General features: G+C 56.3%; 3 protein-coding genes and 1 long non-coding RNA gene across 4 annotated transcripts; 2 read left to right on the plus strand and 2 right to left on the minus strand.

Annotated features, from left to right (window-relative positions):
- Positions 1 to 6656: 6656 nt before the first annotated feature.
- LOC130611438 (uncharacterized) lies at positions 6657 to 7640 on the minus strand. The gene is made up of 3 exons (XR_008975237.1): positions 7530 to 7640; positions 6890 to 6934; positions 6657 to 6766 (listed from the first exon to the last, which is right to left on the minus strand). It is a non-coding gene; the product is annotated as an uncharacterized LOC130611438 (long non-coding RNA).
- Positions 7641 to 14121: 6481 nt separating this feature from the next.
- On the minus strand, positions 14122 to 16902 carry LOC130611439 (uncharacterized). Its single transcript, XM_057432178.1, has 4 exons — positions 16835 to 16902; positions 16343 to 16556; positions 14950 to 15425; positions 14122 to 14450 (listed from the first exon to the last, which is right to left on the minus strand). Exons 1-4 carry the CDS (start codon positions 16900 to 16902, stop codon positions 14306 to 14308), a joined length of 903 nt encoding a protein of 300 aa, XP_057288161.1. The 3' UTR covers positions 14122 to 14305.
- Positions 16903 to 17921: 1019 nt separating this feature from the next.
- On the plus strand, positions 17922 to 27117 carry EPHX2 (epoxide hydrolase 2). The gene is made up of 19 exons (XM_057432183.1): positions 17922 to 18078; positions 19319 to 19403; positions 19539 to 19698; positions 20448 to 20638; positions 20748 to 20870; positions 21221 to 21295; positions 21615 to 21710; positions 21861 to 21939; positions 22138 to 22172; positions 22256 to 22282; positions 24201 to 24286; positions 24466 to 24577; positions 24909 to 24983; positions 25855 to 25900; positions 25972 to 26074; positions 26302 to 26371; positions 26449 to 26529; positions 26812 to 26870; positions 26971 to 27117. The coding sequence occupies exons 1-19, from the start codon at positions 17978 to 17980 to the stop codon at positions 27053 to 27055; spliced, it is 1689 nt and encodes a 562-aa protein (XP_057288166.1). The 5' UTR covers positions 17922 to 17977; the 3' UTR covers positions 27056 to 27117.
- A 6450-nt stretch (positions 27118 to 33567) lies between these two features.
- Positions 33568 to 48971, plus strand: LOC130611444 (L-gulonolactone oxidase-like). The gene is made up of 12 exons (XM_057432186.1): positions 33568 to 33672; positions 34909 to 35010; positions 35619 to 35744; positions 37110 to 37204; positions 38504 to 38594; positions 39203 to 39388; positions 46044 to 46151; positions 46534 to 46610; positions 47205 to 47354; positions 47794 to 47958; positions 48410 to 48500; positions 48813 to 48971. The coding sequence occupies exons 1-12, from the start codon at positions 33670 to 33672 to the stop codon at positions 48939 to 48941; spliced, it is 1323 nt and encodes a 440-aa protein (XP_057288169.1). The 5' UTR covers positions 33568 to 33669; the 3' UTR covers positions 48942 to 48971.
- Positions 48972 to 50793: the final 1822 nt, after the last annotated feature.

Genomic DNA, 50793 nt, shown 5'->3' on the forward strand with positions numbered 1-50793 from the left:
GGGCTCCCAAATCCCGGGTGCTGCGGTCCCGGGGGGGATGTGTGTGATGTAAAACCTCGCCGGTTGTTGCGCACCCAACACCCCTCCCCAGGGGCTCTTTATTCCTTTATTTCCCCCCCCCTCCCCCCTTTGCTTCCACTTTCTACTCGCGGCCTCGCACCCAGCGGGGGCTGAGTGGGGACCCCCCCTCCCATCCCCTCCTCTCCCCCACCCCGAGCTGCAACATCCCCCATTGCTGCGGGGGTCACCGAGGCCCCGGAACCGCGGTTGGCGCCCAGCAAAGGGGCGGGACGGGGCGGGCCCCCCCGAATCCCACCCTTGTGAGAGGGGGGGGCAGCCCCGGGGCAGCGGGACCAGAGCGGGGCACGGCCTGGAGACGGGAGCGGGTGCGTGCGGGTGCGGGTGCGAGGCTGTGGAGGGGAGCTGTGGGTGCGGGTGCTCCCAGGGACGAGAGGGGCCCGTGTGTGTGCGCGGGGGTGCAAGCTCTGGAGCTGTGTACGGGACGTGTGTGCATGGGGGTGCTGTGGAGGGGACATGTCGGGACATGCTCACCAGGGCAGAGTGTGGGACACGCATGGGTGTGCAAGCTCTCTCGGGACCGAGGGTGAGACACACGTGTGCGGGGGTGCAAACTGTCCTGGTACCGTGTATGAGATGTGTGTGCAGGGGTGCAAACTGTCCTGGTACCGTCTATGAGATGTGTGTGCGGGGGTGCAAACTGTCCTGGTACCGTGTATGAGATGTGTGTGAGTGGGGTGCAAACTGTCCTGGTACCGTGTATGAGATGTGTGTGAGTGGGGTGCAAACTGTCCTGGTACCGTGTATGAGATGTGTGTGCAGGGGTGCAAACTGTCCTGGTACCGTGTATGAGATGTGTGTGCGGGGGTGCAAACTGTCCTGGTACCGTGTATGAGATGTGTGTGCGGGGGTGCAAACTGTCCTGGTACCGTGTATGAGATGTGTGTGTGTGGTGCAAACTGTCCTGGTACCGTGTATGAGATGTGTGTGCAGGGGTGCAAACTGTCCTGGTACCGTGTATGAGATGTGTGTATGAGATGTGTGTGATGTGTGGGGGTGCAAACTGTCCTGTGTACCGTCCTGGTACCGTGTATGAGATGTGTGAGATGTGTGTGTGGGGTGCAAACTGTCCTGGTACCGTGTATGAGATGTGTGTGCGGGGTGCAAACTGTCCTGGTACCGTGTATGAGATGTGTGTGCGGGGGTGCAAACTGTCCTGGTACCGTGTATGAGATGTGTGTGCAGGGGTGCAAACTGTCCTGGTACCGTGTATGAGATGTGTGTGAGTGGGGTGCAAACTGTCCTGGTACCGTGTATGAGATGTGTGTGCGGGGTGCAAACTGTCCTGGTACCGTGTATGAGATGTGTGTGCGGGGGTGCAAACTGTCCTGGTACCGTGTATGAGATGTGTGTGCGGGGGTGCAAACTGTCCTGGTACCGTGTATGAGATGTGTGTGAGGGGGTGCAACGTGCCCAGTACCGTGTATGAGATGTGTGTGAGTGGGGTGCAAACTGTCCTGGTACCGTGTATGAGATGTGTGTGAGTGGGGTGCAAACTGTCCTGGTACCGTGTATGAGATGTGTGTGAGTGGGGTGCAAACTGTCCTGGTACCGTGTATGAGATGTGTGTGTGTGGTGCAAACTGTCCTGGTACCGTGTATGAGATGTGTGTGTGTGTCCTGGTACCGTGTATGAGATGTGTGTGAACTGTCCTGGTACCGTGTATGAGATGTGTGTGCAGTGGTGTGCAAACTGTCCTGGTACCGTGTATGAGATGTGCGTGAGTGGGGTGCAAACTGTCCTGGTACCGTGTATGAGATGTGTGTGAGTGGGGTGCAAGCTGTCCTGGTACCGTGTATGAGATGTGTGTGCAGGGGTGCAAACTGTCCTGGTACCGTGTATGAGATGTGTGTGCGGGGGGTGCAGGCTTCCCTGGGGTCATGTGTAGGACACGCGTGTGCATGGGGTGCAAGCTCACCCAGGGCTGCGGTGGGACACGCGGGTGAATGCTCTCCTGGCGGCACGGGGGTCACAGGGTGTCAGCTCCCCTCAGCCTGCCCGGGGTGCAGGGTCTCTCCCTCGGGACCCCCGGCTGGGTGGGGGCTGTGGGAAGGGGGGTGCAGGCTCCCCCCTTCCCCAATCCTCACGCCCCGCTCTGCTCCCCACAGCCCCACTGCACGCGGAAGAAGGGACGTCTCCGGAGGAGGGGCCATCTTGGTTGTTGTTTGCTGCCATCCTCCCCTGCGAGACGCCCGGCTGACTTCTGCCTTCCTCCTGCTGCCTCCTCCTCCTCCCCAGCCACAGACCGGCATCCCCCGGTGCTACCTCAACGCCCCGTGCCGCGGAAGCGAAGTGACCCCCAGTGTCCTGCCTGGGTTCTGGAGTGATGGCCTATTTCCGAAGCAGGAAGAGCAAGCGGAAGGGGGGTCTCCCCTCGCCGGCAGCCTCGCAAGCAGCAGATTTGGGGGTGCTCCTCCAGGAGAGCAGTCCCCAGCCCTACGTGGAAGATGCTGTCCCCCGGCAGCCAGCGGTGGGGGACCCGGAGGAGGACATTGCTGGGTTCTGCCTTCTCCCGCGCCCCCGTAAGGGCTGGCAGCTGAGCAAGGCCCTGCGGTTCCTGTGGAACGAGTCACGTTTGAAGGATGGGAGCAAGAAGCGAGGAGCCGAGGAGAGCCAAAGAACCTCCGGGGTGCAGGCACAGGCTGCCCAGAGGTGCACCAAGCTGGAGGGGAGAGCACCGGGGCTGCCGGAGGAGCTGGGGACCAGCCAGAAAGCCCCCCAGGGTGGGGAAGTTCACAGTGCAGTCCCGTTACTTGGGTATGGCAGTGAGGATGAGCCAGTTGGTGGATGGAAAGCAAGGGATGGGGATGTGCCAAGGGAAGGTGGTATCCATGGGGATGAGATGGGTCAGACTCAGCATCTGGTCCAGGCAGGCACCCGTGGGGATGTGGAAGGAAGGACCGCTGGCTCATCCCAGAGCCTGGGCTTCAAGGTGGAGGGCAAGGATGCTGCCACCATCCCTCAAGGGGTCGGGCAGGACTTTAACCCTCTGCCAGCAGAGGGAAGTTCTGGGGATGACCGGAGGGGGAAAGTCTGGGAGAAGCTGCATCACCACGGAGAAGACATGGCGAGGTGGGAAGGGAGGTCCACGAGAGACCTGGCAGTCAGGCTGATTGAGGTGATCCTGCAGACAGAAACCAAGAGGTACCCTGTGGAGATGGGGAGCAAGAGCAACGAGCAGGAGCAGGGAGCGGGATGGACGAGAGCCAGGGTGGGCAGCTCTGCAGAGGTGTGTGCTTTGGTGGGCACTAATGAGGACGTCTCCACAGCGCAGCAGCGCCCGCAGGACCTTGCCGTGTACCGCAATGTCCCTGTCTCTGTCGCTGGGACCATGGATGGAGATACCCAGCCGGAGCCGTTTGGGGACGAGCAGATCTGGGAGGACTCTGATGATGATCTCCTGGAGCAGGGAGGTCCACCAGCAATTCCTAGTCCTTCATTGCAGATCCACTGTCTCGTGCTGGCCGGGGCCAAGAGCGAAGAGCAGTGGAGGGAGGAATTCGCAGCCGTGTGGTCGCGGCACGAGATGGACTGTGGGCTGGTGTCTGGGGAGCTGGAGGTGAGCGGAGGACCGGCGCCCTTCCAAAAGCAACCCCGACTGCCTGCAGACGAGGAAGAGGCGGTGGCGAGCATCCTGCAGGAGCTGCTGGATGAGGGCGTGGTGGTGGAAGGCAGCTCTGCCTTCAACAGCCCTTTAACGCTCACCCCAAAAAACAACGGGAGGATGCGGCTGACGCTGAGCTGCAAAGCTGTCAACAAGGCCACCCCCAGAGTGGGGGCTCCGGTATCCCAGGACACGACCAAGCTCGTTTCGACCCTCAGCCCCAAGAGCAGGTATTTCTCCGTGGTGGATCTGTCGAACGCTTCCTTCGCCATCCCCTTATCCGAAGGTTCCAGAGCCAGGTTCGCCTTCACCTTCAGGGGCCAGCAGTACCTCTTCACGCGGCTGCCCCAGGGCTTCCACAGCACAACCACCATCGTGAACCAGCGGGTGACCCAGATGCTGTCCCAGCTTGGGCAAGGAGATCAGTCTTGGGTTATTTCCCACATCGATGACATCCTCATTGCTGGGAGAAGTTACGAGGAAACCAGAGACCGAACGAAGACTGTCCTGGAGCTGATCCGAAAAACTGGCTTTAAAGCCAAGTTTGAGAAGGCGCAGCTCGTCCGGCGCAAGGTGCTCTACTTTGGGATGACCATCGGGGACAAGGGGCGAGAGATCCATGCCAGCAAGCGGGAGGACATCATCAAAACGCCCTGCCCGCAGGATGCTGACAAACTCCGCTCGCTCCTTGGGCAGTTTGGCTTCTTGCGGGATCACATCCCTGGCTTCTGGGAGATGGCCTCGCCGCTGCACCGCCTCACCAAGAAGCAGGTCAGGTGGGAATGGGGACCGGAGCAGGAGGAGGCGCTGACCCGCCTGAAAAGTGCTGTCCAGGCTGCGCCCCCCCTGCGATTCCCTGATAAGTCCCAGCCCTTCCTTATCAGGTTAACGACTGGCAAGGAGGCGGTAGGAGCCACCCTGCTGCAGGAGGATGAACGCGGCCAGCTGGTCCCAGTGGGACACAGCTCCCGCGTCCTGAAGGACCACGAGGTCTCCTGCCTGCCGCAGGAAAAGGGGTGCCTGGCAGCGGTCTGGGCCGTGCAGGCCTTCGAGACCCTCACGGGGCCGGCCCCCATCCTTATCCAGATGCCCCATTCCCCATGGAAGTATCTGCTACGGGGAGAAGCGCTGCGGTCCTGCGGAACAAAGCCACGCCCAACGCAGTGGACTTTGCTGCTGGTGAGCAACGGAGCGATGGCAAAGGGCCACCCCACTGACGTCCTGGTCCCCATCGCTCCCTCCCTTCCGGAGCTGTCCCTTGACATCCCCAAGGCCAACGTGTGGTTCACAGCCAGCAAGAGGAACTGCTCCATCGGCTTTGCTGCAGTCAACCTAGAAGAGCGGTGGCTGCTCGGGGTGAGCAAGGGTGGCTCGGTGCCAGGCGCGGAGCTGGTGGCTCTCAAGCAGCTCCTGCAGCATCACGGGCACTCCTCACCCCTCTATGTGTACATGAGCTGCTGGTCCTTGGTGGAGAGGCTGGGAAACCAGACGGGTGAGCAGGAGTGGGGAAGGTCCGGCAAGGGTTTGTGGGCAAGCATCCTCCGGTGGGTCCACAGCAACCCAGGGATGCTGCACGTCAGTTGTGTGGGAGACGACCGGAGCGAGGAGCCGGAGGAGAAGGAGTGGAACCTGAAAGTGGTCAGGAGGGCTTGGGCGATGCCTGACAGGGCTGGGGGCTACTGGCAGGTCTGGGAGCCTTCAAAGCACGAGAAGCAAGAAATAATCGCACAGTGCCACAGCTGCCTGCACGATGGGGTGGAGGAGACGCTGGCACGGGTGCGGCGGGTTGCGTCCTGGGAAGAGGACCGCAAGCAGGTATCCCGTTGGGTGCGGAACTGCCTGCAGTGTGCGGATGGAGCAGGCAGGGTGCTGGCCCAGCGGACAGAAGGGCCGTGGTCGCAGCTCCTGCTGGGCTGCATCAGTGGCCTTACCAAGACCGAGGACGGGCACTGCTTCCTCTTGGTGGTGGAGGATGAGTTTTCAGGGTGGGTGGAAGCCTTCCCGATGCGGGAGAGGACAGTGGAGGAGGCCGCCGAGGTGCTCTGCAGGGAGGTGTTTGCCCGGTACGGGACGCCTCTCGTCATCCGTTTGCCGCACGCGCCGCGCTTCCTCTGGGATGCCGTGGTGGCGGCGACGCCACTGAATGTCCCGTGGGACACGCAGCAGGCCAGCCGGAAGGGACCGGCCATGGCAGCCCTGCAGCGGCTGGCCTGGGGGGCCGGCAAGGGGTGGGTGAAGATGCTCCCCCTGATCCTGGCGGGGTTCAGATCCGTACAGGCCCAGGAAGCGGTGCTAAGCCCGTACCAAATTGGCTTCCCGTTGGAGATGCGGAGGGAGCACGGGGGGAAAGCCAACCCCCAGGGCAATGACTTTGCCTGGCTCAGCCAGCTGCAGGAGGATGGGGCCCACTACAAGCACCAGACCAAAACCGTGCTGCTGAGGAACTGCCCAGGGGGAGATGATCCATTGCCATAGCCCCCATCCCCTCCATGGGATCGCTGTGTGTGGTGTGGCGTGGCGTGAGAAAAGGGGTGCAGTGGGCTTGCTGGGGGGGTTCTAGGCAGGACCTGGGGAGCTGTTAGGCAGGACTAAGCAACGCAACCTCTTCTTGCTGCAGTGTGCAAGCACAGGGAGGGAAGACTTGCTGGGTGCACTGGTTTTGACAGGGCTGGAGTTGGTTTCCTTCCTAGCACCCAGCACGATGCTGGGCTCTTTGGGTGGGATGGTGCTGCAGGGCTTGTGGGGGGGAGCTGGGAAAACTTTTGCTGGGCACTGTGGAAGATGGCGAGCAATGGCCTTGGCATCCCTTGCTCTTGTTTTTGTGTTTTCTTTCCATCCTTTTCTATTTACTCGTTTATTAATGAGGGAAGGGGAGAGAAGGGGGGGGGAAGGAAGGTGATAGGAGGGAAGGGAAGGGATAGGGTAATCTACAGGAAAGGGAAAGGAAGGGTGCTTGGGATGTGCCATCACTCACTTGTTGTAGAGCACGATGTCAGGGATCCAAATCATCTCAGAGGGCACTCGGATGGAGGTGACATTGTCAAATTCTGCCGGGTCCCAGCGCAGTTTGTAGTCACTCCACTCCTGCAGGGAAACACAGGGGATGGCATCAGGCTGCCCTGGGTCTGGTGGGACCAAGCGGACCCAAATTCTGTGCCCCCCTTGACATGCTCCTACCCTTGCCCCAGAGAGGGAACAGGCTCCTACCTGCTTCAGCCAGACATTTGTGGTCATCATTTGGTTCTTCTCATCCTGCAGTGGGAAAGAGGGATGAGAGGAGGCAGGCAGAGACAGACCAAGGGTTTGTCTTATCAGTGCTTCAGCCCCCAGATTACAGCCTTCACTCTGTGCCCCCTGCCTCTGGGGTTCAGCTCCTGGGAGCAGCTGGTACCAGCACAAACCCAAGGAGACGCCGTGCTTCACCGGGATATCTGCTCACTAGATGGCAGCAAGAAATTGCGTTTTGCATCGTACAGCTCTGAGCTGCTCTGATGGGGGAATGAATGTGCGTGGGGAGGTGGATAGACAGGTTTGTAGGTGGATAGATGGACGGGTTGATGGGTGACTAGATGGGCAGGTAGATAAGTGCATGGGTGCATAGATGAGTGTGCATTGGACGAATGAGGGAGGGAGGGAGGGATGGATGGGGGAACGGATGGATGGATGGGCAGATGGACAAACAAGGCCAGAGGTGCCCCACGACAGGTAGATGGTGGACAAGGATGTGGCAGGGATGGAGACCTGCAGTTTTCCTTGATGGCCTCCTGCCGGCAGGGGAGGGGTTTGGGATGGAGGGTGGGAAGTCAAACACCCCACGGGACTGGGATCCCACTGGTGGGCTACGCACCACGTCGATGAGCTGCGCGATGGAGAGCCCGAACTTGACAATGACCACATCAGAGGTGTTGGGCACCGGCCGCGACCAGCGGTTGTAGCCGGTGAAGAGGTGCTTGAAGAGACGCTCCTCGGCGTGGCTGCGGGGCTGCTCCTGCAGGCAGGCACCTGCGGGGAGACGGGATGGGGATGGAGGAGACCTCGCTGAGCCCCCCTTCCGCCCCCCTGCACCCCACTGACATGGGGTGCTCATTCTGCACAAGTCCCCTCTGCTGCACCATCAGGGATGCTAAACCTCACCCTGGGATGGGGAGAAGGGGATTAGCCCCCTTGAAGCTGCCCTGTGCTCCTGCTGGAGAATGGTAGGAGATGAGCCTTGCCACGCTGGACAAGGGATCCCGCTGGAGTGGCTGAGATCCCTCTCCCAGCCCCTTCCAGCTGCTCCTACTGGTGCTAAATGGTTCAGCTTTGCAAGGTGCAGGCTGAGCCAGCCCTTGGGACCGCTGCAGGCTGTGCAGAGACCATCCCTCAGGCTGGGCTGGAGGCAGGGCTGAGAAGGAACGCAACGCTCTGTGATTAGGAATCGTTGGCGTTGGTGTTGTGCTGTCAGCTCGCGCTGCATCACTCGGCTGTCCTTGCTCGCTGCAGAGCCCCATAAATTTCCACCACCAAGTGGAGGGAGGCCAAGGGAGGGAGGGGTAAAGGGAGGGAAGGCTCTGCACAGCGGAGTGCAACCAAAGAGACCTTGTATGGGTGGCTTTGCCCTGAAGAAGGATGGGTTTATGGCCCCATAGAATTCCTGTGCCCCATGCAAGTGCTTCCCACGGGGCATGCAAGCCCAGCAAGGACCCTGGTTGTACTCTGGCCAGGAATGGAGGGTCTTAGAGGTGTCGGAGAAGACTGTTCCCAAGTGAAGGGACAAGCAAGATGCCCACCTTACGGAAGGTCTTGCATTAATGGCAGCAGGAAGCAAAATCCATCTTTTTTCCATCCTGCCCACATTTGTAGCTTGCACAGGATGGATCTGGGCTCCCAGAGCAGACCACCCCCACCCAAGTGCCTGGTGATGTCAAGCTCCTCTGCAAAGACGCAAACCCTGTCCTAGACAGTGGTAGAGGACACCACACCAGTGTGGATACTGGGGATGATGAGACTGCATGGGGTAAACTGGGAAAGAACTGGTTTTCCATGCGCATGCACTACAGCCCACTCCCTCTCCCCAGATTTATCCCCCACAGCCCCCATAGGTGACACCCATAGGAAGTTGAGACTCAAGGAAGGCAATTCAGGTCCCCAGAGCAGCCCTTACCTGCCTGGAAGGTGAGGAAGCACCACACCATGAGGGGAGTGATGCGATGGGGCAGTCTCCCCACGCTCCCTCTGACGGTGTCCCTCATGGGCCCAGCAAATTCCCCAGGAGGGACCAGGGGAAGCAAAGAGCTGAGATGCTGGTGGGCGAGGAGACTCAGCAGAGAAAACCACCACAGGGGACCTCTAACAGGGTGCTCTGTGTGTTCCCACCATCAGCCAGTGCTGGAGGAGCCATGGACAGGGCTGGATGCAGACCAGGGTGGGTGCGCAGCTCGGGATGCTCTGCAGTCACCTGCCCCTCGTTTCATTCCTGGAGGGACAGCAGAGAGCAGCACTGTCACTGCGATGCCACTGTGGTGCAGGTCTGGGAGGTGACAGTCCTGTGGTCACCTCCAAGCCATTGCCAGCTGCCAGCAGGGCTTGGAGCTGATCCAAGCTGCGACCATGGCAGAGCCAAGGGAAAGTGTCCCCAGAGCATCTGCTCCCCACTTCACGAGGGCTCCTCATGCAGGCAGGGCATCAAGCTGGGCTGCGTTGTATACAGCCAGGCAGCTGGACCCCATGACTTAAAGCAATGGGGAGCCTAGGTGTGCCCCCAAATGGTTTAATAGCAAGGATGGAGCCCAGGACTTTGACTTTCACTGGGGTGACCAGAAAACACTGGTTTCAACCATCCTTCTGCCCTATCTGTCTCACGTCCTGGGAGCACGGGAGGGGGAAGCTGCTCCAAGAGGCTGTGCTGCCCCAGATGGGCTCCTGGGGCTGGTTTCTCCAGTAGCACTCCCCTCTGAGAAAGGGAATCATTCTCTCATCATCCATCCATCCATCCATCCATCCATCCATGCAACACCCATCCATCCATGCATCTGTTAATCCATTCAACTGTGCATGCATTCATCCATTCCTCCATCCATCCATCCATCCATCCATCCATCCATCCATCCATCCATCCATCCATCCACCCACCCACTGACCCACCCATGCATCCATCTACCTAAGTGTCCATCCATACACCCACCCACCCACCCACCCATCCATCCAACAACAATCCATCCATCCATCCATCCATCCATCCATCTATATCCATATCCACCCATTCACCCATGGATGTGCTTGGTTCCCCTCCCCAACACAGCAAATCTCTCAAGGGGAGGAATCACTTGCTCTGCAGTGGCTGTGAAATCTGCTCCATCTTACAAGGTGACTCCCCCAGGAGCAGCCTCCCCTATCCAGGAGGCAACTGCATCCATCCCTGAAGAGGAAGAGTTTCCCAGCCCAGCACTGACGTTGCTGGACAAGAAGCTCATTTGGCTTAAATTCCCTCTCTGGCCTGGTAAAACCATGAAGCTCTCCTGAACTCATCATCATCTTCTGCGCAGTTATCAACTGATTAATGCAAGGATGGTGGAGGGGCTGGGAAATGAGAGGATAAACACCAGCCACAGCACTGAACTGGAGGGAAAATTATGGATGCCCTCTTCAGGATAAGATATTTACTGTACTGGAGAGTACAGGGAGTGCTGGGGGAGATTTTTGTACTCAAGGCTTTGTTATAGGGTCACCCAACTGGGGATTTCATAGGCTCCCCAAAGCTCTGATAGATATTGGAGAGGGAAAGAAGGTGACTTGGGTGATACAAAGCTGCGCCTGAAACCTCTTGTATGTGGCAAATGGGGTTGTGGGGGATACGAGGGAAGAGAAGCCCATGCAGGCTGAGCACCCGTGGGTCACTGTGGGGATGGGGATGGGTAGGATGCCAAAGGCTGGACCAGAGGGTGACGGTGACCATGCGAAGCTCTGGGCATCCCAAAATGCAGCCAGGAGGCAGAGAGAATAAATAACTTATTTACTGGATTTTAAATACAGGCAGCGGGGGATTTGAGGTTTTTAGATGGGAACTTCACGCAGAGCTGGGAAACTTTCCCTGCTGCTGCCTCCCCATTGCTCCCTGACCGTCCTCAGCCCTTTGCAAACAGCTTTAATTAAGGATATTCACAGGAAGAAACCAGCTTCTCTCCTTCCCACCCAGCCTGGACCCAGTGAACCCCCTTACCTGCTGCAGGGAGGGCAAGGAGGGGTCCCCCATTCCCGCTGCTCTGCTGGAGTTGGGATGCTGTGCCGTGGAGCGCTCCGGTGAGGACTGGGCTCCAGCGAAGGATGTCTCAGCTCTTACTCGAAGCAGTGGCAGTGACGACAGGGGCTGGGGGAGGAGGGAGAGCCATGCCCAGGCAGGGAAGGAGGGGAAGCTGGGGGACCAGGGGGAGGAAGGCTGATGGGGCAGCAGCGTTGGCAAAGCTTCCCCGGGGTTGGGAAAAGCTGGATTTGCGGGGTTTTGTCAGCCTTTTCCAAGGCAGCTCTTGGCCAGGGGGAAAGGACTTTGTGTGTGAGGATGGGGAGGGAAAGAGAAGAAGAACAGGAGCAGAAGTGCTGTGGAGCAGCGGAGCTGGAGCGCAGAATGGGGTTTTGTAGGGCACATTGCACGGGTATTGCAAAGATACTGCATGAAGCATCACGCAGGGCATTGCATGGGGTATTGCAGAGAGCCTCGCTGCCTGAGTGAGGCATCGTAAGGGGCATCACAGGGCCATTGCAAAGGTCCAGGCTCTTGTATGGCTGGGGGGGAGAAGGGGCTGCTCCCCAGTCCCCACCAGACCAAGGTTTCCGCTCTTACTCCACAGCCGTGAGATGTGAGTTTGGTGCCAGCCAAACCTGCCCACAGTCAGGACAGCTGCAGGCAGCGGCAGTATCCCCTGCTCTGGTGAAAACAGGGTGCAAGGACCTGAGGCTGGGGTGCCCCCATGCAGTTCCTGTCTCAGCCTGTGCTTGGCCCCACATAACACTGCCAATAAAGCAGTTGCAAAACTGGGGTAGCAAAGGCAGGGCAATATCCAGGATCTGGGAATGGGGCAGGGATGGGGGTAGGGGTGCTTTGGGCAGGGGAACCGGTTCTCCCACTGCAAGAGGATTGGAAACCCAGAGCTCTCCACTGCTTCCTGACCTCTCAGGCGAAGACCCAGCCTTCTCCCCAGACCAGCCTCTCCTTCCTTCCTGCGAGGAAATTTAATGTGCAACCTTCCTGCAAATGAAGCCCAGGAATGTAATTTCCAGCCCTGGGGGACCTGCCAACAATTTCCTTCCTTTCCCCTGGGAGATAAATGGAGAGACAGACCTGGGCACGGAGGGCACCTGAATCTGCTGTTCCCCTGCTCTGCTGTAGGATCCCCATCCACAAGGCTGTCCTCACCATCCTTAGAGTGCTGGATACCAGAAATCCATGGGGAAGGGGACCACAGAGCTGGTACCCTGCCATCCCACCACCCCAGCAGCAGCCAATGCCAAAGCCAGGTGGATTTTGGGTTGTCCCCTCTCCAGATCTGAGGCCACAAACAGTGTGATGTGAAGCCCTGCCCCGTGCTGTGGTGCAGAGCCCTGAGCCCAGGCCCAAGACTGACTGTGAGCCTGGAGGGTGTTCAGTGTTGGATGGACCCCCAAAGCTGGGGTAATGGGGAACAGGGGAAGATGGAGAGATGGATGCCGGAGGGATGGGGAGCAGCTGGGAATTGCAAGGACTGCTCCAGGAGATCGATCCAGGCCCACCAAAGGAAGGGAATTAGGGAGAAGAATGAGTTGAGTACAACCATAGTAAATTAATCAGGAAAAAAAGACAATCCACATTGATTTTCCTGGGGAGGAAGAAACCAGAGCTGACTGTTGGGATGGTGGGCTGGAGGCTGGGGGGTGGGAAGCATCGTGGATGCTGCAGGACCCATCTCCTTCACTGGGCTCCTGACTGGGACTGTTTTGGAGACGGAGGAGCAGCTAACACCCCAGACAAACTCACCCATCCTCCTTTTCCCTTGGACGGCAGAGGATGGAAAGAAAACAGACGCAGAGATCATGCTGACGCCTGGCAGAGTGCAATGCATCTTTATTTTGCTGCCTGCAGCTCCTGCAGAAGTGCCACTACCCTGGGGGGGTCTGCTTCTTGCCCATCCTTAGGGTGCACCATGGGGACAGCGGGGTGGCCAGAGCCCAATGTACCAGGGTGGCCCTGGCCATTCCTGCTGGAGGAACCTCTGTGCTTACAAACACAGGATTCGGAGGAAGGATTTTCCGCCTCCAGCTGCTTTTCTGCTGCCCAAACCTCCGTGGGTTGGGAGCACTCGAGTTGCCAGCTTTGATTTATTGCCTGGCACTTCATCTCCAGCCACTCTCACACCCCGTCTGCAGCTCCACCGTTACCACCCCAGGGGCGAAAACACTCTTCCAAGGCTGGACAAGATGCTCCCAAGGGTGAAGGATTAACCAGGGCTCTGCCCACACCAGTGATGCTGCTGGACCATCAGTGAGATGCCACCAAGCCCCCAGAGAGCTGGGGTTAGTTTGTAAGACCCTCTGGGGAGCCCCATGAGGTTCAGGCAAGGATCCAGGCGTGACGATGTAGCTGTTGGTAGGTGTGGCTGCCTGGCTGTGACAAAAGGGAGCCTATGTGGGTAAAGCTTTTCCAGGGAGGGACAAAGGGGTCCAGAGGACTGCTGGGGATGGGAAGGAACCGCCACAGAGAGGATTTCCCCCAGGCACAGGGCTAAACATATGCTGTGGTACCAGGCTCTGCTGTGTGATGGCATGGTGGTACCAGGCACTGCTGCAGGATAGTGTATCCAACATGGTGGATGCACCACAGTCCTGCATCTAGCTCTTGGGACCAAACATAAGAAGGATGTGGAGCAGTTGGAGTGAGCCCAGAGAAGTGCAACAAAGATGCTCTGAGGGCTGGAGCACCTCTGCTATGGAGACAGGCTGAGAGAGCTGGGCTTGTTCAGCCTGGAGAAGAGAAGGCTCCGAAGAGACCTTAGAGCAACTTCCAGTGCCTAAAGGGGCCCACAAGAAAGCTGGAGAGGGGTTTTTGACAAGGGCCTGTAGGGACAGGACAAGGGGGAATGGCTTTAACCTGACAGAGGGGAGATTGAGATGAGATCTTAGGCAGAAGTTCTTGGCTGTGAGGGTGGTGAAGCCCTGGCACAGGTTGCCCAGAGAAGCTGTGGCTGCCCCGCCCCTGGCAGTGTTCAAGGCCAGGTTGGACAGGACTTGGAGCAACCTGGTCTAGTGGAAGGTGTCCCTGCCCGTGGCAGGGGTTGAAACTGGATGAACTTTGAAGTCCCTTCCAACCCAAACCATTGGTTCCATGATTCTATGAACACCCGGGCCTTGGGTTACAGGCATCATCGCGCATGCAGTGGCATTTTATGTGCGGGCAGCAGCCTCCCATCCCATCCCATCCCATCCCATCCCATCCCATCCCATCGCTGCTGGCTCCAGCACGCAGACCACTCTGCAAATATTCCGGGCAACGTCTCAGCCCCTGGTGCTGCGGAGAGGAGCCAGGACACCCCAGAAGCCATGGAGATGAGCCAGGTTGGGGTCCTACCAGCAAGCAAGGCCATACACAGGGTGACGGTGGAGCCCATCCCTGCTGCCCTAGGGCTCAGTGGCGGTGGCAGCCGAGCTCTGCAGGCGCTGGCTGAGCTCAGCATCGAGGCGCTGTGAGGCAGCATCGAGGGTCTGGGCCAGGCGCCCGGTGAGGCGCAGCATGTGTGACACCACATGGACAGCCTTCCGCAGCCTGGAGGGAGAAGAGTGTGCTCAGTGTCCCCCCCGGCCCCACCAGCCTCCCTGCAGCAGGGTGTGGAAGGGGATGCTGCAGCACTGGGGGTCCTGGAGGGGGTCCCCACCCTGGGAAAGGAGATTTCCCAACTCCTCCATCCTGGTCAATGCATTTCTCCATCATCACGCTGTGGCTCAGCTGTGCTGGGTCACTCATTTAGGGGTGACAACCCCCCCACTCCTGACATCCCACCCCTCACCCTGCCCTCAGGGGACCCCCTTGCCAGCCACACTGCGATGGGCTTAGGGCAGAGACACTCACATGGGTATTAACAGCAGTGGCCTGCCAAGCATCCAAACCCCACATGTAACGTAAAAGCCATCATGAAGTTTATGGGAGCCATGGGGACACCTAGACTCCCCCCCCCACGTGTCTGCAGCCTGGGGCTGGCTCCCACCCATGGAGTTTGGGGTATCAGCTCCATGGAGCATCCCCATTCCCTTCCCATGGCACTTACTTCTCCTTCTTCTCAGCTGTCCGTGGGTGATCAGCCTCGGACACGTGAGCCTCCAGCTCCCTGCGGACATTATCCAGACTCTCCTGAAATTCCAGGTTGGCCTCATGGATGGCGGGCAGCGCTTCGGTGATGATGTCCTGGTAGCGGGTCTGGTTCTCCTCCAGCGTGGCCGCCATCTCCACATCCTTCAGGCTGGCCTTGGTGTCCTGCAAGAGGCTCTTGAGGTGATCCAGCTCATTGCGGGAGGCGAAGGCTGTGGGCCCGAGGGAGCTGCAGGGACTGGGGGTGTGGAAGGTGATGCCACAGCGCTGGGGGTCCTGGAGGGGGTCCCCATCCTGGGAGATGTGGTACCCCAACTCCTCCAGCCCAAAACTGGGGGTCACATCCTCTTCTGGTCCTCGCTGTGTGGTGGCAGGGACAAGGGTGCAGAGCCCCACCAGTAGGCACCAGCCAGGGCTCCCCGAGACCATGGTGTCCTGCAGGAGCAAAGAGAAAGAGGGATCACGGCTACAGGTGGGACACCCTCTGAGGCCCTTTTAGGACCTTCTGGGAACCCCCCATTTTGCACCAACAAACCCCCAAGCACCCATATTTTTCCATGCATGTGCATCTCTGGTTTCTGGGAGTTGGGATCTGGGGTGCTGTGCCCCACTCTCACCACACCATAGGGGAAACCCCCCCCGGGGATGGGGAGGGGTAGGAATGACACAGACCCTTCCTGCACCCCTGTAGTACAGCACATGGATCATAAGAGTGGGGAAACTGAAGCACAGATGAGTTAAGGTGAGGGCTGGAAGGGTTGAGGGGAGGCTGATCCTGCTCATCCCCCCCTAAAACCCCCATCCAGAGCCATGGCAAAGCAGGAGACTGCGGGGGGGGTGGGGGGGGGGGGGGTGGGGGGGTGGTGTGCACAGACAATGCGGCTCTTTCAAACCCATCTTGGCACCAGGGCCAGGGGAGCGGGTGCCAGAGGCTGCAGGCGCGACGGGCGTGGAAGAGGGGGGTCCCCACCAGCACCCTTCATCCTCCCAGCCAGTCCTGAGCCTCTCTGCAGAGGGAAGAGGGCTCCCAGGGGCATCCCCAGCTCCCTGCCAGCATCCTGAGGTGCAATGAGCTCCTCAGGTCTCAGGCCAGCACCTGGCAGGGGTGGGTTGGTTTCGATTTGGAGCGAAAGACGCCCCCAGAAAGAGGGGAGCCCTCCGGCAGGACCACAGCAGCACGGCGGCCCAGCCCTGCCACGAGTTGGCCGGGTCTCAGAGGCGTCGCCGTGCTGGCATTTCGTTGGCACGAAGGCTGAGGTTGTTCCTCCCGGCTCTTCCCACCGTAATAGCGACAGACCAGCAAAATTCTTCCTTTATCCCCTCGTTTCCCACCGTCCGAAACACGCTCCCACCTTTATGCCAGGGAGAAGCCGGAGCTGGGGGGCTGCGGAGCTGCTGCCGTCCCCGGAGGGTTGTGCCGGAGGTGCCCCCGCCGTGGTGGGAGGAGGAAAACCCTTCGCCTGCCGCAGCTCTGAGCCATGCCAGAAACCAGGGAACGGGGCTTCATCCCCCCCCACCCGGCGCTGGACCACACTGCGAGGATGCTGGGGGGTCCCCTCGGGGGTACTGGGGACAGTGGGACTTGGGGGATGAGGGCTGGGGGACACTGGGCCCCAGCAGCGGGATGCTGGGGATAAACGTATGGCTTGTCTGGGCTTGACCCCCTAAAACATCCCTTCCCAGCACAGAACAGCCCCCCCCCCCCCAGCTCGGCTGCGCTCGCAGGGGTGCAGTTCTTCCCCCAACTCCCTCCGAGCCAGCATCCCATCGCATGCCTCGCAGTGGGGAAACTGAGGCAGGGACTGGGATTGCGGCTCCCCCCCCGGCCCCGCGGCCCCGCTCACCACCGCTCCTCGACGCGGCCGTCCCGCCACGGCACCGCCAACACCGCCCCGAGACGGGGCCGGGCCATGCACACGCACACGCGTGGCCACGGCGCGTCTGGCACTGAGCACGCCAGGGCTGGCTATCAGGATGCATGGGGGGGGTCGCATGCTTCCCCTTGGGCTGCCTTTACTGGGGTTCAGGGATGGTGGTCAGGTAACATTCATGTGTGTGCACGTATGTGCTTGGCACGCGCACATGCGCTGAGCGTGCACATTCGTGCTGGATGCCCACGCAGCTGCCCGGTGGTGCACACGCATGCTTAGCAGTGCATGCATGTGCTAGGAGCACACGCACATGCCTGGCAGTGCTTGCGCAGCCTCAGGGTGCACGCATGTGCTCAGGGACAGACACACAGGCTTAACAGTGCACACGCATTGTGCCTGGTGGTGTGCATGCATGCTCAGCATGCACATGTGTGTTTCACATAGGCACACGTGTAGGCATGCATGGGCAAGGGTGTGTATGCATGTCTGCATACATGACTGCATGTGTGTGTTTATGTTCATGCATTTTTTGGTTGTGCATGTGTACATACACGTGTGCATACATGTAGGTGTGCACACGTGCATGTGTGCATATATGCATTCCTGCATGTATTCAGGCATGTGTGTGTGCATGTGTGTGCGCATCTGTGTGCACCCCCGACCCTTCCCACTCTCAGCCCCATTAGGCAGCTCGGGATCTGGGTGCAGGCAGGTTGGGTCAGTGGGTGCTGGTGCACCCTGGGGTGCTGCGGGAGCTGAGGGGGACCCCGTTAAGCGGTTATGGGCAAAACCCGCCTGAGCAGCGACAGGGAGCAGATGGGGGTACCAACGGTAGCAAAGGGGTTTCCACCGCCAGGTCGGGGGTCCCACAGCCCCACGGGACTGGGAAGGTGGCAGTGGGACGGAGAGGGACACACCCCGTGCAGGAGTGTCCTGCGGCGGGTCCCGGGCGACCGGGAGGGTGCCCACAGTGGTGGAGGCGCTAGGACCCAGCGCGGCTCCGGGGCAGGGGGCGGGGCGAGGCCTCGGAGGCGGGGGCTGCAGGGAGGCCTTAGCGGTGGAGGCGGCGGCGTTTTCGCGGGTTCGAGTCTGGGTGCCGGCAGCAGGGAGGCGGCCATGGCGCGGCGGGCCGTGCTGTTCGACCTTGGCGGCGTGCTCTTCGGGCCCGGCCTGCAGCACTTCCTGGGCTCCTGCGAGCAGGACTGCGCCCTGCCCAGGTACGCCCTGGCCCGACCCGGCCTGACCCGGCCCGGCCCGGCCCGGCCCGCTGGCAATCGCCCGCCCGCGGTGCTGTGGGTCACCTCTCGTCCGGAGACACGTAAAGACGAGACAATACTGTGTGTGAGGCCGCCGCCCGCGCGGGGTCTGCACGACTGGGGCCCCCATAGAGGAGGACAGGGCTGGGTGTGGGGTGCAGGCTGGGGGGACCCCTGTCCTCGATATCAGATGCATGTTGGGGTTCCTGTGTATACATGGGGTGCAGGCTGAGGACCTCCTTTCTGGATCTGGGGTGCAGGCTGGGGTGAGGTCCTGTCCCGGATGTGGGGCACAGGTCAGCAGTTAAAACTAACTCCCAAAGAGGTGGAATCACCATAGGGGACGTTGGCAGAAACAATAAGATCGAGTAGTAATTAATTAAGCAGGATAGCCAATTAATCCCATCCTTCCCTTGGTGCCGAGACCTGACACAACTTGGTGCACGAGCTGGAGCAGACAAACCCCAGCACAACAGGTCCCAGACAGCCTCTCGAGTCCTAGTGAGCCCTTTGCTCCCATTAATATGGGCTGTTTGGGAGCTGGTAATCCCAAAAGCTCCCAATCAGTAGCTGAACAGGTTCTGTTGCATGCCCCAACTTGGCAGGGTTTCCTGGCAGCATGTGGGTGTTCAGACAGAAAAATACAGTATTAAGTAACTAAACGCTGGAGCTGATGGAACAATAAATTCCCGGATTATCGGCCATCAAACATCTTTTTGCTTCGCTTTATATAAAAAAATGAAAAAGAAAAGTGATAGCAATCCAGCTGGAACAGGTAAAGCTGCTTTGTTTTTAGCCGAGCTGCGTTGTTACCAACTCAGGGAGCTTGTCCTAAAGGCAGTCGCTGTAATCTTGTTTTATTGCTGCCTGAGAAGGCCTTTTGTCATCTTGTGATAGGGGCAAATTGTTTTCCTTGAGTTACGGCTTACAAAATACCTTGCTCTTTGCATTATTTGCTATATTTTGTCCCTGGCGAAGCTCCCTGCTCGTCTATCTGCAGGGCCAAGTAATTGAGCTGCCAGCAGAAATAAATGGGCGGTGATCTCCCGGTCCTGTAATGAAGTGATGCTCTGGTCCTGGGGGATAATGGAGGATGGAGCTCTGTATCCCCGGCACAGAGCATCCCCCTCCCCATAGCGCACCACAGCATCCCCACAGCATTGGGGTTTCTCCCACTGATTTCTTCTCCTTTGCCTGACAGGAATTTCTTGCGGAAGGTCATGTTTGCTGGTGGCTCCGACAGTCCTTATGCCAAAATGTTGAGAGGACAGATCACCCTGTCCCAGGTGAGCCCTCGGGTACCAGCTGTGCGATATCACCAATGGCTCCGATGGGGAAGGAACCGAGGGGAGCAAGCTTCGGGATGGGCTGTGCTTTATATATTGGGATCAGTTGAATGACACTGTGAGTGTTTTTTCCAGCTCTTTTCCGAGATGGAAGAGGGCTGCAGGCAGCATGCCACCACCTCGGGCATCACCTTGCCAGACACCTTCTCTGTTGCCCGAGCCTTCGAGGAGATGGCAGCCAAGGGGACGGTCAATGCCCCCCTCCTGCAGGCAGCGAGGGTGCTGCGGAGGAATGGTAGGCACTGGGGGGCTTTTGGACTGGATTAAGGGTGCTGCTTCCCTCCCAGGCAACTGCCTTGGGAATCCTGGTGGGTTCCACCACAGGATCCTGGTTGGTCCCACCTGCTTGGTCCTTAATCATCATCCTCACACTCTCCTGATGTCGCCTTTCAGCATCCCTTAATTAAATACTAGGAACCATGCTACTAAATCCATCAGACATGTTAGCACCTAGGCAGCAATTAGCAGGGTGCTGTAGCCCTTCATCACGCACTGTGGAGTCCATCAGGGAATCATAGAATCACAGGATGGTTTGGGTTGGAAGGGCCCTTAAAGCTCATCCAGCTCCAACCTCCCTGCCATGGGCAGGGACACCTTCCACTAGACCAGGTTGCTCCAAGCCCCATCCAACCTGGCCTTGAACACTGCCAGGGATGGGGCAGCCACAGCTTCTCTGGGCAACCTGTGCCAGGGCCTCAGCACCCTCACATCAGCTCTGTCCTCAGCATCTCAGTGTGCCCAAGCTCCAGCTCACGTCCCACTTGCATTGGGAGGGTTGAGAGCTTTGCTTTCCTGGAAGTACGAATTGGGCATAAGCTCCTGCTGAGCATCCTTTGATCTGCTGCTGGTGTGTTCTGACCTGGCCAGAGCCTTGCAGACTGGACGTCTGGGATGAGGAGGTGGCTGGAGAGGAGAGGTGAAATCAAATACTGTCTGGAGAGCCAGAGTGGGAAAACCAGCACTCCCCTCTGTGCACCTCCCTAGGGTTTAAGACCTGTGTCCTCACCAACAACTGGGTGGACGACAGCGCCGGGCGGCTCTTCACGGCCAGGCTGATGAACCTGCTGCACCGGCACTTTGATCTGGTGATCGAGTCCTGCCGGCTCGGGATGCAGAAGCCAGATCCTGAGATCTACACATACGCCCTGGATGCACTGCAGGCGAAGCCACAGGAGGTATGACCACCTTGAGAACAGGTCACAGAGGGTCCCTCCATGCACCTGCGGTCCTTGGCCAAGCCCTTCTGCAGGGTGCTGATCCCTACTCTTGGTGGTTTATCTCCAGGTCATCCTTCTGGATGACATTGGGGAGAACTTGAAGCCGGCCCAGGAGATGGGCATGGCCACGCTACTCGTCAGGGACACCGAGACCGTCCTGAAGGAGCTGGAGGAGCTCTCAGGTGTCCAGGCATGTAGGGGTGGTCTCTGTTCCCTGCTCTCCTGGGGATCCTCTGGGAGGCATGGGCTTGGGCTTCTTCCCTGTGAGGGTGGTGAGGCACTGGAATGGGGTCCCCAGAGAAGCTGTGACTACCCCATCCCTGGCAGTGTTCAAGGCCAGGTTGGATGGGCTTGGAGCAACCTGGTCTTGTGGAAGGTGTCCCTGCCTGTGGCAGGGGGTTGGAATTGGATGAGCTTTAAGGTTCCTTCCAACCCAAACTATTCTGTGTTTCTATGATGTCCCTGCATGCAGGTTGGTGGGGATGTCCCGTGGGGCTCCAGGCTTGCTCAGGAGCTCACCCTGTGCTCCTCACCCCACAGCTTCTCAACCAGCAAGAGCCATTACCAACAGCGTGTGATCCATCCAACGTGACCCACGGATATGTACCCATCCGGGTAATGTGGAGGGGACTGCTGTGGTGACAATGGCTTGGAGGTGCCAGGCTTCCTGGGAAGGGTGTTGAGCCCCGTGCAAGGATGTGCCAGCCAACAGGTGGCATACTGGATTGTCCCTCCTGTGTGGGTTGCTCTCGGCCAGGGATGCTGAGCTGCCCCATCGTTCAGGTCTTCTCTGTCCACCACAGAGGCTAAAGCATGGTTGTGTGGCTTTGGGAGGGGGTGATGGGCCCCCACACTTGGTGACCAGCACTGGGTGGAGCATTGTGGGGTGAAGCCATGCAGCCTGCAGCTGGTGAGGGCTCTCCATCCCTTCCAGCATGGTGTCCAGCTGCACTTCGTGGAAATGGGGCAGGGTCCTGTCATCTGCCTGTGCCATGGCTTCCCTGAGTGCTGGCTCTCATGGCGCTTCCAGGTGATGGAGAAGACGGGGAGGAGGGTGGACCAAAGGGGCTGCTGGTGGGATGGTGGTGGGGTGCGTGGTCACCGCTCCTAGGGTTCCTGGGTGGCAGGGTGTTGTCCAGGGGTTTCAGCATCCTTTGGAGGCTGCTGTTTTTCCTTCTAGATCCCAGCTTTGGTCGATGCTGGCTTCAGGGTGATTGCTCTGGAGATGAAGGGCTACGGGGAGTCCACAGCCCCACTGGGTGAGTTAGGAGTTGGGGTTATACAGGGCTGGAGCTGCTGACCCCAAGTCCAAGACCCAGGAGGAGATGGATGGAGGAGCCTTCTCATGGGGGGTGGAAGCTGGCTCCTCCTGCAGCCCCAGCAGCTCAGAGGGATGCCAAATACATCCCTAGAGATGTGTGGATGTTAAGATGATGGTGGTTATGTCTTTTGTGCAGATATAAAAGAGTATTCCCAGGAGCAGATATGCAAGGTGAGGATGTGGGCAGGAAGACCGTGGTGTGGAGGGTGGTGATCCCAGACAGGATCTGACTCTTTCTCTCCTCCCTTCCCCAGGACCTGGTGGTTTTCCTGGACAAACTGGTGAGGATCCCCCCATGATGGTCCCTCCTTCTTGGCAAGGTTTGGGTGTGTGTTTCCCCAGCTGCCCTTCACTTCTTCGTTCCCATGCAGGGACAGCTGAGCTACCCAGTGGCTTTGGTCCAGAGCTCTTGGAGTAGCACCAAGACCTGTCTTTTGTGTTCCCTGTGGGTGGGATTTTAGGGATGGGGATGTTCATACAACCCGTTGCCGGTGGAGAAGACCCATCCTTGGAAGGGTCTCTAGCTCTGTGTCACCTTTTCCTGGACCTTGTGTCCTTGCTGATGACAGGGAGATGGGCACCTGAGGCTTGGCAGGATGTTGGTTAGGCAGTGAGATACTCATGGAGAAGGATGCTGGGCTGCATCCCCTTCATCCATGACTATAGCAGCTTGCACATGGCTGGGGTGTCTGGGGAACCATCGCTGCCCCTTGGCATGGCTCAACTATGGTGTCATCTCACTTGGGTTTGGGAGCTCCAGGTTTAATTCCCATCCCAGCAAGGGGATGCAGTTGATTTCTGTGCCTTTTAAAAGAGGTGAAGTGTAGGGGTAAAGGTGTAGCCCACAGATGTCAACACCTCCAGGGCTTTTTCCTTGCAGAATGGCTTCCAAGGGAGTGAGTCCTCCAAAAACCACAGTGCTAAGAACAAGAAACAAGGAGGAAAAAAAGCCCCTTGAGGGCTTCTTGTTGGGGAAGTGGTGGTGGTTTTGTGCCAGAGCTGGGATGGGTTTTGGGAGGGAACCAGGCATCACAAGGACTGTAGCTGTGGTTTGGTGCTGAGCATGTGAGGATAAATCACATCCCTTTGCTGGAGTATTGCCCTCATGTTGGATTAGAAATAAGGAAAATGGATTGGAAGGTGCCCATTGATGTGCAGCCTGGCAAGGGGATGGGTGCCAGCTTTGCTTCAGGGTGAGCTTGGTAGATGGGAAGTGGTGGCATCATGTATGTATGCGACTTTGGTTTTCCCTGCTCCTCCACATCAGGGCCCATCCTGCTCCTCTCCCCTCTGGGGTGCTCCTTCTCCCTCCCCTGGTGCAACCTAGGGGATAAGTGACTTCATGAAGTTCCATGGTGATATCTGAACCCATATCTGGGACGCAGAAGGCGCAGAGTGGTCCAGGAGCCAGGACAGTGATGATGGGATGAAATCCATCAGCATGGATGGGACCCACTCATCCCCGTATCAGTGGTGGGAGATGCTGGGACCCCCCCAAACCCTCTGCCCCCCTTGCAGGGGGGGTTGCACACTATTTTGTGCTGTCAGATGGCAGTGAGCAGAGACGTGTCTGCTGGGAGGGAATTTTAATTACACATCTAAATATCAGCTAATTATGAACCGGCTGCTCCATTGTCGAGAGTGCAGGTTTAATTGGATTCATTTGTCAGTGCCCAGAGGGGTCAGGAAAATAGAATGACGGAGGGGGGACAGTCTGCTCCAGGCAGGATCCGCACGGGCATGGGGGATGCTGTGAGCTGCTTCCTGGAGGGGCAGGGATTTATTTGGCTGTGACTATAAAATGATGTTCCCCATGTGATGGCGGGGGGGGGGGGGGGAGGACACGACGATGACATGGGACGGACCTGTGTAGGTGATCCCAAGGGATGAACAGCCTCCATCGTAGATAATAATGAATCCCTTGCCTCCGGAGGGCACAGGTGCTTGAAATGTTTAATTAAGTCAGAGTAAATGGCTCCGGGGGAATCAGGTAATGCTTCTTCCTTGGGGAAAAGAAAAGGAAAATAAATGGGGAAAAAAGAGAAAATATTGCTGTTTTCTGCTGTGTTTGCTGCTCCAGAGGCAGGCAAAACCCCTCTCTCACCTGCTGATGTCCGTTGGGTGCTGCTTTTGGGGAGGATTTGGAGGTGCTCCCTGGGTGCTGCTCTGGGGGCACGCTCATGGACCCCCTCCCCACAGGGCATCCCGCAGACCGTGCTGGTTGGCCATGACTGGGGCGGTGCCGTGGTCTGGAACATGGCTCTGTTCTACCCTGAGAGGGTGAGGTAGGTCTGTGCCATGTGTGTGGCTCCTTGAGGACTGGTCCTACACCCCCTCCCCTGTCCCTAACAATGCCCTGGGTCCTGCCCTCTCTGTTCCATCCCTAGAGCAAAGCCCTGGCTCATGCTGGGCACCCTGAATCCGGGGGTGATCCTGACTCTATGTCCTCCCTGTGATGTTCCAGAGCTGTGGCCTCACTGAACACCCCATATCGACCCGCCAACCCCTTTGTGGACATCGTGGAGAAGATGAAAAGCATCCCCACCTTTGATTACCAGTTCTACTTCCAGGAGCCGGTGAGTCCAGGGCCACAGTTTTTATCCTCCACCCTTCTCCTGGGGCCTAACCTCACCCCAGGATGGAGTCATGCCCATGTTGGGGTCCCCAGCTCATGGATGGGCATCGCCTGCCCCACAGCCAGGGTGCCATGTGGGGCTCTCACTGTCACCCCAGCTGCAAGCGGCTTGTGGTCCCCGTGTCAGACCTTGTTCCCATGCTGGACCCTGCGTAGAAACCATCCCCAGCCTCCACCTGAGCCCACATGGCAGCAGGATCCAACTCTGGGGTGGTCTGGGTCCCTGGGAAGGGGTGGCATCACCCACTGTGCTGCTTCCACTCCATGTGCAGGGTGTTGCAGAAGCAGAGCTGGAGAGGGATATTGGCCGAACACTGAAGGTCCTGATCCGCTCCACACGCCGGGAGGTAGGGATGGGGCTGAGGTTGGACCTAGGTTGGGAGCAGAGGGCTTCACAGCCTGATGTCCTCTCCAAGCCCCGCCAGCCTTGTTTGGGCTCTGCCTGTGGCACCCTCTCCCCTTCCACCTCGCCCATGCCAGGAGTCAAAAAGCTTCAGGGATGGCTTTGCAGTGTTCTACAGTGGCCCTCAGGCATGCTCCACCCTGCGTCTGCCATCCTTTTGCTGTCTGTCTGCAGCAAAGTCTGCATTCAGGCAGCCATCAGTAGGGACCAGAGCGAACGCATCCTTGTAAGCAGCGATGCAGGACCCATACCTCTGTAGGCCTCACAGCTGACCCTCAGTAGGGTTTCAGAGGACCTGGGAGGGGACAGCGCAGCCTGGAGAACAGCAGATTTGTGGGTGACTGTCCTTGTGCAGCCTGGCAGGGGCTCCTGCTCTCCCTCGAAGCACCGCTCGCTTCCTTTACCACTGCAAATGTCAATGTCTTGCTTCAGGGTGACAACCTTTGTGGTTTAAAATAACAGTGCCCTGGGAGCCTTGCCAGCGGCCTCATTCTGCCATTGCTGCTGGCTGCTCCCAGCTCCATGGCCCAGGGCTGCGTGACTGTTTCCTGCATCCCTTAGGATGCAGGATGCAGACTAGGGCTGCACGGCTTATTCCTCCATCCCTTTGGATGCAGTGACACTTGGTGCTGGCTCCCAGCTCTGCACCCCAGGGCTGTGTGTCTGGTTCCTCTATCCCTCAGGATGCATTGATGCTCAGCACTGGTTCCCAGCAAGGAACCCCAAGTGTGACAGCCACAGAGAGCCCCCCAGGATGTTTTTTCCTCCCTGTGTGCAGTCTCTCTGTGCCTGCCCTCAGTCCCCTCTCTCCACAGGACCGCCTGCCCATCACATTTGACTTCCACCGGGTCCGGGAGCGAGGTAAGGGGTGGGATGCTGCAGCAGGGGGATGCTGTGGGCTGAAGGATGCAGTGCTGTGCTTCTTCTTGCAGGGGGGCTGCTGGTGGGCTTCCCAGAAAACCCCCCTGCCAGCCAGATCCTGCATGGCCCTGAGCTGCAGTACTACATCCAGTGCTTCCAGAAGTCCGGCTTCAGGTAGGGGCAGGAGCCTGCAGGGCTGGTGTGATGCCCCCTTTGCAGAAGGGGAACACCCAAACCCACCTTGGCCTTGCTTTATAACCCCAAGAAGGTGCAAGGCTGCTGGGGAAAGGCTGCTTTACCCTTGCAGGTGCTCCCTGTACCATGGGCGATGGGAAGTTCCCTGTGGTGGTGATAGCAGGAGCTGAGTCTCAGCATCTCCATCCCATTCTCCTCTCTTGCAGTGGCCCCTTGAACTGGTACCGCAACATAGGACCCAACTGGCGCTGGGCCCTCTCTGCCAAGGACAGGAAGGTGGGGACTGATCCTGCCCCACGGGGGCATTTGCAGACCCAGCACCTTCCCCACCTTGGCACCTATGTCCCCTATAGATCATGATGCCAGCGCTGATGGTCACAGCCGGGAAGGACGTGGTCCTACATCCCAGCATGAGCAAGGGCATGGAGGAGTGGGTAAGTCAGAATCGTCCCATCCCACCCCAGCCCTGCCTGTGCCTGTGATCAGCTTCCATAAGATCCCGCTGCAGCAGAGCCCTGGGGCAGGTCCATCAGCTGGGATGGGCTGGATTTGGTCCAGGGACATCACTTGATCAAGGCTGATACGGGAGGATTAGGGGGGAATTTGCTCTTGCCAAAATAAAGAGCTGGGGATACAGCAACAGCCTTTGGGGGGCTCCTGGTACCCCAATCCTGGCACAAACCAACCCCTCTCCACTCTCATCCATCCCTCCCAAGATCCCGCAGCTGCACCGGGAGCACATTGAGGAGTGTGGGCATTGGACGCAGATGGAGAGGTACCACAGCGGGCAAGCACAGCCCCACTCCGTTGGAGCTGGGCCCCACTGTGTCCCTGGGGATGCTGAATCCTACCCCATCTCTGTGCCATCCCCCCAGGCCGGCGGTGCTGAACAGGATCCTGGTGGAGTGGCTGGAGGGGCTCCCCCCGGCTCCCTCACTTCCCACTATCTCCAGGCTGTGAGCCCTGCCCTGTGCCTTCCCTCCTCCCCGGGCTGATTTTGCCTTTAGGGTTGGATTTTTGCCTTTAGGTATTACTGGGTGGAAGTGATGGGTGAGCCAGGGCTGGGAGGAGAGTGGCACAAAGCATGGCCCCTAGAAGAATCCCTGTGAGCTCTTATGGGGGTGTTGGGAGATGGTTTGGGGCTGGACCCAGACTTGTGCCGTGGTAGGGGCTGTGTTGGGGCTGCCCCGTCACCCCAGCCCTGGGGCTTCCCTTGCACAGGGGTTTGGATGGATCATCCCCTTTGTGGCTGGAGTTTTAATGTGGTGGGGAGGTTTTAATGCACTGATAATCATGAATTCTGCCTTAGAAATCACCTTCTGCCTTGTAACGTTGACAAATAAAGCACACAGTGACCAGAGCACCTCAGCTCTCCCCTGCGGTCCTTAGGTGCAGGTTTATGCAGCATCTCCCTGCCTCTTCCCCTCCACCCTGGGGCCCATCTCTGTGGTGTCAGGGACCAGCCCCTGCCTGCAGCCACCTTCCCCTGTGCTCCCAGCCCTTCTCCTGGCCTCAACAGCCGTTATAAGCACACATCCAGGACGGCATAAGGATTTGGGCAAACACGCTTGGTATTTCCCTCCCAAAATTCTCCCCAGCCCTCAGCTATTTTCAGCTGGGGCTTTGCGGTTTGCCTGTCTGCATCCCTCCTCCCAGGCCGTCCCTGCTCTGCCAGCAAGCCCACGGGAATGTTTTACATCTGGATCCATCCCTGAAAAAGGAGCTGTGTGAATTTTGGCGTGGGGGGAGAGGATAAAACCCAGTCCCTGGGTGGACAGCAAGAGGTTTAAACCCACTCCCTCCAGTCTGGAGTTACCCCAGACTCTGGCTGTTGTCCTCTCCGGTCTCCTGGCAGGGGAGGCAGTCTCAGAAGCTGGTTTTGGAGCTGCTTTGGACTCTGCTAATGGTATATAAGATCCAAGAGCATCATCCCTGGGCAGCTGGGAGCTGTGGCCAGGCACCACCCTGAGCCCTGCTGGAAAACCAGGCGGGAGCTGCGAGAGCTGCCTCTCCCATGGCACCAGCATCGGGGTTAGTGGCTTTAATAGGTCTCTGCAGCCTCCTGCCAGCCCCCTGTGCCCAGCCCCTGGCAGGGGCCTCACCTGCATGTTTCCACCTTGCTCCTGGGAATGATGTGGGGAGGAGGGCACCTGCAGGTTGCTCCCAAGCCCCTTTCCCTCCTTGCACACCACGTTATCTCCCTACACTGCCACAGCCAGGCATTGCTCCTGCTCCAGCAGCCCCCTCCCCGCATTCCCATGCCAGCTCCATGCCCCTCATCCTGCAGCCTAGACTGACTTTCCCAGCTCCCACCCTGATCCCGGCTGGTTGTGTCCTCAGCCCCACTGCTGCCTGCATCCCAGTACCCCATGCATGTGCAGAGGTTCTGTGCCCTCTGTCCCCATGGGTGCCTGTGGCCTCAGTCCACACCTTCCATCCTGGAATCTGCATGGCCTTGGGTGCACGCAGCCTCAGCACGTTCAGCAAACTCTGACTGATACCCATACAGGCTGGAGGGATGGAGATGGCCCAGGGTGGTGACTGGTTGGGCCGCAGATATCCCATCATGTGCAGAGCGGGGACCCAGGAATCACCTGAGCCAAAGCAGACGTGGGCTTTGATTCTGGGAGGCCAAGGCCAGAGCAACACGAACACCATCAGAAGAGATGCAAAATCCCTCCCCCGTTCCCGCTGGGGCCTCACTCTGTCTCCTGGAGGGTTTGTTCCCGGGAGAAATTCTCCAGCCATAAACAAGAGCAATGGCACGGCTGCTGCCGCCTCAGGGCACCCGCGGGGCCGGCGCTGGCACAATGGATGGAGTCTGAGATGAAGAAACAAATCTGGCCACAGAACAAACTCCTCCAGGCTGTTTCTTTTCACAGCTTGAAGCTGCTCAGAGTGGTCTCAGGTGCAGCGGAGGGAGATCTCTCTGGGATCAGCATCCATCCGGATGCTGGGGAGCTGGTACTGGCAAACCCCCGCCCGGGTTGGATGTGGTCTCCAGCTGCAGGATGCAAAGTGGCCCTATCCCAGCGCTTTCACAACTCTTTGATGTGAAAAGACAGAACAAAATGTCTGGAAGACCTCAGGGTGAGTTTCAAACCACAGATCCCAGCAGCAGACCCTGGAAAGAAAGGATCTCCCTAAGCCCTGGAGTTAGGGGCAGCTCCTGGAGCTCCCAGGGCTGCTCACAAAAGGATGGGCTTATTTTTTAAGAGATGCTTGAAGAGAAACAGAAACCCAGCCTGGAGCCATCCTGGCCAGCAGCACCATGGAATGGTTGGGGGTGGAAGGGACCTTAAAGCTTATCCAGTTCCAGCCCCTTGCCACGGGCAGGGACACCTTCCACTAGACCAGGTTGCTCCAAGCCCTGTCCAACCTGGCCTTGAACACTGCCAGGGATGGGGCAGCCACAGCTTCTCTGGGCAACCTGTGCCAGGGCCTCACCACCCTCACAGGGAAGAACTTCTGCCTCAGATCTCATCTCAATCTCCCCTCTGTCAGTTTAAAGCCATTCCCTCTTGTCCTGTCCCTGCAGGCCCTTGTCAAAAGCCCCTCTCCAGCTTTCTTGTTGGCCCCTTTAGGCACTGGAAGCTGCGTTAAGGCTCCAGCCTCCAGCTCCATCCTCTTCTCCAGATGTGATGTTCTGGTCCTGGCCACCTGGGTGACAGCACCAGCACTTGATGTGTCCAGGATTTGGCCATGAGGCTGGGCATGCAAAGCTGCTAGCGGGGTGCTCACAAGGTGATATACAGCTCAACCCCCCAGATCTCCTGTTCTGGCACTGCTATTGCAATGAGCATCCCCGCTTCCTACCTCTGCACTCAACAGTGTGGCAGTGATGGGTGCAACAGGGTTCCTTCTGACCCCACTGGGGTCTCTGCAATGGCTGCAGTGAGTCTTCACTGGGAAATGTCTGCTGGATGGCATGCACCAGGTGAGGGTGCGCATACGGGGTGCAAGGTGCAGGTACAGGCATGCAGGGTGTACATCCGGATTGCAGGGTGCAGGTAGCAGAGTTCAGGGTGCAGGATGAAGAAAGGTGCAGGGCATACACATGGGGTTCCTGATGCAGGTGTTGGGATGCAGCATTCACACAGGGTGCACACCGGGGGTGCAGGGCACAGGCAGAGGTGACCCTTCCCTATGCATGCAGTGAATGGGCTGGAAAATGCACACTGCTGGTCTCCCACTGCCCCACAGGGTTTGGGTGCAGGGGGGCAGGACTGTGCCCAGCCGTGGGTTGCTGGAACCCACCAAGCTTGATGGCACCCGGTTAAACTTCAACCCAGCCCATCCCTGGACTCTGGGACGGCTCCAGCTCTGTCTGCCTTGGGGATGCTCGGTTAATATTTCAGCCCTGCTGGGACTGAAAACAACGCGTTTGCTGGGTGCTAAGGGCAAAGGTTCCTCTGGGGCCAACATGTCTTTGCGTGGTTCAAGTCAGAGCTCAAACTGCAGCATCAACAACCCCAGGTGACCCAAACCAACCCCAGCAGGAAGGTGGCACAATATGACCAGCTCCTCTCGTCCCTTGGACCCCAAAACTCCTGGAAATGAGCTGTTTTCCTTCGCCCTCAAAGACTGCAAGGCACATACAGGTGCTGGCAGCAGGGATACCAAGCTGGAGGGAGGACACAGTGGGGTTCTGCCTGTGCTGAGTGGTCAGAATTAAGGGACACCATCTCCTTGCTCCCATACAAGCTTCATCTCCAGTCCTGTCCTCCCCTCCTCCAGAGGTTGTTTCAGAAAGGAAGCAATTTACTTGTAAAAGAGAAAAGGAAAAAAGGCCTCTGGAGATTGAGAAATAAAGAATAAAAGCTTCCCATGATTAAATTTCAACTGTTTTATTTTTAAACAGAGAAGAAAGGAGACCAAGAAAAGCCCCACCTGATTTCCGCCTGGCCGGAGACAATGCTTGAATAGCTCTTGAGATCAGGCACTCAAACAGCTTCACTGCTGCCTCAGTTTCCCCATTGCTGTGGGGAAGCAGCTCTGGGAGCCCCCAGGTAAAGGCAGCTCTGGGGAGGGGCACCCCCAGAGGGTAGGAGAGAGTGGGGAAGCCAAATGTTTGAGCAAACCCCATCTCCATACTCCTGCACTGTCTGGGAGGAAGAACCTTGTGCATCCACCCCTCCAGCACCCAGGCTGTGCGGTCTGCAGGTGCACTGCCATTTGGGAATGCACTGCAACTGGTAATGCACTGCAGTGTGGGAATGCACTGCAGACCAGGGGTACATTGGCCACTTCTGGTGCAGATATGACAGTGCAGGGTAGCAGCAGGAAATCCTACCATGATCCAGCTGCTGGGCCAGCTCAGTGCCAGGAGCTGCAGAGGTGCCAGTGAAGGTACAGAGAAGGGCCTCTCCCTCCTTCCATCCCCATTTGGGCTGTGTTGGAGAGCCCCAACCAAGCCACAGCCACCCATAACCCTGCATCACCTTGGCCATGTTTCGTTCTGCAGCTCTGACTGTCCTGTGCAAACCTCATGCCCTGGCCAAGCAAATCCAACCAAAGCATTCACTGGCATCATGTTCCATGATTTATCACAAAATCACAGAATCCCAGAATTGTTTTGGTTGGAGGAGACCTTAAAGCTCATCCAGTTCCAACCTCTTGCCATGGGCAGGGACACCTTCCACAAGACCAGGGTGCTCCAAGCCCCATCCAACCTGGCCTTGAACACTGCCAGGGATGGGGCAGCCACAGCTTCTCTGGGCAACCTGTGCCAGGGCCTCACCACCCTCACAGGGAACAACTTCTGCCTAATGTCTAACCTATATCTCCCCTCTGTCAGGTTAAAGCCATTCCCCTTGTCCTGTCCCTACAGGTCCTTGTCAAAAGCCCCTCTCCAGCTTTCTTGTCAATCCCTTTAGGCACTGGAAGCTGCTGTAAGGTCTCTGTGGAGCCTTCTCCAGACTGAATAAGCCGAGCTCTCTCAGCCTGGCTCCATAGCAGAGGTGCTCCAGCCCTGTATTTACACCACAGGATTTAGACGAACTGACCACTGGTCTCCTGATCCCCACGATGAACCTGGGGGATTGAATCCATCACCAGTCTGGATGCTACCCTTGCTCCCTGGGTCCCTCCAGGACAGACCACTCCTCCTACGAAAGTTTCACCGATTCACAAATAAATGCACAAACAGCTCCAACACCTGACAAAACACCACTGTTTGCTTTTCTTTCATCCTTTGAATTATTCCCTGCTGTTCAGCTGTAATTAGCCGAGCTGTGACATCCCTCCTGGATGCAGCTGGGAGCTGGTGGAGGCTGAAGCAGTGCAGGTGAGTTGTGCTCTCCCTGCTTGCATCCCCTGCACCCCTCACTGTTAATGAATAACCTCTTGAGGGGTGTTTTTTGGAGGTTTTGGTGACCTTTGCACAGCACTTAGACCAGAAACTGTTAGCTGGGCAGCCACGGCACCGTCTGACCCCAATCAGCTGGTCCCCTTGTCGTCTATGGGGGCTTCAAGGTGTGCTGGGTGATTATTCATTAATGTGCTGCATTGCAAACCCAGCAGGGTTTCAGGATGGTCAGGAGGTCAAGGAGCTTTGAAGCTGGATGGGAGCACCCATGGCAAAAGCTCCTGGAGGTGCTGGGGGGTCCTTCAGAGTCTCTACATAGTTCCTGCTCTGTAATTAAGAAGCAATTTCCCCTCCTTCCTTTGTGATTGTGCTGCAGAGGTTGGGTCTCCAAGAGCATGGCCATGTGAAGGCAGCCGCCTGCAGCCCTGGTTCCCTGCCCAGTGCCACCACCCGATCAGGACCTGTAGCAGTGCTCCCCGAGGTCACCTTGCCTGTGTAGCCAGCTCAGAAAAATCGTTATCATCCCTTCGTTAATGAGGGATGGGGAAGGGTTTGCTTATCACCAAAGCACAGCCACGGAGCGCTGCAGAGCTCCTGCAAAGCACGGCTCCTTGCCCGTCCTTCAGCTGAGACCCACCACCCGCCTGGATCCTGTGCTCCGCTCTGCTCCCAGTGGGACCGCAGAGCAAACCTGGGATGCAAGGCAGGTGTGCAAGGCGTGGAGCACCCTGCTCCTTGCAAGGCAGGGAGCAAAGACCCCCAGTGCCTGTTTTACCCATGGTGATGCAATGCAATGAGACCATTGCATCCCTCGCTGCCTGAAGCCCACCCCCTTCTGCTGTTTGGTCCCCCCAGACCTGACAGGGCCTTTTTCTTATTCCCCCCTTTGCCCGGGTTGCCCAGTGCGAAGACAGCAGGTTCAGGAGAACCGCTCCCAGGCCAGAACCCCCAAAAGGGAAGCAGCTTCTCCCCAAACCCCTTAATTGCAGCATCCCTGCAGGACATGAGACCCCAGGTTCAAATCCATGTCTGGATCCTGCTTTGCCAGCCAGGAGCGAAAGGCTCAGCCCCTCTCCTCCCCCAAGGAACCAGGCAAATAACAAGGTTATTCATTATCCTTCCAGCCTGGAGGGAAGCTCCTTGTTGACCCCCGGGGCAGGACCAAGCTCTGCCAGCCTTGCACTGGCCAGGATCGCTCCTTGTCCCCTGTTCAGGAGCAGCTGGAGACCCACTTGCTCCAGCAGCATCTCTTGGAGAGGCCAACAGGATGGTAAGTAAAAGCCAAGAAAGGATTTTCTCAGGTTTTAGGGTGGGAAGGGTGGTCCAGGTAGTGTGGAGCTATGCGCTGTGAGCAGGGCAATGTGGATTTGTTACCATCTATGGTATGGGTTTAGTAACTAATATCGCCATGGCAAGAAATAGGAAAAGGGAGAGGGGAGGAAAGACAATGGATTCCCTGGATAAATCAAACCCGGTTCTGGCTGCTGAACAGGAGTGTTTTATCATAGCGTGGTTTAGGTTGGAAGGGACCTTAAAGCTCATCCAGTTCCAACCCCCTGCCACATACAGGGACACCTTCCACTAGACCAGGTTGCTCAAACCCATGGGTTTTTTGCTTCCTCAATTTTGTTGTTTTGGGTTTTTATTCCATTTTCCCTGTCTCTAGCTCTGTACTCTGGCCCAGAGACCAGCCCTGGGTTTTAACTTGCACGGGGGGATCCTGTGAGCCAGCCCTAGCCCCACATCCCCCTCACCCGCAATGCTCCCTGCTGCTATCTGGACTATCTGCAATAGCTTCCCGGTAGCCCTGGCCCCGGGCAGTGTCACCTCCCTGGGCTGGGTGATGGGCCATCCACTGTCCCTGCCCTGCCCAGCCCCTAAAATCAGCCTCGGGGGGCTGGGGTTGTGAGGGAAGGTGGTGGAAGGGGAAAGATGCTGTAGACAGTGCTGAGAGAGCCCCTTCTGCCCCCCGGAACAGTTTGGCCAGTTTTAGGTGGTTCTGTTCTTTGGATGGGAGCTGTTCCATCATAGAGATGGGGAGAAGGAAAATGACCTGGGGGTAGAGGAGGGAGCCTGGGTAGGAAGGTGGAAGGTAGAGGGTTTGCTGATGGACAGGAGGCTGCAGAGAACTGGAGGAAGGATACCACAGGAGGCAGCAAGGGAATAAATCATCCCCTGCAGCCAAGGTGGGACATGGGGACATGGTGGGGCAGCACACTGGATCCAGTCCTGCCTGGGCAGGGGGATGCACCATCTTCTCTGGGGCTTGGTAGCCAACCCCACACAAGGTGAGCATTCGCCCTTACTGGAAAGGAACCCCTCTATGACTTGCTCACATGGACACATCTCTGCTCTACAGACTCAAGGGGTTGAGATGAACCTCTCTATCCATAAATAATTAATCCTTTGGGAAACCTGGATCTTGTACAGTGGTCTTGGCAGACAAAGGATGGGCTGTGGGGGGAGGCACTTGATTTCTTCTCCTTTAGCTCTTTTTATGGTCCAGGTTCACGGCCAAGGAGGAGTCAAGTTCCAGAACTGGGCCAAGACCTATGGCTCCTCTCCAGAGCTGTACTTCCAGCCCACCTCAGTGGAGGAGATCCGGGAGGTAAGGATCCAGGAGACAACCTATTAGAAATGAAGAGGAGGAAAGGCTGGGAAGGTCTGCCATGCTCCATCATGATCAGTCAGAGAGGTCACAGGTGGTGACAGCACGAGTCCTGCCCTTAGCCCCAGGAGATGGCCCATCCTAACAAACTGCACATGTTCAGATATTGCAAAGACCTAAAAGATGCAAAAAACCAGCATGCCTGGCCCCAGTTGGACTCTGATCCTTGGGCATCAGCATCTGGCACCCTACTGAGGTCCCCTGTCTGCCCTAGCAGCCATGATGAGGGGTGGGACTCCTGTGTCACTTTTGCCACCTCTAAGATGCCTCTGTCACCCTAAGGTGGGCATTGCCTTTTCTGGGATCATCATAGAATGGTTTGGGTTGGAAAGAACCTTTAAAGGTCATCTAGCCCAACCCCAAAAGGATGATCCTGAGGGCTGTCTTAAGAGAGGTGCAGAGGTGGTTTTAGCCCCTGATGATGAATTATCCAAGTAAATGGATGTCAACCACGGGTGAGATTTTAGCTTGGGATATCTCACAGTGCCTCTGGCACTGCCCTTAGCGCATGGCAATGAGGGTGATGTTGGATGCTGTTGTCTCTGCAGATCCTGGATATGGCCAGGCAGCGGAACAAGAGGGTGAAGGTGGTGGGGGGTGGTCACTCTCCTTCAGACATTGCCTGCACCGATGACTTCATGATCCAGATGGCGAAGATGAACAGGGTCCTTAAGGTGAGGTTGGCTTATTGGAGGTGGTGTGGTGGCCCTTAAGTGCGGTGGCACCTCTGTTCCTGCAACCACCAAGGGCTGGGAAGAATTGCACTGACACTGCCATTCCCAGCATGGGAAGCGAAAGGGTGAGGAGGCTTTCCTCTCCTCACAGACAGGAGTTTTTCCAAACCAGACCCTGAAATGCTGGTGCAACACTGGGGAATGCACATTCTCCCAGTGTAAAAGCATTGGAAGCCTATGGAGCAGCTTTAAAAAGGCAAAGAAATGATGTCTTCCCTGTGTGTGTTCAACAAGAGCTTAACCTTGGCACATTGTCCTCATCACAACACAGTCTGATGGATGGGGAGGAGGTACCTGGCCAGATCAACTCTTGGTGCAAGCTTGAGAAGAGGCTTTAGGCAGAGACAGCAGCCTGGCAAGGACAGGCTGGATGTTCCTGTGTCAGGTGGGGGATTGCTCCTTTTGATGACACTGGGAAGGAAACAGCTCTTCCTGGTTGCCATTGGGTCATATCCTGAACGACTCTGGGAAAATGAGAGCTGCTGAGAGGAGAGCTCTGCCTGCTTTGCGTCCAGACCTCCAGTGTGTGGGGACAGCAATCGTGGAATCATAGAATCCCAGGTTGGAAGGGACCTCAGGAACATTGGGTCCAACCTTTCTAGGCAAAGCATGACCTAGGCTGGATGGCCCAGCACCCTGTGCAATGCTGGGGAGTACACCGTGCTCTTACTGGGGCTGCATGGCTGGCCGGTTATAGAGAGTGGGAGAACTGACCCTGTACATGCATGTGTACCCGTGTGTCATGTGTGCGTGCACAGGTACGTGTGTGCATGCCTGTAGTGTGTGCACGCATGCACTGTGCACACCTATGTCTGTGTGCAGCTGAAGATGAAAATAGTCCTGCCCCCCCCCCCAGAGCTGGATCATTAGTGGTAATTAACAACAATAAGTAATTAAGGAACAGCTCCCTCCCTGACAGCTCTGTCAGGAGTGGGATGGAATAGCTTCTAGTGATAATAAGATCTCCTTCCACCAGGAGCTGGCTGAAGCTGGCTGGGAAGGGCAGGAAAGCAGAGCAGAAGACAGAGATTTGCTGGGGGATATCTTCTCCCTTGCAACACCCATAAATTATGGGAGAGATTACACAGCCCCTACACTGGGAAGAGCAAAGGGGAGCGGAGTCTGGGCCAGGTTTGGGTTGGGTGAAGGTCTGAGAGAGGTGGCAGATCAGGATAGGACAAGTCTCTCGTATGTGGCTCTCCTATCCACATTATCAAGTGCATTCAGAAGAGCAGGGGTGTTTTTCATGGGGTGTTTCTCCACTGAGGTGTGTGACGTTCCCCTCTCCCATCCCATCCTTTGCAGGTAGACAAGGAGAAGCAGCAGGTGACAGTGGAAGGTGGGATCTTCCTCTCGGATCTGAACGTGGAGCTGAGCAAGCACGGGCTGGCACTGGCCAAGTGAGTGGGACACATGCATGAGGCCATCCCTGGGCATCCTCCCAGGTGTTTTGTCCCAGATCAACTGCTGAGACGTGGCAAAACAGGGATGTTTGAAGAGCTTTTACTGTATAATAGGGGTGTTAACTTCAGGATCTGGTCTTCCACCAGGGTCTGCAGATGGCAGGTCAGGTCCCTCCATTATGGAGTCACTGATCCTCCCTCAGAGAAGGAGGCTGTATGAGGGGAGTCTTTATCCCCACACCAACAGTATTATTCCCACACCAACCCTCCAATAGGGTGTGGAGCTGTTGGAGTGAGTCCAGAGGAGGCCACAAAGATGCTCCAAGAGCTGGAGCATCTCTGCTATGGAGACAGGCTGAGAGAGCTGGGCTTGTTCAGCCTGGAGAAGAGAAGGCTCCAGGGAGACCTTAGAGCAGTTTCCAGTGCCTAAAAGGGCCAACAAGAAAGCTGGAGAGGGGCTTTTGACAAGGGCCTGTAGGGACAGGACAAGGGGAATGTCTTTAACCTGACAGAGGGGAAATTGAGATGAGATCTTAGGAAGAAGTTCTTCCCTATGAGGGTGGTGAGAAGGAAAACTATTCACTGTCCCTTAAAGATGAGAGCAGCCTTCTTAGGTATGGCTTACACAGGGCAGAGCCTGAGCAGGCAGCTCTGGGCGGAGGAGGCTGATGGCAGACAAAACTAGTCTAGAAATGAGTTTTTGATGGCAAAGGGCAACTAGGCACTGGAATATATTATCGGGAGGCGTGGGAGATTTTTTGCTCTGCATTGCTTTGGGATGTCTGGTGTCCCCAGAAGAGGAGGTGGAAGTGATCTTCTATCCTTCTACCATCCCCATGTGCTCACATGGCCATGTTTGGAGGAACAGATCTTGGTGTGCAGAATTAGCCTCTGGATGCTGCCACCAGCCCTGCTCCACAATGATGTTTCAGGGGTAAACCCAGGTTCCTCCCTGCAGCCTCTGAATGCATACGGGAGGGATGTCTCAACCCCCAGTGAGTCACTCCAGGCTGATAGGGAGAGATGGGGACTTGTGAGATGGACCCAGCTGAGTTGACCTTGGTGACTTGCCTTTTCCTCCCCATGGACTACAGCAGCACCCTGATAGATATGTCCTATGGAGATGTGCACACATGGCCAACAAACCCACCCATTGCTGTGGGTTACCCTGAAGGGTGGAAGACCCTGCTTGTTGGACAGGGTCTGCACATAGTGTAATGCCTGCCACGGTGTGCTGTGCGCCACACTGTGTCCCATGCACTGAGGTCCTCACCCAGCCCCTTCATCTCCTTCCAGCTTAGGAGCCGTTTCAGAGGTGGCAGCAGCTGGTGTCATTGGGACAGGGACACACAACACTGGGATCAAGCATGGCATCCTCCCCACACAGGTGAGACACGAGTCGGGAGCGTGTTGACATCAGCATCCCATCACAAGGTCTGGGTCTGGGGGGGTCCTGTCCCCCATGGGATGGAGCTGTTATGGGGAACCCGAAGTCCCCCATGAACAGTGGGACCTCCTTATCTGCCAGACAAAACATAATCCAGCTCAAAACTCCCGTATCCTTGTGCTTTATGGTCTTCTGATGAATAAGCTCTGTACCAAAGGGAAAGCAGTTCTTGTATTGGAGCCTACCAAAACCAAATCCCTGCAGGGCCCAGGTCTGTTTTCTACTACACACATATAAAAATCCTCCAGTCATAGCTCGCATAGGGTAATTCCATTGCTGGTTATGGAGAAGTGAAGTAATTGAGGGGAGTTCCACTTCTGTATTTGATAGCTTCTCCAGTGTACCCCAGAGAGAGAAGGGTCCTTTAATGTCACTACATCAATGGGCTGGGGGAGCCAAGCTCAGCAGAAAACACCTTGTGATGATGGTCATGATATGGGTGTCTTCTTGCTTGGCCCCCAGCCCTAAGCTTTGGGGTGGAGGCAGGGTCTTTGCATGGAGATAGGGCAAATTGAGCCCTTGCTGAATCTTCACTCTCTTCTTGGCAGGTCGTAGCGCTCACCCTGCTGACGGCCTCAGGGGAGATCATGGAGTGTTCAGAGTCCATCAATGCAGACATCTTCCAGGCTGCCCGCCTGCACCTCGGCTGCCTGGGCGTCGTGCTCACGGTCACCTTCCAGTGCGTGCCCCAGTTCCACCTGCACGAGGTGACCTTCCCCTCCACCCTCACCGAGGTATGATGCGGGTGAGGCTTTTAAAGCCTCCTTGGGGATAAGCAAAGCTCTTGGGGATGTGACATGATTGGGGGAAGACTGCTCTGATACAGAATACCACGTGTATGTGTAGGTTGCACCCCTGGTGTGCGTAGTGACAAGATAATGGCTTTAACCTGATAGAGCGGAGATTTGGATGAGCTCTTAGGCAGAAGTTCTTCCCTGTGAGGGTGGTGAGGCACTGGCTCAGGTTGCCCAAGAAGCTGTGGCTGCCCCATCCCTGGCATCTGAGCAATGCCAGCATTCCCACCGGAGCAGTGATGGAGGTTTGCCATCAGCTTCATCTTCCCTGGGCTGCCTCCAAGCAGTGGCAGGGCTGAGCACAGAGGCTCCAGCACAATCAAGTTAGAGATGCTGAAGGAGCCTGCAGGCGTCAGCGCTGCCGCCCTCGGCACTCTCTTCTGCCCATGGAGAACATCACCACGAGATGAATCAGCCAATGCCTCAGCTCTGTTTAACCCGGTGTTGGCAGGCGCTGGCAGGTCAGTGGAGATCTGGTGACTCCAGGCACGCATGAGTAAGCCTAATGCAGATTTAATGCTCCAGCTGGAGAAAATTACCCTTGCTGGAAATTCTGGTCTGAGGAGCTGATGTGCTGCCTGGACTGAGCACAAACAGGGAGAAAGCTGTGCCTGTGCTGAGCCAGCACCCCTGGCGACAGGCAGGGACCTGGAGGAGAGGAGCAGCATCCCGCAGGGCATGGCTGCTCCCACAGGCCATGTGCTCTCCAAGGAAGTGCCGTCGTCTCCCATCTCACCATCCCCTGCTGCTCGGCTAAGGGACAGCCTTGCTTTTCAGAGCAACAGATGGGCCACTTAAAATAGTTCATGAGCATCCGTGGATCCGTGAAGATGCCCTGAGGGCTGGAGCACCTCTGCTGTGGAGACAGGCTGAGAGAGCTGGGCTTGTTCAGCTGGGAGAAGAGAAGGATCCATGGAGACCTTAGAGCAGCTTCCAGTGCCTAAAGGGGCTGACAAGAAAGCTGGAGAGGGGCTTTTGACAAGGGCCTGTAGGGACAGGACAAGGGGGAATGGCTTTAACCTGACAGAGGGGGGACTGAGATGAGATCTGAGGAAGAAGTCAGTTGTTGGAACTAAATGTGTTTTAAGGTCTCTTCCAGCCCAAACCATTTTATGATTCTACGATCTTGTGCTCTTGATAATAACTTGGTCCTTTCTTGTGTGTCAGGTCTGGGTATTTTTCAGGATAGAGCTTTCCATCTCCCAGTGTGGAGTTTGGTTTCATTCTTTGGTTTTGAGTTGAACTTGGGACAAACTGTGCTGGGGACGAAAAGTGTGATGGAGGACATGTTTCAAGGGCCAAACTGAACAAATCCATCAGGATCCAACCCCGGGGCTGCGTTTCAATCACATGATGGAAAAATCCTTCTAAAGCAATTTTGCTGCTGGATTTGTCCATCTCTGTCTTACCAGAGGTTCAGGTCGCCCAGAATAGGGTGTATAGCGCTAGTAATTGTAATGAATCTGGGACATCCCCAGAGGTGGCTTTCTGAGGAGGGTTCTGACCTGCTCACTCATAGATCATGATCTTGCATGGCTCTGAAGGTTTCACATGTTGTCTCCTCCTTGGCAAGCTCTGCTGTCCCACCATCCATCCTCTTCTTGTTGTCCCCTCTTCATGGCCATGTCTCTCCTGATGACAATGTCTTCCATGAAGTCTATGAAAAGTCACTTCATTGACTATGGAAAACATGAGAAGTGCAGGTCCTTGTTCAGCCTGTGGCTGAGGCACTGGGGACAGTGTCCTGGGATGCTGGTGCAGAGATGCTCAGTGCTGGAGAGTGGTTTTCCAGCTGAGCTTTCCATCCCCAAAAGAACCCCTCTGAGAGAGGCTATTTTTCCTCGAAGGAGGCACGAAATGCCCCTTTCTGTAGCAGTGGGCCTCCTGGGGTTTATGAGCTTGGGTCTCCACATGGCACTGTGGCCAGTGGTGGGTGTGATCTGATTCCCTCAGCAAGCCTTTTGAAGGCCCACTGGGCATTTCTACAGAGCAGTTGGAAGGAGTTCTTTCTCCTGGGTGCACATCAAAACCCACTTTCCCTGTCTCTGCCATTATAAAAGCTCCTTTTAACTGCTGGATTCATTTCCTTGGAGCCCTCCCACTCTGATGGTGCTGGGAAGTCAGATGGAGCGAGCTGGGAGAGGATGGGACCTACTGCCTTGAGCTGAGCGACTATCCATCTTGTCCCCTGTCTCTGGCACTAGGTATCACCAGAGGCTGCAGAGTTGCACAGGGTAAAGCCTACAGAGAAGGTGCCACCCACAAGCTGAAAGATCTGGTAGACTTAAAATGTAGTGTGGGCTCAATTGCCTTCACTGGAAGGAGTTAGATTTCTGAATAGGGAAACTGAGGCGTGAAGCCCTCCAGGAGGAGGAAAATAGTGGTGGTAGAAAGGAACCTCTCCGGGAGCTTGAATCTGCTTCAGTCACCGATTGCCTTTGTCCTCCTGTGAGGTCTGACGTCCCTGCTGATGCATCCTCATCAGCATCCTCATCTGTTGTCCCATTTGGGTCTCACAGGTCCAGTTCCAGCCCTGGCTAACAACAGCAAAAGCCTTTGTAAAGTTGGGCTCATGAAAAATATATAGTCCTTGGACAAAAGCAGCAAAATTTGTGGCAGGATTGATCAGGGCTGCAGCACCAGTAAAGCTCTGAGAAACGCTGTTCTTAATTTTTTAAGGACTGAATTATTCAGTGCCCCATTGAGGTGGCTTTAACACGGCCAGGAATGTGGATCTAATGCACTTGTGGAGTATCTTTTCTGTAAACCCTGATCCAAATCAACCCAGTGATCCCTGTGCTGTGCCGTGGGACAGACAGGTCCATGTGTGTTACTCAAAGCCATTAGCATGTCTGCCTGCTTGCTGTCACCCCTCCAGGAGCAGCTGCACCAGAGCACTTCAGGGTTTTATTTTACCTGGGGGTGGGAAGGGAAGACAGGAATAAAGGGAAACACACCAAGATATTTCTCCCTCCCAGCCTGCAGTGAGTTCATTACCAGTGTTCCCAGTTGCAGAAGTGATGAGTTCATGGTTAATGGGCTCAGGGGTATTTTTACCTGTGAATTGCCTGTTTGCTTCCTGAGCTGCAGCTTCCCTGGTGTCCTGCAGCAGAGTTCCCTGCTTTAACTGGATTTAAACGTGTTTAAACATGGTGGGAATCTGCTGGTTCCTTATGAGCTCTTCACCCAACCTGACAGACTGCTCAGACCTTCACTGCACCCTCTAGCACCTTTCCTGAGCCAGACGGCTGTAGTAAAGGCTGGTTTACACCTCCTAATCTGCCTTTTAGCTAGGACCTTTATCTCACATGCAGGATAACTCCACTTCCCTGAGCAGGGCAGGTAGCCCAAACTGAGCTTTACCTTACTCAGCACCATCTGCCCGGGCTATGCCCCCTACATATCTCTCCCCGTCCCTCAGGGCTGTTAGGAGGGTGAAACAAGAATGCACTCTATAAATATTAATGCCATTATCAATTCTCGGTCATCCCTGCTCCTCGCCTGCTTCCAGATCTCCAGCTTTCATGTTGAGCAGCCCATCGAGGCGGAAGGGAATAATGGCAAGGGAGCAGGTTGTTTGAAATATTTAAGCTTGAGTTATCTAAGACATTGCAAATAATATATGTGTCAGAGGAGCCGGGCTCGGATTTGTGGTTATGTAAGATCTGCATGCTTTCTTTTCTGGCCTCGTGATTATCTTTATAACTGGGATGAACTCAGCTGCTATAGTTGCTGACAATGACTGGGAACAAGGCACAGGACCGACAGGGTTCATTGCACAACTGAGATCACCAGAGAGACCTGCAGAGCATCCCTAGGTGGTGGCAGGGATGGAGTCTGACTCCCCTTGCCCCACATCTGCTGGGAGGCTGAAGAGGATGGGTCAGGCTCAGATATGATACTTGTCCCCCTGATCTTTGCAGCTCCGGGGCTTCCTGAGTTGGAGGTGGTTTGTATTATATGTGATAAGGCAATGAGTTTCAATTCCAGGGAAGTCTGTGATCTGCCTTTGAACCTGTGCACAAATTTAACCACCCACAGATGTGCACAGCTTAATGACCTGGTGGCTTAAGAGATGCTGCTTTTGATCTGAGCCTACTTCCTAACCCTAACCCCTTCTGGGTGTCCCAGGCACCTGGATGGATCCCTCAAGCCCAAGTTCCCCAAGACCGCTCAGTGCCTAAACCGCCTCTCCACCATTGGGCCTGACCTCATTCCTCTTCCCTAGAATCATTGTTTTTGGCCTCGGTGCATGGAAAAGACTCTTCCAGCCGAGGCTCAGACACTGTACCCTGACACACTAGAACCCTGCCAGGCACAGGCAGCACACAGGCAAAGTGGGGGGGAGCTGAGCATCCAGCTCCTCTCCCAGAAAGTGACTCCACATGCTCCCTTGCTCCCCTTCACTGCTCCAACTGACCCACAGCACATTGCTAGTGACTGATTGTGCTTCATCCTCCCCAGCATCTTGGCTGCATCTGCCCCTTGTGCCATCCCTGTCCTTTCCCTGAGGACCCTCAGACCTGCATTGCAGCAGGCTCAGTGTGCTCTCAAGGGTGTTTGCAAGCAAGCGGCTTTTTTGGCACGGCCTTTGTGAAGCAAAGGGATTTGTTTTGAGCTTCTCAGAGGGAAATGAAGATGAGCAAAATCCCCTGGGTCTCTGCATGCCCCAGGGTCATCTCCATTTTAAGCACGGGCCACATTGCAGCAATTCCCACTGCCTGACCCTTGCCTCCAGCCCCAGTGCTCAGCCAGCAGACAGCCTCCCCAAGGACTCCCGAAGCTGGCGTGCCCCCTGTGCTGTAATTATCCTACAAAGTCATGGGCTTATTTCCTTCAGACCAATACCACAAGAATCAAAAGCGCACATTGGAAAAGTCACCCTCGTGAGCAGTTTGCTTCTCTGCTCAGTCGTCGTTGCTGGAAGGCAAACAGGCATTGGCAGGATCACTTGGGAAAGCTGTAGCCTTCTTTTCCCCACTTGTTTTACTACTTGATGCATTTGTTCCTAAACCAAACCAACAAAAACGTGCAGGTGTAGTTTTTGCCCTGCTTCTACTTGTGCAGCTGTTCACCGTTTCCAACAAAAGGACTACTCTGGACACAAAATTGAGATGAGATCTTAGGCAGAAGTTCTTCCCTGTGAGATTGGTGAGGCCCTGGCACAGGTTGCCCAGAGAAGCTGTGGCTGCCCCATCCCTGGCAGTGTTCAAGGCCAGGTTGGACGGGGCTTGGAGCACCCTGGTCTAGTGGAAGGTGTCCCTGCCTGTGGCAGGGGTTGGAACTGATTGAGCTTTAAGGTCCCTTCCAACCCAAACCATTCTGTGATTCTATGATTCTATGAAAATAGGCTGTTTTGGGAACATCTTAGAGAGATTTTGTGTCTCTTTGTGAGCTGCAGATGTGAAGATGAAGACAACAGCATTAGCATTAATGCTCACCAATTACATGGATATGTTATTCATCTTCCCATCTTCCCTGCTTTAACAGTACCATGGCATTACAGCAATGCAACTCCATGAAGACCCTCACCTTATGGCAGGGTCACAGCAAGATGCTCAGTGCTAAAGCAGCCCCTCCTGGTGATTAATACATCGTTAAGACAAATAACTCAAACAACCCAGCTAGAAAAGAGCAGCTTCACAGCTAAGATTGCTATGACCTTCCTGGGGTTATGTCCATGGGTCATTGCACCTTCTCCTGTGCCAAACAAACTCCTTGAAGCAAAGATGCTGGGGTTTTAAGCCTTTCTGCAAAGCTGTGGGAGACCTCTGCAGGAGGAGCAGGGGGTGGTTGATGAGGCTGTTTGCAAGAGGGGTTGGTGCTGGCCTGGCTGAAATAGCACTGTGCAGTGAGTGAGCACAAGGTCCCTCTGTTTCCACACACACAGGCAGGGGAAAAGGGTTAGGGCAGAAGGATCTTCTAATTTCTGTGACCTTCCTAAGACTCATTTTTGTGTCTTTATGAATAATTTGTCAATTTGACATTTGAAGGCCTCTCTGGGACAGGGTCATGTAACACATCCCTGATCCAGCCCCCACTGCATCCCAGCTCCATCCTCTGTGCATCCTGGCTCCATTTCCTGTCGCCTATGGGCTCCAGTGCTGCAGAGGGCTGTGCTGCCAGACTGTGATTACTGGGGAGGGCATCCCTGACACTTGAGCAAGAGGTGATTTTGGCGGCCCCAGCATAGAGCCAGCTGTTCCATGGCTGATCTGTGATGCTTCAGGTCTGGGAATGCCTGAAGGAGCAGTTTGAGAGCAGTAGATGTGTGATTACGGGAGGATGCAGGGTCTGATCTCAGATGCAGCACCAGCAGCATCTTCAGGACAGGGAGCTCTGTTACAGCCGAGGTAGAGGAGACAATGAACATGTCCTTTTCCCTTCCCCTTATGCTGGGTCCATGGTCTCTGTTAGGCCCTTAGTGCATGGCAGGACTCTACTGACTCCCCTGCAACTCAGAGAGACTCTGCAGACAGACATCTCAGACCTGCCCTGGCATCCCTGACAGTCCTCTGAGGTGCCCCCATGCTGGGATTCCTGCTCCTGGGGGCAGGACAGTCACCAACCAGCCCCATTTCTCTGGTTATTGCAGGTCCTTGATCACCTTGGGGACCACCTGAAGAGATCCCAATATTTCCGATTCCTGTGGTTCCCTCACAGTGAGAACGTCAGTGTCATCTACCAGGACCCCACCAACAAGGCAGGTCCCTCTGGGCTCCGTGTATGAAGGGACAAGGGCCCATGCACAACGCTGGGACGGGCTTGCTGGGGTGGCTGGTCAGAGAAACAGTAATTTGGGTCCTGGATGGACTCTGCCTGTGCTCCACGGTAAGGAGGGTCCCAGGACACAGAGGCAGCTGGGGCTATCCAAGCTCTTAGCACCCTCATGACAAAGCCTGGTCTCCTTCTGAGGCTGGATGTGTCCCTGATTCATCACAGGAGATCCGGGCAGTCCTTCTCCAAACCCCCACTCCCAGCTTGATCCTGATGCAGGCGTGTGCTTCCACCATCATGCCTGTTGGCAAGAAAGCTGCAAACCCTGCTGCTCCCTAACAGCCATCTTCCTCTGCTTGGTTTTGCAGCCCCCCTTGTCCTCCGCCAGCTGGCTGTGGGATTATGCTGTTGGTTATTATCTGCTGGAGTTCTTGCTCTGGATCAGGTAAGAGCATGCTGTGGGCAGCGGCTGGGGTTGGGTAGGTTTGTCCAGGGCTGGCCTCATCCACATCTCTCCTCTGCATCTGTGCATTGAAACCTGTGCTGCTTTGCTGGGAGTCCCAGGGAAGATGGCAAGGGGGAACTGTGACCCACAGCACTCCACCCCTGGGGAAGGAGGAGATGCTTAATCTCCTCCAGCGAGCTCCCGTGCAGGAGGAGCAGGCTCGGGCTGGGATTAACGTCTGGGGCTGCACTGCCCTCTCGTGTGCGCGGAGACAGAGCACGCAGCCCTGACGGCGCCAGGCTTTTTTCAGTGGTACCCAGTGACAGGATGAGGAGCACTGGCCGTAAACTAAACCCCAGGCAGTTTCACCTCACCATGAGGAAGAACTTCTTCACACTGAGGATCCAGAGCACTGAACAGGCTGCCCGGGGGGGGGGTGTGGAGGCTTCCTGTCTGGAATGAACCTGCTTTAAGTGGCCCTGCCTTGGCAGAGGGGTTGGAGAAGGTGATCTCCAGAGGTCCCTTCCAGCCCCAACAATCTGTGATTCTGTGATCTCTGGGCTCAGATCTCACCTCCGTTTCTCTCCCTTGCAGCACCTTTGTGCCCAGCTTGGTGTGCTGGATCAACCGCTTCTTCTTCTGGCTCCTCTTCAGTTCCCGGGTGGAGAACATTGCCATCAGCTATAAGATCTTCAACTACGAGTGTCGCTTCAAGCAGCACGTTCAAGACTGGGCCATCCCCATGTAAATGGCTCTGAAAACCCTTCCTGTCCATCCCCAACCAGATTCAGTAACTGAACCACATTCCATTCCCTGCCTGTGCTCTGCCCCAGCCCAGGCTGCCTGGAGCAGGAACAAAGCCATGGAGAAAGGGGCCTGGCTAGGAGACACCATTCCTACCTGCATGCTTAGCATGGGGACCCTTCTGCATCCCTGTCCTGGGCTACCAAATCCATGCCACACCATGTCTGGGGGCTTTGAGCCCAAAGCAAGGGAGGGATGTGCTGGGACATGACATGGTTTGTCCAGGGCTGGCCTCATCCACATCTGTTCTATGCATCTCTACATTCCCTGACTTAGCATGGGGCCAGGGATGGAGCTGTGGAGTCGGGGGTTCAAACCCAAAGGGAGCTTGCTGTGCCCATGGTGCCATTAACTGGGGCTGGGGTCTTCTCCTGGGCAGTGAGAAGACAAAGGAGGCTCTGCTGGAGCTGAAGGCTGCCTTGGAGAACAACCCCAAGATGGTGGCTCACTACCCCGTGGAGGTACGCTTTGTCCGGGGGGATGACATCTGGCTGAGTCCCTGCTTCCAGAGAGACAGCTGCTACATGAACATCATCATGTACAGGTGAGCCATGTCCCCATTCCATCCCCTCACCCTCCTCTTCCTCCCTGGGTCAATGTGCTGGTACAGCGGCCACCGTGCCTGGAGTCCCAGCAGCAGCACATTCACAGCTCAGACACACTGATGCCAGCTCTTGGCTGGCACTGGAGAGCTGGATTGAATGAGCTGGTGCACTTTTGCCCACTCACCCCACTCAATTTGCAGGTACCAAACCACAGGGGATGGTGTGGCCCTGGAGAACCTTAGAGCCACCTACCCCTGTTTCTTGAGTATCTTGTCCTAGGTGAGGGTCCACTGGCCAAATGCTGGTGTCATGCCGCTTCCCAGAGGTTTTTTATCACCCAGTGCTGGCCAAAGAGCCCATGGTGGGTCCCTGGGTTTGTCCTTCTCCCCTGGGGTTGTGCAAATCCCCCTGCAGCCCTGCTAATGCCTTCCCTACCTGATCCTGCTCCAGGCCCTATGGGAAGAATGTCCCCCGCCTCAACTACTGGCTGACCTATGAGGGCATCATGAAGAAGTATGGTGGGAGACCACACTGGGCAAAGGTACCAATGGCCATGCTTTTCTGGGAGGGCAGGGGATGCAGAGGGGGATCCCTACCCCTTTTCCATCATGGCTCCTCATGGAGGGGGGTTTTGCAATTAACTGAGAAGTCAGAGAAGGTCCCCAGCATCAGACTGGTCTCAAGGGGAGGTGGATGCCTCTAGGAGATGGTATTCCTGATGACGCTGCCCACCCTGGGCATGTGAATAAAGGGATAGAGGTCTCACCACTTCTGCAGGGGCTTCTCACAGCGTGTGGTGGGGTGGTCCAAAGCCAGTGATGGGCAGCTCTCCCAGACACTGTCCCTCCTGCAGGCCCACAGCTGCACCCGGAAGGACTTTGAGAAGATGTACCCAGCCTTCTCCAAATTCTGCTCCGTCCGGGAGAAGCTGGATCCCACGGGGATCTTCCTCAATGCCTACCTGGAAAAGGTGTTCTACTGATGGGGGCAACGAGGGGGATGGAGGAAAAGCCAGCCATCTCCCCCAGTTCCTGGGACACGCTATAGCTCATGGTCCTCCATGGTCCCAGATCTCTGTCTCTGCCCTTATCTGCACGACAGCAGGCAGCAAGGGCTGGCCCCATGGGCAGGTTTGTGCTCTGATCGTGATGCTGACATGGCTCTGAGGTGCCTGGAAGTCTTCTGGAAACCAGCAGTTTGGGGGGGACCATGTCCCTGTCCCGCAAGACCTGTACAGCCCAAGTGCCTCCTGTCCAAGACAACATCTCAATAAAGGCCTTTCTTTGAGCAGATCTTATCTGAGCCTGTGCTTCCAGCCTGGGCATGTGTTCTATGGAGGTGCACAGCTCTTGGGACAGGGGATGGGATTTGGTGTCCCTGTGCAGCCCCACTACAGGGGTCAGATCTGGACATAGAGACCAGAGGCCATTGCAGAGCCTGGGGCTGGAGCCATCCGTGTTATTAAGCTCAGGCCATCTCCCCTCACAAGGGCACGTAGGCAGGTTTTGGGAGGAAGAGGCAGCCTGACAGGCCCACCCTAGCCTGTCTGGTGTTGGTGTACGAGAAGCCATGCATGGGCAATGGGTTGCGTCCTCTCCCAGGTGGGACTGCAGCTGTACCACACTGCCAAAACCTGAAGGAGATGCTCCTGTCCTTCGTCTCCTAACAAATGTCCCTGCTAGACTGATCCAATGCCTCACTTGCATCACCAAGGGATGGGGAAGGGGACATGGGTTTCTCAAGAGTGGGGCAGGATTCACAGAATCCTAGAATCCCATGCTGGAAGGGATCTCAATGATCATCTGGTCCAACTTTTTCAGGCAAAGCATGACCTAGAGTCGATGGCCCAGCACCCTGTGCAGCTGAACCTTAACAGTGTCCAGTGTTTTCCATGTGACTTCTTGTAAAAAGGGAGTTTCCATCTTCTTTGTAGTCACCCTTTAAATACTGGAACATGGGGATAAGCTCTCCTTGAGCCTTCTTTTCTCAGCCTCTGCTCACATGGCAGCCCAGTGTTTGGATCACCTTTGTGGTCCTTTTCTGGACCCTCTCCAGCCCGTCCACATCTCTTTGGTAGAGCAAGGATGTGCAAAGCTGCCTGTCTCCTCACGTATTCTAAGTAATAAGCCCATGAATTCATTACTGCTTTCTTTTCCCATCAGTAGGTGGCATACTTGGAAAATGAAAAAGTTAAAAACCTGGAATGCAGAAGCCGCTTGTGTTTGCTTTAGGAATCATAGAATAGTTAGGGTTGGAAAGGACCTTAAGATCATCCAGTTCCAACCCCCCTGCCGTGGGCAGGGACACTTCACACTAAACCATGTCACCCAAGGCCTCGTCCAACCTGGCCTTGAACACTGCCAGGGATGGAGCATTCACAACCTCCCTGGGCAACCCATTCCAGTGCCTCACCACCCTAACAGGAAAGAATTTCCTCCTTATATCCAATCTAAACTTCCCCTGTTTCAGTTTTAACCCATTACCCCTTGTCCTGTCACTACAGTCTCTAATGAAGAGTCCCTCTCCAGCACCCCTATAGAGGGAAGGCCCCTTCATGACTTGATTAGTTAATTCTGAACACGGACTGCTGGGCCGGTTAGCCAAGCCTAAGCAACAGAAAGTCCTGGAGATGGGTCACCTCCAACACAGCACTGTAAAGCACTGCACTTCCCTTCCCAGACCACCCACTGGCCATCCTCCCCATGGGCATCTTGGGTCTGGAGCTCACTGTGACAGTCGCCACTTTACCAACAGATGCTGCCAGACAAAGTGGAGTAGAAGCCTACAAGAGGACTCAAACCTCCCTTAGTGAGGCTATAAATAAAGAGTTGGAG

Source organism: Pezoporus wallicus, unplaced genomic scaffold, assembly GCF_028554395.1.
Source record: "Pezoporus wallicus isolate ANWC-B61680 ecotype Strahan unplaced genomic scaffold, APGP_CSIRO_Pwel_v1 contig_11438, whole genome shotgun sequence".
In the NCBI taxonomy this organism is placed as follows: Eukaryota; Metazoa; Chordata; class Aves; order Psittaciformes; family Psittacidae; genus Pezoporus; species Pezoporus wallicus.

Excerpts from the sequence above, each read along its gene's own strand:
- LOC130611439 (XM_057432178.1), bottom strand. The coding sequence starts at position 16,902 with ATGGCCCGGCCCCGTCTCGGGGCGGTGTTGGCGGTGCCGTGGCGGGAC. Across the intron at positions 16,557-16,834 it reads GGCCGCGTCGAGGAGCGGTG|TACCCCCGAGGGGACCCCCC; the intron begins GTGAGCGGGGCC and ends CACTGTCCCCAG. Across the intron at positions 15,426-16,342 it reads GGCTTCTCCCTGGCATAAAG|GACACCATGGTCTCGGGGAG; the intron begins GTGGGAGCGTGT and ends TTGCTCCTGCAG.
- EPHX2 (XM_057432183.1), top strand. The coding sequence starts at position 17,978 with ATGGCGCGGCGGGCCGTGCTGTTCGACCTTGGCGGCGTGCTCTTCGGG. Across the intron at positions 22,173-22,255 it reads CCCAGGAGCAGATATGCAAG|GACCTGGTGGTTTTCCTGGA; the intron begins GTGAGGATGTGG and ends TCCCTTCCCCAG. Across the intron at positions 24,287-24,465 it reads TTCTACCCTGAGAGGGTGAG|AGCTGTGGCCTCACTGAACA; the intron begins GTAGGTCTGTGC and ends GTGATGTTCCAG.
- LOC130611444 (XM_057432186.1), top strand. Across the intron at positions 47,355-47,793 it reads CAAGACTGGGCCATCCCCAT|TGAGAAGACAAAGGAGGCTC; the intron begins GTAAATGGCTCT and ends TCTCCTGGGCAG. Across the intron at positions 48,501-48,812 it reads GGAGACCACACTGGGCAAAG|GCCCACAGCTGCACCCGGAA; the intron begins GTACCAATGGCC and ends TCCCTCCTGCAG.